General features: G+C 33.3%; 1 protein-coding gene across 1 annotated transcript; it reads left to right on the forward strand.

Annotated features, from left to right (window-relative positions):
- Positions 1–13,413: 13,413 nt before the first annotated feature.
- On the forward strand, positions 13,414–15,260 carry LOC149536262 (F-box/kelch-repeat protein At5g15710-like). Its single transcript, XM_089806600.1, has one exon. It carries the CDS (start codon positions 13,915–13,917, stop codon positions 15,022–15,024), a length of 1,110 nt encoding a protein of 369 aa, XP_089662726.1. The 5' UTR covers positions 13,414–13,914; the 3' UTR covers positions 15,025–15,260.
- Positions 15,261–72,089: the final 56,829 nt, after the last annotated feature.

Genomic DNA, 72,089 nt, shown 5'->3' on the forward strand with positions numbered 1-72,089 from the left:
GAGATTTGAGTGGTAAATCAAGAACACAACTTCTTTATAAGGAGTTACAAGTTAGAGATCAAGCGCGCATGCATGAGAGGGAGTTGGTCATAAGTGTGATCATGCGAAGAAGCCAAGAGGAGTAAGAACAGAGCATCAAGACTCTAAATTGATCGAGTGACCAGAGAGAGCATTGGCATAATGAGTGGAAGAACTCAAGGAGACAGATCTTGAAGGGTGAACAAGCTGTCAGCACTGCAAAGGAGGAAAGACAAGCAAAGAAGAGAACTGAAGAAGTGATCTAAAATCTGCAAGGTTAAAGTTGCAATCTGTATTAGGTCAAAACCCTTCTAATACTTTCTTATCATCGTATTAGATATTGAAACCCTACATTTCTAGGTTAGCTTAACAACTAGGTGGATAAGCCTTAGGAAAAGGACAAAGAGATCCCTAGGAGAAGGACAAAGAGATCCTCAGGAGAAGGATAAAGAGATCCTTAGGAGAAGGATAAGAGATCCTTAGGAGGAGGATAGGAGATCCTTAGTAAGGGATGAAAGATTCTTTTGAGAAGGTGACTATAAATCCCATGAACTTGGGTGAGCCTAACAACTCTATGTAAGTCCTTTAACAAGGTGACATTCCAAGTTGAATGTTCTTAAATCTTTTAACAAGGTGACATTTAACAATGTGATGTAGCCTTTAACAGGGCAGACCATTAGAAGTGGTTGAAATCAATTACACAGTTATTTTGTGGGTATCATCCCCACTCCAATTTTACCTTTTTATTCCTAGAGGGTTTTTGGGTTATCAAATCCTTAGTGTTATGGTGTGATGCATGTTTACTTTTCATGATTGTTTAATGTTCAATTGCATGCATGATAATTTCAGTTATGTACTATTAAGGATTTGTAGAAAAAGTTTTATTGGACATCATTGGACCTTGAATAACTGATTCACCCCTCCTCTCAGTTATTCTGAAGAATTCTAACACTTAGTTGAGGGTGTAAACAATATTACTAATGGCCTCTCTCTAGAATGTTTGTGCAACCTCCTTCTTAATCAACAATGTTCTAGTACAATCAACTATTGATTTGTTCCTCTTTTTATCTATGTCATTTTGTTGTGGAGTTCTTGGTGCAGGTAGTTGCCTTTTGATTCCATTTTCATTGAAGAAGATAGTAAATTCACCAGAGATAAATTCACCTCCTCTATTAGATCTCAAGTAATTAAGTTGCTTACTAGTTTCCTTCTCAAATCTTGCCTTATACCACTTAACCATTTGAAATGCATCATATTTTTCTTTTAGAAACATAACATATATCATCCTTGCGCAATCATCAACAAAAAAATGGAATACTAATCACCACAATAGCTTTGCACTCTCATAGGACTACAAAGATTAGTATGAACCAGTTCCAAGATATCATTAGATGAGTAAGACTTACTTTAAAAAATGACTTAGACAATTTACAAATTTGACATTCCTTGCACATGACTTTATCAACCTGAGTTAACCTTGATAAACCTCTCACTCTTTTCTTCTTACTAACCTTGATTAGGTTATCAAAATTCACATTAAAGAACCTTTTATGTCATAACCAAATATCCTCTCTTATTACAATCAAACACGCAATTGCATAATTCAAATAGAATAATTTACCTTTGGATTGATCACCAATTCTATTCAAAACTCTAGAAATATAATAGATTTTCACCTTTCAATTTTGAAATTCCAGTCAGTGACTTGTGTTCCTTAGTTGTGAAACACTCAATAAATTGTACTTTACTCCTAGAACCCAATAAGAGTTATCACATCTAATATTTTAATTCAACATAATGGATCATTTTCTTCTTATAGAATATGGAGCATCATTACCAAGTCTAACAAATCCCCCCAATATATTCTTCGAAGTTTTCAAACTTTTCAATATCACCAATGATATGATGTGAACAAGAACTATCATAAATCCATGTATCAAATTTATCAACTTGAGAAACAAGAGATTTTTCATCTTTATACCTTTCTTCATCTAAATCATCTTTCACAGAAACATAAACAACTTCTTCTCTTTCTTTCGCATCATCAAATTCTTCATCAATTGTCCTTTATGGGCTAGGTAACATAACTTCTTACCTTTATGCTTGTTGTCTCTAAATCTTTAGTATTTTTCTCCTTCTTGTCATTCTTATCATTCATGATATTATTAGGAAACCTAAATGAAATATGACTAGTCTTGTTGGGTAAAAGTACAAAGCTGTGTCACCTTTTAGGCTGACATATCAGAACAACTAAATTTGAGTGTTTGTTTCTAAAAATCATATTTTTTCAAACATATGATCTAGATAAATTCATTCTAGCTAAGTTATATATGATCTTACACTTTTCCAATTGGAAATGTCTATTAAATGCATGTTTTACACTATTTTATATCCAATTACTAAAGAAATAAAATTATTTAAGAAAAGTGGCATTTCAATAACTCTTACTATTTTTATGATAGTTTTTTAATAACATATAAGCACTATTTTATAGAGCTCAGAGTCAATAATATTCTTATGTAGATTTTACAGTAATTTAAATAGATATAGTATATTGTAATTAAAAAATTCTATAAGCATGTATTTCAACACTCAAAAAAATGTCGAGTTTGAGAAAGAAAAAATATTAAATCATATAAATTTTTTTAAAAATCATATGACGTTCTAGAGGGGAGAGTCCTCTTCTAGAATGTATAATTTTTCTCTAGGTTATAATAGATTTGTTTTGAAAAATGTAGTGGGAGATGAAAACTATCAATTTCAAGTGAGTTGAAATTTGAATCATTATAAAAGAGAAAATATAGGTCTAAATCTAAATTTTATTTTTGATTGATCTAGTTATATATGTTATCTATAACATAGTCTGAGATTAAAGGGAAATAAGTTTATTTCCATATAGTTTTGTGGTGGGAACTAGACCCCTAATTTTTAGCATTTTTCAATAGATAGAAAATTATCTAAAAAAATTAGGAACATATATCAATTCTTATTCCAAATAATTATTAAAAATTATAATCCTAAACTTCATCCATTTCTACACATTTCATTAGTTTACTTCATTTTCAAATTCAAAACTAGAATACCAATTTCATGTCATTGAAGATGAACAATTATACTTTTGTTAGTCTTTTCCTTTACAAAAGGGTGACATAGGTTTGTGCTTTTACCCTGTTGCAATTGTTATATTTCAGGGGTAATTTACCTTTTTATGTTCCCTTCCTTTTTGTACTCTCTTTGTCAGCTATCCTTCCAATTCCTCTAATTATTTCTCCTTAGATAGTAAACTATCATAATCACTTCCACTTGTACTAGAGCGGTTATATCTTTCTCTTTCTTTCCTTAAACTACCAGTGGTTGGTGGATATTTAAAACTAGTCTTTATCTTTGGTAATTTATTATGAAAGTTATTAAGCTCAAATGCAATCAACCTACCGACCAAAGAATCAAGAGTAATAAAATTAGTAGGCATGGATCTCAATTTATGAATATCATAAAATCTAATAACATATACAAGTAAGAGAATTTTAAGAAATTTTCTTGCCACATCTTCATCAGTAATGATTCCTCCAACTCCTTGATCTTGTTGTTGTATTGTACAATGTTCTAACCTTCTCGCATTCTCATGTCATAAAATTTTCCCCTAAGACTCTTAGCCTTTTCCCTCAACACATTCTGCTCACCTTCATGTACAAGTTCAAGTTTGTCCCACATCTCTTGTGTAGTAGCATAGATCTTCACATCATCATATTCAACATGAGTAAGAGAAGTAACTATCTCAATAATTAAGGTGGTGCATTCTTTCTTTTCCCTCATCTGTTCAATTTTCAAAGGTCCAATGGTGGAGAAGTATAGTGATCATCCATATAGTACAATGTACAATCCCCAATTCTAGATAGATACAACCTCATCCTTCTTTTCCATCATAGGAAGTTCTCTTTATTCAACTTGGGTACCTCTCTATTATACATCTTTAGATATTTAGCTCAAGTCATTTAAAGTTTTCTCCTAAGCACTAATAGCTCTCATACCAATTGTTGGATAAGTGAGAGGGGGGAAAATTAGTTATGCCAGGTCCTTAAAACAATTTTGTACCTCTTTGAACTTATCAACAAACAATTTGGTAAAACATTCAACTGGCTTTAAACAAAAATTTACAACTTTAAGCATATGAAAACATGAAATGGCATGGAACACATCCAATCACACATTGACACCAATATTTAATATCGAAACCAAAATTGAGTAAAAACCATTGTGGAAATTGTCACCCATAAAGAAACTCACTCTTCTGAAGTGAGTTCGATTAAGAGCCAACCCTATTAAAGGCTATAAAAAACATTTGTTAAATGTGACTCTATTAGGGGATTTCCACCAAAAATAAATTAGATCTGTCACCCTATTCATGAGTGGCTTGATTAGAGGTCTTTTTAAATTCATTAGAATGCCACCTTACAAAGGATTGACAAATAGGATTGTTGAATCCACTCAGTTAATATATATTATGCTACAATGGTAAGCAAGTAATAGTGAAATGATCTATTTGAAATAGCACCACCTTTTCCTATTGAGATCTCCTTTATTCTCTAATCTCTTCTTCAAACTCTTCCTTGTTGGCCGATTAACACACACTCTTCATATCAACAATCTCCTCCTTCTAATTTGCACTTTATTCCAACTCTGGTATGCTCAGTGGCTCTTTTGTCTTTGTTTGACTATCAACAACCATCAACAATAAACTCTTTCTTGCTCATCCCTTATATAGATGATGTTTTCTTCTTAATCACATTTATTAGGGTTTCCTTTAATTCCTCTCATGTGTTCAATCACATATAAGCTTTCATTCATTGAATCTCCCACTGGGTAAAATATTTCATGCATTATGTCATTTGTAATTCACCTAGGAACTTGAACTTTTCATTGGATCATGAACCTTTCTCTAAATCTCTTCCATGTGATCGTACCTAACCCATTTCATTTGTAGATATCACTAAAAAACTTATTTCCTTCCTTAGAATCTTCTAGAACAATCTAGATTCATGCTCAATATCGTCCCACAATTAATTTTACCAAAATTGTTCTTCCTTCTCGACCTATGTTCTTCTTTTTCTAAATAACCTCATCATTTCAGTAAATATAGCATGCTCAGTTAATACTTTTTTCTTTGTAACACTTTCTTACTCAGTGAATACACATTCTCAATTCATTATAACCTGCTTAGTAAACATTACATTGAACAATAACCTTTGCTTACCAACCAAAATTTTTGGTTCGGTAGCACACACTAATTCCGTGTCTTTATACTTCACAACTTTTCTACCTTTATTACTGACCAATGCAACAACTTTGTGCATCATCTTAACACTTCATCAAATCATTCAAAATAATCAAACTGATATTACCTTGCCAAAGACTAATTCATCAATTGTCCACTTAAGCTTAGCACTTAACATCACTGCTTAATTCCATCTTCTATATTTACTTGATCATTTCTTTTCTCAACATCTCATCCTTTAGATGATTTGAAAACTTGCATAAATCAATATTTTCAATCAACTTGACATCAATGACACCATAAAAAATGATCCAATTCTCCTACATACCTTTCATAGCATAGTATCTAACCTTTCAAACATTATCAGCATTAGTATTAGTTTGTCTAACAATTTCTGCACTTCTCCAAAAGGAAACAATATAGTACATAGACCATAATAAGAGACCTCAAAGGGCTATGCATATTCCAAAGTGAGGTTTTAAGTTATGGCCATTTGATTTTCTCAAACCATGTTCAGACCAACAAATTAGCTATCATAGTTTAAATTTTTATTTTCTTAAGTTAAGCTATACAACAAAAGCACCAAAATCAAGAAAAAATAATAATCTAACTATACATAATGCAAAGTGTGAAGATTCAATCCATTAGACACTAGTTACACTAGTATTGGACTAAGATAAATTTGACAGAAAACTATGCTGCAATTGTATTTTTCAAACTTCACCACACCATCCAATCTCCTTATGTTTCCTATGAGGCCTCACCTTGACCCATCATAGCTCAATTGATACAATATGATTTGATATTTTTGAGACATTATTCGATGGACTAGGCATTTACCAATATTATTTATGCCATGTGATGATTGTTTTAGTATGCTTAATTATGATTATCTTGATATTTTATGCATATGCATGCATTAGGATGGTTTATTTCAATAAGTAATTTGAATGGATGAATATGTCAATATTTCAATTATGCAAATCATTTATATTTAATCAATGTGCATAAATGAATAAGGTTTATTAAATTGAGATTTAGAATGTTTTGTTCAACTTGATTATGCAAATTTAGTTTATATATAAATGAGATTTTTATCGAACTACTGATGTTTGAATTGATAGTGTGTAGGAAAGCTACCATGGAATTAATTAAAGAAATAATAACCAACCCTATGTGCAAATTGTAAAGTCAAGTTTGAATCTAATAAAGAGATTCAAACTTCATTCTCAAGTGATTTAATCTGTAAACGTAATCTGAATGTATGTATTAAGTTATTTCATTTTGTATTTAGTGACATGTCAAATGTTTGTGTAATGTGATTTTTATAGTGTCACTTGAGACTTTTCATGTGTATGTTTAAAATGACATGTCAATTAGGGTTGGCAATGTAACCCTCAACCTAAGATTGACTTAATTGGGAGCCTCATTAAATCCCCCTTGTTTAGAGATAACTTGTAAAGTCCCACCAATAAGGTTTTTGAATTCAAATTTTCAAGTCACTTTTAGAAGCCAAAAAATGGTCCTAGGGGCCAAATACAATGGAATATAAGTGCCTAAGTGGTAGGGGTATGGGTTGGGGACCTTTTTAACACTACTAGAACCCCCAAGTAGCTTTAGTAACCCTCTTAATATTCCATTTTCTACATGTTGCGAAAATGAAATGACCTTAGACATTTCCCAAACCCACACTCTTGCCCAAGACATGCATTTATGGTAGGGGACATGTTGATGGCCAAAGGACTTAGATTCAATTATGAATTCATTACTATTAGGTGGGTGGGTTTTGGAGGCCTTTGGATAAGTTAGTGGGTGTTCACCCAATCTCTATCTTTAGAGAAATTCGGTTTTGGAATTGGAGCAACAAAGAGAACAATGGTCTTCTCAAACTTCATTTTCCATAACACATTGTGAAGGTTGGTGTTCTCCATTTCCATGGATGCTTGTTTCATGCTTTCAATAGATTAGTATGTGTTTGTAAATCCCTTGCATTGGTGCATTTTATTTATTATGGTATTGTATCACGAGGGATGAGATTTTTGTATTGATTTTCAATCTTATTCTTGTTATTTTCTTTGAATTTTCTTGAGGAAATTGTTTATGGGAGTGATGGAATTACTTACCCTTGGATAGGGAAGAAGTGGCCAAGTGTGGAGAAAGGGGTTAGGTAGACTCCATGGAAGTGTAGAGTCTCTTCTCATGGAGAAGAGAGAAAAAGACAAGGTGTATGGCCCTTGTTTGCCAATGCTTGTTGATCTTGTTTGGGGGAGATAAGGAGAAATAAGTGTGGAAGATGTATGTGGAACTTAGCCTTTGAGAGGCATGTTATTGTATGTTTTCATTGGCATCTCCTATATAGAAGTTCCACCTTCACCTCTTGTCATGGGTTCAAATGTGCGACCCATTTGTGAAAACCTTGGTTGGGTGTTTCATGTTGTGTTTATGTGATTTTTGGTTAAATTTGAATGTCACCCGGTTGGATATTGTTTCTCCTAGCCTTGGTTGGGAGGTGAGCTCTCCATGGTATGCCATTGTTATTTGCATATTTGTGATGGATTCAATGGATGGAGCAATCTTGGAATTGATTCCATTGATGGAGTTCTTAGGTCTTATTGTGTTGGAGACTTCTCCATTTTTTATACCCTTCTTGTTGCATTGTTGCACTCATGTGTTGAAGGAAGGAATTGTAGTTTTAATATGAATTATGAAATGGATTGAAAATTGTAATTTCATATTCAATAATAAGGAAGAAGTTCCTTTTATGAGAAAAAGGTGTATGGTATTGTGATAACATTTCAATAACTGTTTTGTTCTAATTCTTGTCTTGAAATAAAGACAAAATACAATGATTAAATATTGATTTGCATCATGTTTCAAACTCCTTGTAATTTATTTTCAATAATGAAGAATGAATTATTGATTCTAGTATGTTCATGGTATTTCTTGATGAAATTAAATTCAAATGTAGATAGGATTCTTAAGTTCAGGATCAACTCAATACTAAATTTCATACATGTAATTCATATTTTCCGTCTAAGTTTGCTTGAATAAATTCATTTGAATAAGCCACTAGATTTAAATTAAAATAACACTATACTATAGCCTAGCTAACTTAGATTAATTAAAAAGCCTATACACGACCAAGTTGAAAAGAAATAAAAATAAACCATTACTGACTTACCCTAATTCCCTATCTCTACCAACCCACTTATCTCTCTTTCCAACCTCATGCTCATGTCCATCATACCTTAGGAATGGAGCTCTTCCCAAGCAAGGACAATGACATCTAAGTCTTTGATCAGAGCGCTCCAAGCTTGGGGCAACACCCAAATAGGGATGTAAAGACAAGTGGCCAAGTGGCCAAGTAGCATAGGGTGTTTAGGGGTAGGTTTAGGAGATAGTTAGTAGGGTTTAGGAGATAGTTAGTAGGGTTTAGGAGGTGATTAGGTTAGTAAGTATAGATTAGTATTTTTAAATTATGATTAGTATAGTGGTCTTTAACTTATGTTTTTTAATTAGATTTTTTAATTTAATAAAGTTGTTTTTTGGTAATTTTTTAGTATTTCTATTTTAGTTAGTAGTTAATATATAGTGTTAGGAAGTAAGTGGTAGTTTATGATTCAAGTATGATTAGTGTACGATATTTTTAAAATCATGTATTATTTCTTTTGGCATTTTTATTTTGACAATGTTCTTTAAGTAATAATTTTTAATTGTAAGTGGGTTTATTTGTTTAGTATGTGTTATAAGTTAGGGTCTATATAGATAACTTAAAGGTTGTTTAGGGTTTAAGTTAGAAGTTGGTTTTAATGTTCTAATTAATTAAAGGGTAAGTATTTAGTGTTTTATTAAGTTCTAATAGGATTTTTTCATATTTGGAGTTGAGTAATATTATAATATTAAGTAACCTATTAAGTGCAGATCTAGTTCTTCAGGGGAATGTTCTAGTAAATTGAATTAGGTAAATACTTACAAGTAAGACATAATGTAATCCATATTATTGTTTACATAAAATTATAAGTAAATTAATATAGTTGAGTAAGGTTTATTAGTCGTTAATTAGGGCTAAACTCGATTGTAACAATATAGAGGTGAGTTTCCTTTCTCATGTCAAAAAGAGAAACATGTGAATCTAACCTCTTCGAATAATTATACCTAACTAACTTGAATTCAATATTAGAACTTCAAAACCCTAATTACCTTTACCCTAATTTATGATTTATTTGAAACTAAAACCCTAGAACTCTAGTAAACTAACTGTGAAACCTTGAGACTTGAACTCAACTACACCATGTTGTCATCTATCTGCAATGCATTTGATGTTGGTTGTTATAAACTTAGTTGTAATTACCTTCAAAAAAAATTTCTTGGTGTGGTTTTGCCTTAATTTTTGGGCATAAAATTTCCATGGAAGGGCTTATATATGTTACCTCTTTGTGTTCCAAGAGTTGGCTTGGGTCCCTAATTGATTTGGAACAAATTGTAATTTCTCACAAAAAGTTGTCATTCCAATTTGCAAATTTGCAAAATTAACAAATTTTCTTTTCTTCTTACAACCATGAATCCTATTGATGCAAAATAATGTGAAATCATGCCCTAGACATGTCTACTCTCAATATACCTCATTTTGTGCATTTTGGACCTAATTTTCCTATTGTGCCAAATTTGGCCCATATGGCAACTTTTGGCCAATGCAATGACAACTTTTTCCCAATTTTGGCAATGATATTCACACAAAAACAAACTTTCACAAACACACTTAATGGACCTATACACAGTCCTTATTCTCTTCAAGATCTGGCCAAGGTCAATAGAAGCCAAATTTCTAAGGGTTTATCATCCAAACCCTAGGTGCTCTTGCACCAACACCTCTTCATTATCCTTGTTAGGGTCTTATCATGAATTCTTCATGTTAATTTGAAAGGGTCTCTTATAAGGGGTTAAAGTGGCCTCTACAATATTAGTAATAATGATCCAACAATTTTATTATGATACCATCATTTTTGAAAGTCTTTATTTATTGATAAGATCCGAGGGTTTATTTGGTGTTTCCTACCTTCATGAGTGTTTATCCCAATTTATCTCTAATTGTTACAAAGGTTGCTTCTTTCTATGGTTCCATATTGGAGCATCTCTAAAGGAAGATGGTGAGGTGAAAGGAAAACTTCTAATTAGCATTGGTAAACTTCACCTTCTTGGGGTTTCCCTTCTAAGGTATTCTAATTTACTTCCCCTTCACTTTCAAAATAACTAGGAATACAACCTTGAAATTTGAGGCTATTTAGAAATACTACCTTTGAATTGAGATGGAGGAGAGAAAGATAAATTTTCTAGTTAATTGAGAGATGATGTGCATGTCTAAAAATGGGAGGTTTGGGATTGAGAAAAGTAACTCATATGAATAGGTCCTTCATGGAAAAGATAGGTTAGAGGTTGGCAATCCATAATGCTGATTGGTGTAAGATAATGTGTGCCAAATATCTAAATAATGAATTTTTTTTGGATAATCATTTCACCCCCCTCCTCCCCCTAGGGTCCAAAACATAATAAAATAATGTTTGAAGTCAAAACATTTTGCATAGAGATCTGAGGTGGCTTATGGGAGATGGTAATTTTTATTACATTTTTGGAGGATCCTTGGATGATGGAATCTCCTCTTATTGTTAAAAATAGATGCTTACAAAGGCTTCCCTCCAACCATTATGGGACCAAGGTTGCTAATATCCCCTAGGTCTTTGAAGGATTTTACCCAATGCTACCAAGCTCACCCTGAACTTAATCTCTTAGCTAGAGAGCTACAAAAGGTTGTTCAATATAAAAGAATCATACTCTCCTCCCTTGAATACAATATTTTTTGGAAGTGGAGTACTTCAGAGAATTTATTAGTAAAATTGGCATATGTGTTTCTTATAGGAAACCATCAACCTAAAGATTGGTTTAAAGAGGTGTGGAACCCTCATTTGACACCTAAGATCAATATCTTTTGGTGAGTGGTGATCTAGTTAGAAGAGTCTTTCACTTCCCAAATAGGTGTGTGATATGCAAAAAGGCTAAAGAATATGTTGTACATCTATTGATTCATTACAATTTTGCTAATATTTATAAAAAAAAATCATTATAAATGTGAATCTATCCTGAGTTTTCAATAATGACATTCATCTTTTGTTGGAACATAAAGGTCCTATTCATAATTTGTTAATTTCTCAAACTTTGGAGGTTGATTCCTCTACATCTTTCTTGTAGTATATGAAAAGAATGAAACAAAAATCTCTTCTTGGAGAAGCTAGAGATGACTAAGGAGATCTTTAGTTTCTTTTATAGGAGGCTTAAAGAGAACATTGTAGGCACTATTGCCACATGCCAACATACATCACCTTCTATGCATAAGGAGAGGATTCTCATGAATTAGGAACTTCCAAACAAGAATTCTAAGTTTGATAACTTGAAACTTTTAATGAGGAGAAATACGATTTGGAAGGCTCTAGGTCAGCAATGTTTCAGATTATATTTTGATGATGTAGCTCGAGGGTCAGGGTTGTTGTTGGAGACATAACTAGATCTAGTTGTGGTGTGTTGGTCCTTGCCTATACTAAGAATGTTAATGGATCCACAAAAAACAAAGCAGGAGGTGTGGCGTTGTTGTGGAGCATGGAGTTTTCCCTCTTTATTGGAATTAGGGTCCTTACTATTGAGGGGGACTCACTTCTATTAATCAATGTTGTTAAAGGACAACTAATATTCCCAGTTAGTCTTTATCTAACATTATTGAAGACAATAGTGTGCTTCTCCTTGGTTTAATTTTTTTTGAGATTATGCATATTTCTAAGGAGGGGAATAGGCTAATTGATGCTCTACTTATTCTCCATTTGGAGGTAGAAGGTATTAGATGTTAGTAGGTAACCAAGAGCTTCCCCCCAAGATTATATTCCTTATGAAGGAGGATTTCACATAATATAACTATTGGTATGGATAGTCAACACATATTCTATTAGGCTTCTAATTCCTCTACAAACCATTTAAGAGGAGCCTTTTTGTACTATATGGCTTCTTACCTTTCTCTTACTCCTTGGATTCAGATGTGGGAAATTCTTATTGTGGCTAATTGTAAAGAGAGAAATTTCTTTATTGTTGATATGGAGGTTAACTCAAATTTTGAGGGTATGCACTCCTTTCAAGTCTAGTTTTCAAACTCGCTTGACTATTAGCGATGCATGTGTCCTACACTTTTAAAAGGGGTCAAATTTTTGCGCATGACACTAGCATCCTCGTATAGAATATGAGAAGGGAAGCATGATTAAGACAATTATGGAGGTGATGATGGGGCCACATTTTATGTTGACCTATAGAAAGAGGAAAAGATGAATCTCAAATGAGACTACAATGAATTAGAGGTTCCAAACTAGAGTTGATAGGGTGGAGGGTGTGAAATGGTCTGACAGCCAAAAATTGAAGGGTAAATGGGTTTCCAGGGACCCCATTGTGGTCAATCCATTAGATCTAACTTTGTCTAAGCTTGTGCACCACTCTAACAAGGGGTAGGAATTAGAGTTGAATACCTATGTATATGAAAAACTTGCTAAAAAACCAAATGGGTGAGAGTGAAGAAGGGTTGTCTAATGATTCTACATCTTTCTACCATGGATATACTAATATGATATACAAGGTTAAAGGTTTGGAGGAGAAGGTAGGAGTGTTGCATGACAAAGTCAACAATTTAAAGGCTAGCTAAGTGAGAGGAATCTTTAAGGAATATGGCCTTGGTAAACCACTATTGTTGGCAGGTTATGAGGAGCAGTGCGTTGTCCATTGGTTTCAATGTTGTTGCTCCTTTAGTCTTCTATCTTTCTCCCTTTTGTCTTCCACTCTTCTATTTAACATTTGTTTTCCAACATTTTAGAATATGTATATTAATCTTATATTATAATACATAGTAGTTCAACCACCTGATTTACTTATTATAATACATAGTTATATTAATCTTGTATTATAATATAATATTATTTAGTTATAGATACATATTTAATTATTTTCATAGATATCATCTGAACAAAATTCAAACCTAAGAACGTGTAAACAATTAATAAGATTAAACTAAATGAACATATAACCACAACTATTAATTAATTTGATATTCATAGAAATATGCACCAGGAGCTCTGGATCGACATTGCCACATTGCCAGGGAACACGTTTTTGTCCTAACCATGTTAATACCCGGGACGCTCCTGAGAATCTGGCCGACGCCACTTCTTGACGGAGTCGTTTGTTAACATATACCGGTATATTTGCCAAATTATGCCCTCAAATAACCGGGAAAGCGTTCCAACATATATCCCTGGGTGATGTAGAACTACAGCAGAACTTTTAAACTTATTCTCAAAGATTCATTCTGGCGCAAGGGCTTACACAAATAAGGTATGATAATCCTGTAGCCTGGAAGCTTGTGAGTTAGTTTTGTTTCTGCAAAAGCAAAATTGTTTCGACTCGCTTTATAATTTTCGGGTTGGGAAGATTAAGTAAAGTATTTTTCCTGCGAGTGTTAAGTGCTGCTTTGACTTCCCTTTTTTGGGTTTTCTTCAAGAGTAAGGAAAACCCATTTTGGGCGTTCTTTGTGAAAAGGATAGATGCGAGAAATGTGCTCCGAATTGGGGAAAGATTGTATTGCAGTTGAAGAAGATGAAAATTTAACATGGGCGGAGTCAATTCCCCAACATGTAATGGAGAGCATATTTGCTCGGCTTCCTGTAGAATGTGTGCTGCGTTGGCGGACAATATGTAGGGATTGGAATGTTCTCTTTTCCTCCCAAAACTTCTTGACCCTCTACTCTCAAACCCCAAAGAGGGATGAATGGCTAATTCTGTGTGGGAGCAGGTATTGCCTGGCCTACAGCTTCTCCATTAGAAAATGGTTGACTATATCACTTTCTGCAGGTCCTCTGTATGGTTTTAAGGGATCGGAGTTAGGCTTATTCTTACTGCAAAATTGTACTCCCTTGGGGCGGAGCCTCTTTGTTTTTAATCCAGTCACACAAACCAGTTTTGAGCTTCCTCCAGTATCGTACATCTTGGTCATGATTTATTCTGCATACATTATGAAAGGAGATGACAGAGATGAGTACAAAGTAGTATTGGTGGGCTCCGGTTGGAGAGGTGCACACATTGTGCAAATCTATGATTCGTGTGAGAAGTCATGGAAAATTGCAGGGCAGATACAGCTTTTGAAGGACCCCGGTGAGATAGCTTTTGGCAAAAGTTGTTTTTTCTTTACTACTTTAGAGCCCTTTGTAGGTATCGGCATTAGGGTCTGCAGCTTTGATTGTAGTGTCAAAAGTTTTATACCAATGCCTGCAAGTTATGACTTGTCTGTGCCTAAGCTTGTTGTTTGTGGGAAGGTGTTCCTAATAGTTGTACCCATATTAAGGATAAATGATATAATGGATATTATTGTTTGGCAATTGGAATATAAAGAGGATTTCGAAGATCCCTTTTGGAAAGAGATTACAAGAATGCCTCGGTTTATACTTGAGAAATTCGACAGGCAATCGAAATGGGATCAATCTCATTGCATTGGATTTGAGGATTGCTTGTGCTTCAAAATCTGGGGGGGCACTGATGTGGTTGAATATAATTTTATTGACGGGTCCTGGAAATATTTGTCAAAATGCCCAACTGTAGACAGGGATGAGATCATCTGTAGCTTTTCCTTTCAGCCCAATATTCTTCTCAAGTTGTGATATCAACATGTGCTTGTTTAGGTAATTGATTCAACAAATGATTAGATTATCATTCTAAGTTAGTTTTCACATTGATGGCAGTTTTTTATAGATTTTGATTGTCACTTCAATTTGTTAATAAGGTGATATTCTATCTGAAACAGGGAATTGTAATTTGGTTACTGAATTGTACATAATCTGAGTGTTCAATACATTTCTTGCAGTTTGCATAAGGATATTATTGATTTTGGTTGTCACTTCTATTTGTTAAGCAGGTGATATTTCTATTTTAAACATGGCATTGTAATTTGGTGACTGAATTGTATCTGTGTATATAATACATTTCTTACAGTTTTCTTGAGCATGTTTTAACTAGAGATTTGAGAATCTCCGCGATTCAGGCAATTTTACAATTCGATTCAACCTTACCAAGTTTTGGTGACTCAGTAACTTTAATCAGCGATTAATCAGCAGAAATCGTCTAACCTAACAATTCATGTGATGCAAGCAAAAATTGCAAGAAATCGCTGCCATGAATCGGGATTTTAAAACTGAAAATCACACTTCATTTCACCCAAGTTGGGATGCAAGATTAAAATGACATGTGGAGACAATATTTTACCATGAATTTGTTACTATATAATCATCAGATGTGAATCAGAACAGTTACTGTTTACATCCAAGATTTCATACAATTTAGGTAAATTTAATCAGAAGACTTGTCAATTGAGATCAACCTACAAACATTAATTTCTACAAAGACAGAGAATGAACAACAATGCACACAGTTACCACATCAATTTCTACGAAGACAGAGAATGAACGACAATCACACAGATACCAGTGGTTAACAGTTATCCTCACTGAACCACAGATCCTCACCACCAACAAGTAATATAAAGCCTTCTAATTTTGAAATGCAATACATTAAGAAAATTTGAGGGTAAGATTTTTGGAGAGAAATCAGGAAAATTCTCTCCTCTAAACATTTTAAACATGTCTATCCCAAAAAATGAGCTATAATTAAACCACAGCATTGAATGGAGTATGTTAAAAAGGCAAGTAAAAAAGTAAAGCAACATGAGAATCAGCAACATATGCAACAAAATTGGGGGCATTCTAAATGACTGCACTTATCATTTTACATATGTTATGGATTTATCATTTATGTTCCTTGTTTATGTATGTTGCTTCTATTTGATGATGTTATAATGTGTTTTAAGTTATATTCATTAAAGCATGCATAAAATATGTTTTAAATCTCTAAAATATCTAGATTTTAAGGTTTCTTTCACTTTGCCAATTCGTAGCTGAGTCATAGCTGATTCATGAGTTGAGTAGACCTTACCAATTACGATTTGATTTTGAGTTTTGATTCTTTTGTTTTGACAATTTTCTGTAAGATGATATTGTTCCTATAAGCTAAATATTTTTATTATTGCAGAGGTGTAGAACATACAGGGCAAATTCATATTTCTTAGCAACAAGCCACAAAATATCAGTCACATTCTCAATATTCCAGATCAGCCCATATGGTATTAACAAGAAATTAAATCCTTTATGCCATACAGTGAATGTTTGATACTAATGATCCTTTGGGCATGGATAATATCAATTATAAATTATGATGTCTTAGCTAGTTAGGAATCCCTGTATCCTTGAGAAGTTGAAATTTCTTATTGCCTGGGTCTGCATATTTGTTTTTTGATTGTTGAATTCTTGGTTTAACCTCACCCAGTCGATAAGACCAAACGAGAAGGGCTCATCTCCAACATTATAAATGTCAAACAAGGACCAACACCTCAAAACATCTGCCATTGTGCTCAAACACAAGATCTCCAGTAAAACAACCAAGAGATGAAACTGTTGCACAATGTATCCATGCACCTGTTGCACAATGTATCCGTGCACCTTGGACTGCAACAAACTTAAGTTCAATACAAGATCAAATTAAATTGAAGCCGGGGACGCGCAATTGCTGCATACATTGTTGGCTTACTTTATTTTTCTAATTTTGATAGAACAAAGTAAATAGACTATAAAAGCTCAGTCCAAACCCAGTGCTTATATTTGTGGGTAGCTTAATAACACATATTTGTCTAGTATTAACTATTACGCAATGTTCTAAAGCCCATTATAATTCCTGTAGATATTCTGGTTGAAGGGCTTCTCTGACATAGTATCCAAAGGGGTCCATACCTATTTCCGGTTTCCTCTTAGACAATGCAAGCAGTATCCTTCAGTCTAGATAAAGTTGTACCTTGTAGGAAAGGAATATGAACTTTGTCGCCATCCAAAAAATTTCCTATCTGTGAACTAGCATCTTTTTTGGAAGAATGATGAATAAAGGCTTGGAAGAAAGCCATACTTCTTGCTAGCTCACATCGAAAGTTTACACGCTTTACCCATTGCCGACTAAGAGCAATTATATGCCAAACCTGAGATGCTACAATGTAACATCTTTCAATTGGATACTACACTTGCACAAGCAAAAATCCTTGTTCATATACTACTACCTATTTGCATTTTTAACAGACAAATGTGCTAAAAAAATGTTTTTTCTTTGTGGAAATTTTGAAAATTACTGCTGATATATAAACTAAAATCCACGACAGAACGTTATGCCATATCCATTTCCATAGTTTTGGAATGCCAGACAATAAAATCTAAGCTTTCGTAGACTTTGGAATAGGAGTTTTTATCTTAGAATTTATACTATTCAACCTCCAGCGGCTCCCTCAGACGCTCTAGGCCCACCCTTATCTTGGGTCTTATTCTTCAGTTCTGGACTACTTCTTGTCCGTGAGTAGTATTTAGCATATCTTTCTTTGCTTCTGCTTTTTTAGCTTCTTGTATATTCTGTGAGTGTGGACACCTTTTGGTGCTCTACTGTTGACTGTTGTCTTGTTGTATGGTTTCAGTCCCTTAGACCCTCGTGATCTCTTAATGAACATTAATAAATTAATCTTATCTTATCTTATCCACCCCAAACTAGTCTGTTTGCAAACTTTCCTATTATTTTGTTAGACCAAACCTTCCTTAGTTTGTCATTAAGATCTGATGCTTTTTGGATGAGACATGATTTAGTTACATGTATCAAATGCATTTCCTTTCGATAGTCCAAACGACCCTCAAGTTGTCTCCAACTGCTCTATTTCATCTGCTTTTTAACAGTGATCCCATGTTTCAGTTCCATGTGATTTCCTACAAAACGTTATGCCCTAACATTTGGGGTTTATGAATAGCCTATCTTTCCTATTGAAAGTGCTATTGAACAATATTTTGTAATCTTCTAAAAATGCTTTATCATATCCACGAGAGAGGCAATACAATTAAAGAACTTAGGCATCCACATGCATAATATTAGATATGAAGTTTTGGGCGAACCCTTAAAAGTTCCTTGAATCCAGACAATTATGTTGAAAGGTGATATTGGTTAGCTTTTGAGATTATAACTCCTATTAAAATTTTTATTCTATTCGATATTATATCTAATATTTAAGATTTCATTCTAATAGAGCTTGACAGGCCAAGGCAACAATTAATTTTTGTATATTTAAATGAAGCATATCATTATAATCTTATTTTGATTGAACCCCTCAAATTTCGCCATTTATGTTAGCATAGACCACAAATCTTACTACTGAATCCTGGCCTTTGCAATGAATCGGAGCGTGACAGGACCATTATTTTAATTCATAATGGACTTACGCATCTGCATTGTTCTGTTTTTTTCAGTCTCATTTAACGACTGAAATATCATTGTTTGCAGCAAATGATGGTATTTTAAAGTAAACTTCTGTGACATTAGGTACATATCAAGGATTTCATAGGGTACTGTGTAGTGACATTAGGTACATATCAAGGATTTCATAGGGTAATGTGTAGTATCATGTGTAGTCCTTGGACTATGTCAAAACAATCAACCAAATGGTGAGCAATATGCTTCTAATAAAGATTTTTCTTGCTGTAACTGATCATATATACCGGCACCTAATGATTTAGCTATGCTCTATCTAATAATAATCACAGCGATCTGAGAATTTAGGTAAGCTCGTTAAAACCTGATCTATCTTGTACAGTCTTGCACCGTCTCCTATTAGTGATTGAGGGACCTGACAATTTAGCTATTCTCTAATTTATCATAACTACAGGGACCTCACGATTTAGTTGGGCTCTTGAAAATCTGATCTATCTTGTACAGTTCTGGTATATCTCAAATTAGTGAGCCAAATGTTGTATATTGTATGATTAATAAATTTTCTCTACCTCATTATAAGTACATCGTTATGTATCACCAGAATCTAGATCTCTCTTAGTAGTCTCTAGAGCATCCCCAATCCTTTGCTCAAGTAGCTTATTGATACGCAACTCAATGCCCCTGTTTAGTAGCATGTATTACGGCATCTTACCATTTTGTAAACCCTTCTCTAAATTTGTGATTGGATGTTAGAGATCCTTATTAGAAGAGACTGTAGTAGATTAGGCTACCTTCGTGTATCTAGAACTTCTAATTTGTATGTTGAAATTTGTGGATTTTTTTGGTAAACCTCCTTAGGTGACTAAAGAGCTTAAATCTAAGGTTTAGGTTTTTACACTTTTATGTCATAGAGTGCAAATTGGTTTTAAAGTGTCAGTTCAAAACGTTCACTCATAATCTGTTATGTTCACCTCCCAGTAGCCACTCACCAATACAAATAGTACTTTTTGCACAAATGGACCAATTAGAAACCAAGAAAGCTAAAAAATGATCAACTATTAGTACATGTGTGATCGGCTATTAGTACGTGTTATTGTACATGTATAATCTTTTTTTGGGGCTTTTTAAAAGTGGTAATTTGGGGGATCTATAATGATATTGTATTGGTCATTGGATCCCTTGACGACTTATTTTTAATATAAGGATCATTTGATTGCCATGTTGCAACCATGGTCTATTTTCTTTGTAAATTGCTTTGGTAGTTGATGTAGGTGACATGCAAAAAGGGAGTAGGGGAGGAGACCTAGTAGCCACCCAAGCTAACTTCTTGCATATAGAACTCGTAACACATACACCAAAAATTTGTTGATTCTTAAGATGAATCTCTATAGGTGGTGATTGAAGAGATTAAAGCTAAGGTTTATGCATATTTGCAGTTATGAAGTTCTCTATAGAAGTCACAGAGTGCGAAATGGTCAAAAAGTGCCATTTAATCCGTTATGTTCACCTCCCAATGACTGCTCACCAAAAATAATAGTACTTTTTGCACAAATGGACCAATCAGCAATCAATAAAGCTAAAATATGATTAACTATTAATACATGTGTGATCAGCTATTAGTACATGTGTGATTGGCTATTAGTACACGTGTTATCATTTTTTGGGGCTTTTAAAAAGTGGTAATTGGAAGGATCTATAAGGATATTGTATTCGTCATTAGACACCTCAACGAGTGCTGGATCTCTTCCCATAATTGCTTATAACCTCAAGGATTTATAGAACATTAGTTTTAGATTATTGCATTGGCTGAAACCTTCATCAATAATGGACATATATGTTTTTGCTTTGTATTATTAATTTTTTAAAAGAGTTGTCTCATCAAATACAACATTTCTTGGTGGATTTCCTTGTACCCCCAAAATAATGAATTTGTTAATGTTTACAAAGAAATATTGAAAACAAACAATCAATATCTTCTTTTAATATCAATTTATAATAAAATTGTTGTATCAATGTATGTAATAATTAAAATAATTTTAAATAAAAATAAAATGTCTTTTAGTAAGGAGAAACACATTATGAATAAACCATTTGATTTGCTTGAAATGATCCAAATTCAATACAAAATAGAAACACATTATGAATAAACCTCAACCATTAATATAAATTATGAAATCCTTAATATAAACTAGATGTTACAAAAACCTAAAAAATTATTACTGTAACCTATATTATTGTTTTAGAAGCCCAATAATAGTTAAAAGATAAAACTTAATCAACTTAATAAAATTAATGTGAAATTTGCATATAACAACACTAAATTTGTTTAAAATCTCAAGAATTTTGGGAAATAATTTTATTGAGTCATGTAGTCATATTTTGATGGGATAGTTTTATATTGTTGATCAAAGCTAAATCACATGAAATAATAGATGTCCAATTAAAGATCACAAGAAGAAGGAATATATATATTGAAAGCTAAAACATCACCTAAATAATGAAGCCTAAAATAGTTACATATGAAATATAACTTATGAACTTGTTTAAAACATGTCCAACCTTCTCTTTATACAATTCTAGAAGCTAGTTTGATTTCCATTTTAGAACTCTTTTGAATTAAATAAAATAGTGGTTAATATTTGCCCAATTTCTCGCCATTTTTGAAATCATATTTTGAATTATATATATATATATATATATATATATATATATATATATATATATATATATATATATATATATATATATATATATATATATATATATATATATATATATATATATATATATATATATATATAATAAGTAATAGGTCATTATTATTATTTGTTGAAATTAATTATTACTATGTGTTAAGGTCAAGTAGACTAGAATCCACTACTTCTTACATGAGAGTCACAAAAGTTACTATAGTGTTATAGGCTCTTGTCTACATATATATAAATGCTAAATTATTCAAACAAAATATTTTTCTGCAACTAAATATTTTTGATATGATAGTGTTTGCGTTTGAATCATGAATTTTAAGTCTATCTTAAATATGATTTCAAATCTCATTCCATATCTCATTTTTTTCACTTCCTATGATCCAACACAAAATTCTTAGAGCTCTGTATTGTTAGAGAAAATAATTTCTTTAGTGTTAAAAAGTCTATGATAAGTTTTTCTTGTTTAAAAGAGGAAACCATGTGAATTTTTGGCAAGTGTATAAACACCTCAAATTTTGAAAGACTTATCATACATTTTTTGGCCAAATCTTCAACACTTCTCCAACCAATTGGTTTCTTTTGACCTAGAGTATTCCATTACTTTTCACTAAATCTTCATGAATCAAGTACCCATTTCAATGTCAATATTATTTTCCCTCAAACCCAAATATTGTTATCATTGCTTATTTCCCAATTTAATACAATTAAATATGGATAGTAAGAGCATGAGAGTGTGTGCTATATAATTCATCATCAAACCTTGGAGACAATAAAATAGAAATTGAATCTTGGTGTGTAATGGGTATGTCAAAGAGGTATGAAAGGTCAATATGGATAAAAACAAGATTAATCATTTGAATATGTATGTGCATCATCATCCACTAGGTGGATGACTAGGTTTCAATCACCACATACATGAAGCTAGTGTGGTTCTAAATCCTATTATCAAGGCTTCATATTCAATAATGTTATTGGTGTATATAAACACTATTATGTATGAACTAAGAATTGTGTCTCCTTGCAATGTTAGAATGAAATCACTACCCTCAAGCCATGTATTATATACAATTTGTCAAAGTAAAACTTCTAGTTCACAAAGTGTGTAATTGAAGCACTAATTCATTTACAAATAACAAGAGCATATCATCTAGAATTGGAGTGTTTGCAAGTTGATTAGTCATGACTTATCCTTTCAATGGAAATCTTTCTTAGGATCATCACCATTTAGTGATTTACCTAATGTAAGTTGTGTTTAGTGGTGAAATGGAAGTGCTTAAAAGGGCATGGTCTCCACTTCACACTAACATTCAATACAAGAGAAATAGGGGCTTCCAAACATAACTCTCAATATAACTCACATTAGTTTAGAAAAAACCAAAGGGATAAAGGGATGCCAATGCTAAACACAAATTTTATCAAGGAACTGCACAAGAATTCCTCTTTTATGTAATATTGGTTTGATTAAAGATGAAAAGGTAAATGTGAAATTGAGCTAATTGATAAATGAAAAGTGTAAGATAGATCTAGGTGCTAAATATATGAAATTAACCTAATTGGGATATGGAAATAGGTCTAGACTAAAAAATAAAATAAATGAGAAAGTACTCACCTTGAATTGTGCTCTAAAAATTATAGATCTAAACCTGTGATAGAACTTCTGATTGGAATCATGATCAAAGTAGAAGACCTATATATTGTTGTTTTTCTCAACCTAGTGCAATATGTTCCAAATGCTTTACAACAAAGTCACTGTGTTCCCAAGGAACAATAGAAAAGTTGACCCAACTTATTTAGAAATGTTTTGGTGAATGATTTTGAGATCTACAGTCACAACTTAACTATCCTATTCTTGCACATAGTAAAACTTGGTTTTTGCTTTGGTTTGACGAAGGGTTTCCTTGGTGAAGTCCTAGATTGAGGAATTAACCTCAAAATCTAGATGTAAAAATATTGGTAAAGGAAATTCAAACATGTTGTAGGATTGAATACATCAAATGAAACATACAATTACCTTTGTAGATGAAATTGAATTTGATATGTGATCAGGTATGCAAGTGTCATAACCTTGACTCAAAGAAACCAAAAGGAAATCAAAGAAGCCAAAACCTCATGCATAAGAATAAATGTGACATGCCATGATGAAGGATGGAAGAACATGAATGATCTTGGAAAGGTGGACCTCATCCTTTGAAGCCAAACCCCACTACTAACTTGAAGGAAGAAGCTTGATGCAAGAAGGAAATATTTGAAATTGATGAATACTTGAAGATGCTTGAAGAATTCCTTATAAACACATGTATGCTTGCTTTTGGTTTCTTGATAATATCTTGATGGATGATTGATTGATAAAAATGAAATTTCCAAGCCTCCTTATATATTAGCTTTTGAGATAAGAACAAAGAAGGCAAACCTCAGAGAAAGAGAAAAAAAATTGGCTAACCCAAGGCAGTTTAGGTCCCACAATCAAAATTTTCTCAAGGAGTAGGTCAACTTGGGAATAGGTCCCTGAAAGGAGTCTTGTAGGCCTCAAAGAAGGTGCATAAAGAATTGGAAAATAATGAAACAACCAAAAAATGTGGCCAAAAAGGTGATAAAATAACAACTAAAGGACCATGCTAGAAGATACAAGATGACTTAGAAATGCAAGAAATATTGGGAAGAAGAGAGAGTGATCAAAACCACACTAAGTAGGGCTAAAATGTCTTGAAAATAAAGTGCATCCATTTTAAGATGAACATTTAGCCCTCACTTTAGTGGGAGTATGAGGCAAGTCATACTCTCGGTAAAGGAAGAAGAGAGACAATGTCACAATGAGAGAGAACATCACCAAGCTCAATGAAATAAGCTCCCAAAAGTAGGATCCTAGCTCCATTCTCATGCATAAGAGCACAAAAAAAAGTGAAATAAAATAAAGGAAAACAAAGAAAAACATAAACAAAATCAAAAGACTCAAAAAGTCCAAATCAACTAGTGAAAGGGATCTCAATCAAAAAATGCCCTATCCACTTATATCTTATTTGGAAGGCTATTTAAAAACATAAGGGATTACATAAGAAAGGAAAACACATCACAAAGGATCATAACCCTCGTGATTCTATTCATCTAGCATGAGAGAGAGAGAGAGAGAGAGAGAGAGAGAGAGAGAGAGAGAGAGAGAGAGAGAGAGAGAGAGAGAGAGAGTCTTTCTCAATAAGCTTTGTGTGCCCTATTGTGAACTACAAAAAAACAAAAACAAAAAAGCAAGATCAAATGGTCTAGCAGATTTGTGTGCCCAATAGTCAATCTTGTGTGCTTATCAATGACTATTTTATGGATGTGTATGTATGTGTCTCCACCTGTGGATCAATTCCTTGGTATCACCATAGAATATAACTATGTTTGTGCTCTTTGTGGATGGACACGTGTTCATTATCCATAAAGAAAATGTTTGTGTGTGTTTCTCGGAGATGGAGAAGTAACACTAATACATGTTAGAGAGTGACATGTAAAAGAATTAAAATGAAAACACATTTCCCTAAGATAGAGAAGTGTCACTAATACCAGTTAGGGAGTGACATGTATAAGTAAAAGTGCATACAAATGTAAGCTATAGTGCAAAGAGGGCATGTTTTTATATTTTCAAAATGGAAAGATATGAAATACAATATATATGCAAACAATGCAAATACAAAAGGAGACGTTAATACCATTTTGCAGATGATAGCATACAAAGAAGATCTAGATACACCAAGAAGAAATCTAACTCTAAAAATGAAAGGGGCATAAGTGGGTTTCACCAAAAGAAGGTAAACACCCAATTCAAAGAAGGATTTAAGAGAGATCAAGGGATCTAACACCAAAAAAAGAAGAAGAGGAGAATCATATTATTAGATAAGTTTATGTGTATCATACTAATTTGATATATAAATCATCCTCAAATATTGTGTAGTGCTTCCTAAAAATTCGCTCCTATAAGACCCAAATTATACAAGCCAATCAAGTTAGAGTAAAATCATTTTTATCATTTTAAAATTTAAAAATCTCGTAGATGAACATTAGACAAAAATAAAAATTAAAATAGAAATATAAATACTTACATCTAATTGGTTCAAATAGAAAAGATTAATCACCACATAAGTGTAAGTGATTACAATAGTAGTAGCCTTCTGACAAATACAAAAAGAGGAGAGTCATTGTGTTTACTAAAATGTATGGTCAAAATAATATAAAATAAGGAATATCTTTAAGGCAGAAATATCTAACTCCAAGAAAGAGTTATTGGATGTTTGACTCACCAAAACATTTAATGGTGAAATGGAAGCACACAATAGGATATAGCCTCCACTTGACATTAACATTGAGTACAAGAGAAAGAGGGGCTTCTAGACGTAACTCTCAATCTAACCCAAGTTAGATTAACAAAACTCAAAAGGGATAAAGGGATTCCAGTGCTATACCCATATTACATCAAGGAAGTACACAAGAAAGTCCTCTTTCATACAATTTAAAGTTGACTTGAAAATGTGTATATGTAAATTTGTAATTGAGATAAATGATTAAATGAGAAGTGTAAGATAGAGCTAAAGTTTCTATAACTCTGGCTTTATTGCTCTAGATACAAAGGGGACTTAATTCACTTGGACTAATTAAAGATAGGGAAACTGATGTAGAGGGATCGACACTGGAACTCTCCTTGAGGAATTAAACACTCTAGGGACTCAACAGTGGATCTTCTTCTCTATATCACAATTATAAACTCTAGAGAAAACTCAAATTTGCATATATAGACTATCATAAACTTTGACAACAAGAGGTAGGCATTCAACCATAAAATAGTAGTGTTACAAAAATTCATCTTCTTGTAGCAAGCCAAGCATTTCAATTTGAATAACCGAGAATATTACACATTGAAAACCAAAGCCTGTCAAACCCAAACCTTTTATCCATCATATTCTCTTAAAACAATTACATCGATATCCAATACAACTATCCCAAAACCATAAATCAATACCGTAAGAACCATATGAATTTGCAATAGATTGAATTGTTCAACAAAATTGATTCTTGATAACATTTAAAAATCTGGACCTTCACAAAATCAGAAACTTTCAATATAAACCATTAACCATAGACTCAGTTTTAAATACAACCCACCAAAATCATTAGTCTATTAAACATGATATAGATAATAATTCCACATACAAAAAACTCAAAAAACATCTTCCATCATAATGAAAATACTTGAGAACACCATCCATTCAAAATTGATATTGAGTGATAATAATCGGTACTTGCGATGTATCAATTCCTTTAACAGAAAAATAGAATACAAAAAATATCAGTCCAAACTTTGGAAACCAAGTTTCCTTCACCAACAATATCATCATGTAAATTTGACATGCCAAAAATTGGTAAGATAGAAAATCCACAACCAAATACTCATATGAACTTTTCCCAGAAAACACAAAGGACCGATAACAGGAATCATAGAGAGTACAAAAGAAATCTTACACTAAGAAAACTTTATTGAAAACTATAAAAACTACAAAAAGAAATGGCCATGATTGTCGATAGTCAGAGGGCTGCAATATTCTCACATTTTGTTCTCCCTCTGAACTATGTTTTTTTTGAATTGCTCATGCCCATTTATAATTACTTTGGATAGTTACAAATGACTCTTGGGATTCCCTTTCGGTTACAAAATATTTGTCATTACATTTTGCACATCCATCATACATATTTCTCTCTTAAATAAATGTTTCCAATATTATACAACTTCTACATTTTAATAATATTGTAGGCTTTCTTCCTATTGCCACCATACTTCTTGTCACTGATGTGCTCCTGAACCATACCCCCAAATTTGAAAAGTTTCCATGTCCCATGGAAATGTGCTTGACTGAAACTTGCAAAAAAAAAATCTAAAAACTTTGCCTCTTCCTCTTCACTTTCTTTGATGTCTCTACTAAACCATTTCTTCAAACTAAGATTCTCATCACTGAAATTTGTAATGGCTGCCTCCAAAAGTCCACTTCTCCAGTGTTGCATCTCACACACAAACAACTTCTATGCCTCGCTTGGGAGTTCCTTCCATGCCTCTCTCCCCAAGACTTTTAGCAAACAACTTGGACCTCCTTCTAAGGCCCTCATGGTAGACCTCCATGTCCACCTCTTGCAGTAAGTGAACAAAACATCTACAGCCAATAAAAACTCCACTGACAAAAATCAAATCAGAAAAATCTTCCACTTCCCAAATCTTTTACTCATCTTTGATTCCAAAAATGATGTAGAGGGATCAACACTAAAAATCTCCTTGAGGAATTTAATAGGCTAGGGACTCAATAGTAGATCTTCTTCTCTACATCACAATTATAAACTCCAGAGAAAACTCAAATCTACATATATAGATTGTCATAAAATTTGACAAGAAGAGGTAGACATTCAACCATAAACTAGTAGTGTTACTGAAATTCATCTTCCTATAGCAAGCCAAGCATTTCAATTTGAATAATTGAGAATAGTACACATTGAAAACCAAAGTCTGTCAAACCCAAACCTTTTATCCATCATATTTTCTTAAACCAGTTATATTGATATCCAACACAACTGTCCGAAAACCATAAATCGATACCATATGAGGGTCATATGAATTCACTTTAGACTGAATTGTTCAAGAAAACTAATTCTTGATAACATTTAAAAATTTTGACCTTCACAAAATCAGAAACTTCCATTATAAACCATTAACCATAAACTTGGTTTTAAATACAACCCACCAAAATCGTTAGTCTATTAAACATGATACCGATAACAATTCCACATTCAGAAAACCAAAAAAACATCTTCCATCATAATGAAAATACTTGAGAACAACATCCATTCAAAACTGATATTGAGTGATAATAATTGGTACTTGAGATGTATCAATTTCTTTAACAGAAAAATAGAATAAAAAAAATATCAATCCAAACTTTGGAAACCAAGTTTCCTTCACCAACAATATCATCGTGTAAATTTGACATGCCAAAAATTGGTAAGATAGAAAATCCACAACCAAATACTCATATGAACTTTTCCCAGAAAACACAAAGGACCGATAACATGAATCATAGAGAGTACAAAAGAAATCTTACACTAAGAAAACTTTATTGAAAACTATAAAAACTACAAAAAGAAATGGCCATGATTGTTGATAGTCAGATGGCTGCAATATTCTCACATTTTGTTCTCCCTTTGAACTATGTTTTTTTTGAATTGCTCATGCCCATTTATAATTACTTTGGATAGTTACAAATGACTCTTGGGATTCCCTTTTGGTTACAAAATATTTGTCATTACATTTGGCACATCCATCATACATATTTCTCTCTTAAATAAATGTTTCCAATATTATACAACTTCTACATTTTAATAATATTGTAGGCTTTGTTCCTATCACTACCATACTTCCCGTTGTTGACGTGTTCCTACACCAGAAACTAAATTATTCAAGTAAATATTAGATAGACTCACTTTGTCTTCTAACTAGAAAAATCTTGATGATTTTTAGCATTCTACCAAAACCAAAATGAGGTTGAATCATAGTGTTATCCTATTGGAATGGAAGGCAAATAGAAGTGTATCATCATATTTTAGATTTGAGATCATGTGGATCTCCCACCCTTTCCTAAGAGATCATTTACTCCTAGTTTAGTATTTCGATAGTGGCCTCCCTTATGATTAATTTGTGCCCAAAAACAAGAAAGATTAATGAGAAAGTTAAGAGATGGAATAAGAACTCATTTGGTAACATTTTTGATAGGAAAAATGACTTAGTTGGCAAAATGGAGAGGGTGTTGAGTCATATGGAAATAGATCATGAGGATGGAGAGTTGGGGGTCAGGGAAAGAAACCATAAGAGAAAAATGGTTGAAACTCTCAAAATAGGAAGAGGTTTTCTAGAAGCAATAGTCTAGAGTTTAGTGGCTTACTCAAGGAGATAGAAACACTAGGTTATTCCACCACACTACCCTAAAACATTGATGTAAGACATTAATTAGATCTTTGTGTACTATGTATGGTTTGGTGGTGTGTGTGGAGAAGGATATTAACACAATGACGATTAATTATTTTATGAGTAGGGGAAGACTTAATCGAATCCTTGATGACCTAAGAGACCTACTGAGTTGTATCCCTTTTCTTCTCTCAAACTATGCTTTATTGAATAAGGTCAATTATAAGGAAGTTAGGATGAAAACCTTTTCTTTTTAGGCTTACAAATCTCAAGGACCAGATGGTTTCCCCCCCTTCTTTCTTTTAGGAATACTGGGACATTGTAAGGTGGTGACGTCTTTAAGGTTGTTTGACATTTCTTTAGAAAAGGGTCCTCGATGGAAAATATGAATAATACCTATATTTCCTTATCCCCAATAAGGATGATCCTATATCTATGGTGGACTTCATACCTATAATCCATGTAATATGATCTATAAAATTATCTATAAGGTTATGGTTAGCAAGTTGGAGCTCATTCTTTGAAAGTTGGTGTCTAAAAACTAGAAAGGCTTTGTTTCAGGGAAAAATATATTGGATGCCATTGTAACTACTCATGATTTAATTCACTCTATGGAATCCAATAAAAAGGCTACTATGGCCCTTAAAGTGGACATCTCTAAAGCCTATGATAGGGTGAACTAGACTTTTCTATAAGAATTGTGCTAAACTTTAGGTTTAAAGGGAAGTTCCTCAAAATGATTATGAGTTGAATTACATCCATGAATTATGATATGTTGGTTGATGAATCTCCTTCTAGTTTTTTCTCTTCTAATATACATCTAAGGAGAGGGGATCCTCTATCCCCTTATCTCTTCATATTGGTGGCATAAGTGTTGACATATTAGTCAAATTTGTTATTAGTGACACACACTTATTTAGATTGTGTATAGCTATCAAGCTCATTGTTTAGTATATAATTTTTGCCAAGTATTTCAGTTATTACCAAGTTCTATAGTTGCTACCAAGTCTTTTGGACAAATCTCAATGGTTATTGAGCAGATTTAGTTAGTGTGAAGTCTAGCAGTTCAAACCATGCATTTCAGTATATGCTGAGTTTATCAGTGGTTACTAAGCATTACAATGCCTACCGAGTTCATAGTTCATGTGATGTGAAGCCAGTGTTAATCAAGCTACTTTATGCTAACCAAGTGATTCAGTGTTTGTCGAGTTGCATAATGTCTACCGAGTCATCAATGCAGATTGAGTTCAGGACTACTTAGAAGTGAGTATGAATTGAGCTTCTACATCTACTGAGTGCATGATGATGCTGAGTACTAATAGTGGATGCCAAGTGTCAAAACCTCACAAAGTTAGTCTTCAGAACTTGAGTGTCTTCATATGGGCCAACTTTGTAATATTTGTGTTAGCTTATATCATGGCTGACTTTGTAATTATGTAATTTGGATTGGTATATAAATGTAATGTATTGCACCATATCTTTGAGATTGAGAATGTGAATTTGCATAGATGCATGCGAATGTTAATGTGAAAGTTCAAGTTATGAATGCAACAGAAAAAGAGAAAATTGTAAAGGCCATAATAGCATAAGGAGCAGTATAGACATATCTATCACAAAAAGGTGATTAGTACACAAAGGAATCTCATTCAACAAACCTAGTTGCAAATTAGAGATCTACTACTACTTCATCCTAATAGGTGAACCAGTCAAAATCCTTTAAAAAGGTAGACCTAATAGTTTTTCATAAATCTCTTTACCGAGTGCATACTTCATTGTATGTTTGTAAATCCTCTCACAAGGTGGAAATAGTAGTCCTAATTGCTCCTAACAATGCAGATCATTAGAAATGATCAATGTAATCCTTAACGGGCCAACTTTATGTTGCAGTACTAAAGTTTGTGGGTATCATCCCCACCCCAATTTTACTTTCTATTTAGATGGTTTTTGGGTCACCAAATCTTTGTGTCAATGTGTTATGGATGCTTTCATGTTTTCAGTTTCTCATGGATGCAATTAGATAAGATGTGAAGAATTATGTGCTAACTAGATTATTGGATTAAGGATTGAAATTGTTAAAGTTTTTGAAGTTACTAATTCACCCCTCCCCTCTCAGTAACTTAGCATAGTCTTGAATATTTCTAGCAATTGTTATTAGAGCTTTGTGGTTCTCAGGAGAAAGTTTAATAGCTTGAGAAAAGATCAAGGATATAGAGATATTCAGACTTGACAAAGCTATTGATAATGAAAAGTTGGATCTAGAAATGGCCATTGCCCAACTCAAGAAAGATAAGGAGCAACTTTCCCAATCCTTGAAAAGAAGAAAGGAACTTGCAAATCAAATGAATGATCATCTCTACGTTGAAGAAAGAATTGAAGATTTTCATCCTTCCAGTAGCTCAGATGAAGCAAATGAAGAAATCAAAGAACTCCTAGAGAAGAATGGTTCCCTACAAAAAGAAGTAAGAAAGCTAAAAAGAGAGCAAGAAATTCAGTCAGTAAGCTTATGTGAAGTCTTGGAATAGAAAAACAAGATGAAAGAAGAGATAGATGGAAGGAACAATGAAATCCAGAATCAATCCCTTTAGCAAGCGAACCTTATTGATCAGCTCTCCAATGCAAATGAGGAAATCATGAGCCTAAGATTTGAAAATGAAAGAATGAGGAATGATCTAATTTTGAAAGGCAAATGTAATGATCCCTTTTTAGGGTCATTCATTTTTGTGACTTTTCTTTCTTTACTTATATCTTTTGCCATGTTTTCTTTGATATAACTTTATTATGTATGCAATCTACAATGCTTCAAGCCATCACTGATAAAGAGATAAATATGTGCTCAACAATTACGTTGTGTCTGATATATGCTATTGCAATTCTTGCACTTGTAACTGGAAGGTTGTGCCAACAACCATGCTTTCTCAGTCCACCCCATAAGTCTACAAATGGGAGAAATTGAATATATATTCCGTCCCTTTAGTTTCTATTATGTTCTTTGTCCTCCGTATTTTGTCCATGCATCTTCATTTTTATTGCTTCAATAATTTGTTAGAGATGTAATCAATTCCATCTCTTCCTTATTCCCTGTAGAAGTCCACTCTCTTATCCTCCTTTCTCTAATGAGGGAATTCACCTTTTATACCTTATGCTAGGTCATGCTCGAAGGGATGTGTCTCTAGAGAACCAACATTATATTCCTCCTTATTTTCTCTTAACTATAATATTTTAGCAATTAAAATAATATCTCTATTTTTATTATATTGTTCATATTATAATGTAATGTCATATATTATATTATAATAATATTTTATCTAATTTTATTATTATATTGCTTTGTGCATAATGTATTTGTAATTATATTGATAACAACATTACAACATATTATATATTATATTAATAATAATATTAGTAATATTATTATTCTTAATATTATTACATAGTATATTTTCTTTATATATTATTTATAATTAATTCTCAATTATATTATAATATTATGCCTTGAATATGTCCATTTCATAATATAATATCATTAATCATTTATTTATATATTTTATACTATCTTAATAATAATTATATATCACTATTATATAATAATGCTTGATGCACTACTATTAATATTTATATATTCAATAATTATTTAATAATAGTGTACATAATTTATTGATAACATTATTATTATTTTATTTATTAATAATGATTTAACCTTTAATATTACCTCATTACCTTAGTAATGTATTATTACTATATCAATAATATATTATTATTTATTGTTAAATAATATATTATACCATAAATAATTATAAATTTTTCTTTTAATATATTATAATATTAAGAAATAATATATTTATTTATTCATAATAATTTACTTATATTACCCTAATTAGGGGACATGACAGTCCGCCCTTCCTGAAATTGCTTGTCCTCAAGCAATGATTGTTTATACTAAACCTTTATTATGAATTCAATATACAAGTTATACACTGGAATGAAAGAATGCATAAGGTATGCATGTAGTTAATGTCATAAAGCATGAAGTAAATATCTGAGTTCTTGCAAACACAAAGCATACACGAAGAAGACACATTAATGCATGAAGACGCGAAGTATAAGACGCGAAGTATACAGGATGTAGACACATGATGCATGAAGGCACAAAGCATACATGATGCAGACACATCATACACTCCTTGTTGATTTTCACAATGAAGTAGAGTAAAGGGAAAGAAAAATATACTTCCCCAATACTCCTTTTGATCATGGATCCTGCAAACAAATAATTATTAGTATATAATAGCTCCAAGAAAGATGAGTCTTGTGGTGATTCCTTTTCTCATTTACATAATCACTTGAAAGGAATCTTTCTCTCTCTTCATTATTATTATCATAAGATGGTAGACTGATGGTTCAAAGGGCGCGTGAAATAGGCTACAAGTGATTCCCTGGAGGATATCCATCATGTGCCCAAATTTACTCCACCTCTCCCTCCACCAACTCTCTACCTTAGGATATCATAATATGGATGAGAAGATGAGTGTTAAATTTAATTTACTTAGTTCATTTGGAAGATTTCTTCTTTAGTACATAAAAAACTTTCTTTCTCCTTATTACGATCATCTTGAGATGGTAGATTGATGGTGCAGAGGGTGCATGGAACAAGCTACAAGCGGTTCGCTAGAGGATATCCGTCAAGTGTTCGAATTTACTCTGCCTCTCCCTCCACCAACTCCCTATCTTAAGAGATCATAATGTGGATGAGAAAATCAATGTTAATCTAATGAATAGGAATCATTCTCTGTCCTTATTACGATCATCTTGAGATTGTAGATTGATGGTGCAAAGGGCGCGTGAAACAAGCTACAAGCGGTTCCCTAGAGGATATCCATCAGGTGCTCGAATTTACTCCATCTCTCCCTCCACCAACTCCCTATCTGAAGAGATCATAATGTGGATGAGAAATAGACCCCTATGTACTAGCTAATTACATGTCTTTCCCTTCTATCATAATTGGTTAAATTATTTCTTGTTGGGAATATGCACTGCTCTATGGACATGTATTTACTCTTTTGTAATGTCAGGTGTAAAACTAGTAGTCACTAAACTATGATAGGTCAATGCACCTCATTTCATATATTTCCATGGTGTTTAATACTTCACTTGAGTGGTGGGACAACATTTGTCATGGCTCATGCCACACCTTTTTTTTTTTGTTTTGTTTCTCAAATCTATTTGATTTCCCCTGGTCTTGCAATCTATTGATATTATTCTCTTTTTCCATTGTCTATTGCTATTGGAATACTAGGATGGTATTGTTTATGAAAAATCAACTACACACTCTATCTAAGAACCCTTTTAAATCTTAGGGGTACCTAGTTTATAGTGTTGTACTCCATACGATCTACAAAATTTTCATGGTGGTGGTACTACCATCATCTTTCTATAATATAATATTTAACTTTGCATCTAATTTCTCTGTATTTTATTCCATTTTTTTTTTGAATTCATGGATTCTTAAAGCGTTGGATTGAGTGTTTTCTGATATGTCAATATTGAGTATGCAACTATGAATATGTTGTGATGTCTGATTTATTGATATGAATGTGCAACAAGAGGGGGTATCACTTATAGTGATAAGTTGATGTCTTTGATCTGTAGATGTGTTCTTGCAACAATAATGATGATGCATTTTTTGATGTTGTCAATTTTCTCTTGCAACAGTGGTGTTGTCTCTGATTATCATTTTCCATCATGTTGTGACTGTTATTTGGGGTAGGCCAATATGATTATGCCTCCTTTTTATGATATGAACACTATTTCCATGTGTGATGAATAATAGCTATTCAATAGTAAAATGATCATATATGATTCCTTAATCCTCCACAAGTTATTATCATTGAATATTATGAGGCTAGATGGATCACTATTAACTATTTGGAAACACAAAATGAGTACCCTTATGTACGACTTCAAATGTCTGATCTTCCAACTATTTTCCATACTTATTCATATATGCTACTCACAATCTCATTGGAGCATTCAAGTGCTTATGTCACTGGCATTATGAACAATTATCTAATTTTCTTGTATGGGTCTTTGTTATTTTAGTTTGAAACTTTATTTGTAGGGGGTGCATATGAACTGCCAAGTGTATCAAATTCAGATGTGCTTTGTCTACGGAGAGGTAGTTTACTTCCAAAAATATATATTTAATCTGGCACTAGTCAACTTGTATTGGGCATTGCTGCTAATTGAGTGCCTTGCCCATTCCTATCTTTTTAATCAGCAGCTTGGGGTAATTTCTTGTTTGCTACACTAATGCACAACTGCAATCTCAAGGTGCTTCTAACCAATTCATAGGATTTAGATTATATTTAGTTTTGAAAATGTGTATCTTGGTAAGATCTACCTTTAATTGTGATGAGCATTGAATAATATCATAAACACAGTAAGGCAGTTGAGCAATTTTACCATTTTAAATAACATTTCATATAAAAGGAAAAAATTATTGACTTTCTAGGGAGATGTTGTGTCCATGTTTGATGTCAATTTTTTTCGTGAGTTGGACTTAGGATTCCAAGTTGTAGGATACTGGAAAAGACTGCATCAGCGAAAACATTGATTCTTACTCCAGATTCATTCAAGAGTAATTTTTTTAATCTTTGTTTCTTAATGATATACTTGTGCATATATTTTATGTTTTCCTTCTTCATTCGTAATGATGTTCCATTTATGATGAATGTATCTTTGCTTCTGCTTTGATTTAGCTAAGGCGATAATATGTTGACTGTGATTATTGGACTCATTCTACTTTCTCCCATTCCTATATCTTCCCGTACGGTGGAGATTTCCTCTTCTCGTTCCATGATCGGTAATGAAATGTTGAGTCAGGTATAATGTTCTGAGTTATGGATTCTTACCGTTCATGTCTGACGTGATCATGTTATGAATCTACTTATTGCAACTATGTTTGATATTCTATTTTTGATGTGGCTGGGTAAGATATCACCGATGAAAGTTTGTTTATATTTCCTTTTAGCTCTTTGTCCATATGTTCTCTAATTATGAAAATATATATTTCTGTCACTACTTAGATAATTGCCACCATACTTTATTTTATCGGGCCCTATAAATATTGTTTCATAGACTCTATTATCGTAGTGTGATTGATTTGTTTTGATGCATAATTTCCATAGGGCTTTTCTTTTAACTTAACAGTAATGATTTTTTTTTTTGTGTGATGGCATCCACATTTATCTAGCCATCAAATACGTGTACATCATTCTTCTATTTGCATCACCTCTTTTAAAGGTCATATCCATGATTTTAGGTATTGCTAAATTTTTATCTAAGTATAACCAATTCCTTTACGCTGACTTCCACCTATCATCCATCTTATGTTGTCGTTAAATAGCTATCATTAGGTCTGTACATATATGATTCTAATTGGCTATCAATTTATTGTCATAATGTTTTCGTTATATCATCTGCTCATGACTGTGTTCTTACATTTATGTATATTTTTTGTACAGGCTCCAAGTTTTCTAAATGATAAGGTTAACAAGGCAGTTGTCACAATTCTTGCATACTTCAATGACTCGCAGAGAACAACTACTAAAGATGCTGGTCAAATTGCTGGGTTGGATGTTTTGAGAATTATCACTGAACCAACTACTGCTTCATTGGCATATGGATTTGACAGAAAGAACAATGAAACTATACTTGTTTTTTATCTTGGTGGTGGAACATTTGATGTTTTAGGTAAAAATTTAGACACAAGGACTGCAAATACATTGTAATACTGCTGCTCATTTTTGTTTATTCAACTCAGCATTTGGGGAATTCTTATTAGCAATCTACTTACATTGAGTGACCTTATTGACTAACAAAGTACTTATGTTTTTGCAAATTTGTTTGTTTTGATGTTTGTGTCAAGTTGGGATAGATGGAAGGAACAATGAAATCCATAACCAATCCCTTTAGCAAACGAACCTTATTGATCAGCTCTCCAATGCAAATGAGGAAATCATGAGCTTAAGATTTGAAAATGAAAGAATGAGGAATGATCTAATTTTGAAATGAAAATCAATGAAAGAGTGAAACATGATCTGAAATCTAAAAGACAGATCAATGAAAGATTGAGGAATGATATAAAATTTGAGAAGCAAATCAATGAGAGAATGATGAAATTTCAGGCAGACATGAATCAATTGAACGAGAAAAACCTCTATGGGCAAAAAGGAAAATCATGAATTGGATAGAAAGATGAAGGTGAATCCTCTAAACAAGGTGCTCAAAAGAATCAAAGACCTACTTGCAATCACTGTGGTAAGATAGGTCACACATAAAATAAATGTTGGAGCAATGGAAAAAAAAAATTCAATGGAAAATGCTACAATTGCAATCAACATGGTCACAAGGCTAATGAATGCAAAGAGAAACCAAGATTTGAAGGCAATTGTCATAAATGTAAGAAACATGGACACAAGGCATCAGAATGCAAAACCAAGACACTAAATCTTGCAGAGCAAATAGTGAAAGCAATATTTGGTTTGGACTACAATACCTGGTGTAGATGTCATTATTGTGGAGAATTTGGACACATTGCTATGAATTGTGTTAAACATCATATGAGGAAAAGAGATACCATGAAAAGATGTTTCATTTGTATAGAACTTGATCATCTTGCCAAGAATTGTATCAATACTAGTAGAATTAAAGATGAGAAGAAAAAAAAGGTTGATAACATCCAAAAGTAGATGAGACATCAATGGATTCCTAAGTCTACCAAGGATATTTCTGAGCAATGATGGTCAAGTCACTAAAGAATTGGGTGACTCTACCATTTCTAATTAAGTTCTCAAGAAAGAACTGGAACCAGGCTATCAAAGAAGACATTCGAATCAGTTCCAGTTGAAAGGTGACAATGATCTTTATTTGTATACTAGATACAAAGGGATCACTAAGCAAGATTGGTATCAATTATTACCAACTTAACTTCTCTACCAAGTAAGGTTGGGTCATAAACTCTATCGAGCAAGGTCAAGAGTAATAAAGGCACCTATGGTTACCGAATCATAAAGATGTCAGTGAGTAATCAATGCCATATAGTGGATGAAAATATGTCAACATATCTATTTTTGTACCAAGCATTAATGGAAATTTTTTATCAAAAGGCATGGAATCTAATTCATTTCTTACCATGAATTTTCAAGTACTATTGTGAAGAGCAATTTTCAGTGAAATCAAAGTGACTTGAGCGAATTTCTAGTAAAAGTTTTTTGAAGTTTTCTCAATATACCAAGCAAAAATGGCATCCAACAGTAGCAAGGTCAAAATAGGATCTGACATGGTGGTTCATGGAGTTGAATGGAAAGTGCCAGATTTTGAGCTCACTCTTGTGGTTGTTGAAACCTTAGACCCAAACGAAGATCAATCCCAAATTCCTCCTAAGGTACTTCTTGTTAATAACATTTGTACTCATTTCAAATGTGCTATTCAAGAAATTGGTACTCTAGAAATGGATGATGCCCTAGGTTAGTTTTGTGTAAATGGAGCCCTAAAACTTGAGCATCAACATCTAGAAGCCAAAGGGTTGACACATACCCTCCATATGCCTTGAGGATTTCAAATTAAATGGATTAGGTTTATCCTTAGTTGGGTACATGATAGGAAGTTGTGGTTAGAATAGACAATTCTAATAACAAAGAAGACAATTCATCAAATTACTAGCCTCCCTATGCTAGCTAAAGCCAAAACGACAAAAACCCTAGGTTGGGCAGAGTTGGAAAAGAAAACCCTTGCTAAATGGGATGGAAGAGGTATGAAAATCAACAGTGTTGCAGATACATAATTGAAATTTGGAATTCATGTTATTGCACATAAGATATATAGTTCAAGCCGACTAAATAGTGTGTCATGTGAAGTTCTGGATTTGGCATTCAAAGTGGTTAAGAACAACTTGTTATTTGATCTTGCTGAGCTATTGTTGAAATAGTTCAACAAGAACAAGGAAAGTATTAGAACATCAAAGAAAAATTTGTGAAAGTTTGGTTCATTGTTAACCTATCTATTCTTTTATGTTCAAAAGTTCTCCCCTTCTAAAGGCAACATGGTTTGGAGAAAAGATGTGCTAGTGCTTTACCAAATAAATGAGTAATAGCATCATGGACAACTACTTCGATGCATTTAAAGAAAAAGTGAATAATAGGATTAGGATTCCAAAGAATTTAGTTAAAGATTATAAGGATGATGTATGCTTCATGGTGGACATTGACAATGTGTATATCTAGGGAGTTAAGCCTAGAGTTGTCTGGGTAAAACTTCTTGGCTATATGAGACAAAAGACATCATTGAAGCCCTTGTCAAATGAACCAGTTGATCCCAAGGCCCCTTATTTTGGAACTTATGATGAAGCCAAGAAAAGAATTGAATTAGAAATTAAGCTCCCATAGGTGGTTAACAAAGGAAAGAGAAGGTAAGCAAAGCTAAAATCAAGTGCACCTCTCTTGTTAATTGAGGGAAAAGGTGAGGATGAAGATACATAAGTAGAGGATGTAGAAGAATCTGAGAAAGAAGAAGAACCTTCAAAGAAAAAGGGTAAAGTAATTATTACCAAGTCTCTAAAGAAATCCACTGTAGTATTTACAAAGAGATCCTCAAGGAAGAAATCTGACAAGGAAGGAGGAGACATTATATTGAGAAAACCTCCACCCACCTTCCAAGACAGATTAAAAGATCTAGAAGCACGAGCGGGATAACAAATTTTAAATCATTGAAATATGAGATTAGGACTGAGGTTGAGCAGAACCAGATTGAAGACCTAGTGCTGAATAAAATGGGTAAGTGGAAATACTCACCAGATCACCTCACTTCTCAAGTCCCCAGTGAATTATTAGAGAAGATAAAGCCAAGATGGGGATTTTCTATGCAAACAATCAAAGACATATATGCAAAAACCCTGAGGTAGTTATTACTGAGCATATTAGATGTTGAGGTGAAAGAGTCATTAAAGAAGAATGAAGAAAAATTGGCTCTAAATTTTAATACTTGTTTGGTTTTGATCAAGGACATTGAGCATGTTGTTAGGAATGCAAAAAACACTTGGAAGAATATCTATTTATTACATAAACCAAGTGATTTTCTAGTCAATGTCAATGATAATGATGATTAAGAAGACAAGGAGAAAGATGAAGAAGAGAATATTGAAGAAGTGACTCACTTTGATAATGAAGAAGATGAAGAGGATCAAGGACTAGAGGCTGCTGAGGAAAGAAAGCAAGATGATGAGGAGGCTGACCCAATCAAGATAGCTGCAATAGTCATTGCCTCACTTCCTCACTCCTCGAGCAAACCATTGACTACATCAAGTATGGAGATATCTTCAACAAGTTTGATTGTGACTACTAGTGATAGATCAAATGTCCAATCCCTCTTTGCCCCAACTCAGCTTAGCATATCATTGACAAAAGTGACCTCCACTTCCTCTACTGAGCTGCAGATTCCTCCTTCATCTACCAAGTTGAGTACTTCGATTTTGACTTCTCTAATTTTGACTTCATCAATTTTGGATTCTTCAAATATTTCTACTAGTATTCCTTCAGTTAGTATAGTATCAATTCTCACTACAAGCCCAAGTATCTCTACTATTGTCTCCATTCCAGATACAAAAGCAATAAGTGTAAGGACAAGGACAGTTGAGCCCAAGGTTCAACCGAGCACAAAACTTCTAGGAAAAGGAAAGGAGATAGAGGAAGGCATAGATTTAGATGAGGAAATAGTAATCCCCAGTTGGGATATCTACAAGCTTACTCCAAACCAAATGTAGACATTTGGTGAACTCCTCTAGAAGAAGGCTAAACAAAAAAGGTTAAGATAGGAAAGAGATAAAGAATATAAGATAATTGAAGATGCCAAGAACATTTTGATAGAGTCAATAGGAATTGAGGTTGATTCTTCTCAACCTATTTTGTATCAGCTAGCAGAAGCAGTCCAAAAATTCAATGAGGACACTGATGGTCAAGGTAAGATAGTTGAAAAGGTTGAAAAGAAATTTAATAACAAAGTGCTGGAGCACATTTCTTAGCAAATAACCATTTATCAAGCTGAGCTTTCTACAATTTTGGTCAATCTTGAGGCATCCTGTTCAAATGTGTCATCAATTTTTGGGAAGCTATGTGATGTTGTTGAGTATACAAAGGAAATAAAGGAAAAATAATCCAAAATAGATATAGATCTAAAGGCAAGTTCTCAATAGCTGCAACTTGACCCTAGCTCAAGCTCTGCACATTTCAAGAAAATCAAATTTTTGTTAGACATGCAAGATGAATTGCTAAAAGAAGAAACAAGGATCTTATCAACATTGATTGACATACAAAATATGATCCTTCCAATCATGGATGCAATGTAGAAACATATTGTATATTCAAAAAATTTGATCCATGATAATAACTTCTATATTGCAGACCATATGATTGAACTATTAGCAGAGGTGCAAATTGCACTTCATACATGCAAGGTCCTGCAAGATAATTGGGATAAAACCTTGGCAATCACTCTCAAGGTACATTCTGAATTCTTATCCCATTTTGGTGTTTTTATGTAAATAAGTTAGAATACATCTTTGGCATTATTGTAAAAAAGGGGGAGAAAAGTTATATTGGAGAAAGCCATATGCTATGGAGGAGAATTTGTAACAAGTGTGAAATAATCAGTAAGACATGCTATATATAGCAAGGTATATAATATACTCTACTGAGCTAGTATCACATGGTGATGAATACAAGGTATTCAATTTTGGCTAATAAGTGTTTTTTGCACTAATGCCAAAGGGGGAGATTTTTGACATATCAGTCAAGTTTGTTATTAGTGACACACACTTATTCAGATTGTATATAGCTATCGAGCTCATTGTTTAGTATATAGTATTTTCCAAGCATTTTAGTTGTTACTGAGTTCTACAATTTCTATCAAGTCTTTTGGACAAATCTCAATGGTTACCAAGCAGATTCAGTCAGTGTAAAGTCCACCAATTCAAACAGTGCATTTTAGTATATGCCAAGTTTATCAGTGGTTACTGAGTTTGTAGTTCATGTGATGTGAAGCCAGTGTTAACTGAGCTAATTTATGCTAACCAAGTGATTCAGTGTTTGTCGAGTTGCACACTGTCTACTGAGTCACTAGTGCAAACTGAGTTTAAGACTACTTAGAAGTGATCAATATGGACTGAGATTCTACATCTACTGAGTGCATGATGATGTCAAGTACTAATAGTGGATACCAAGTATCAGAACCTCACCGAGTCAGTCTTTAGAACCCAAGTGTCTTCATATGGGCCGACTTTGTAATATTTGTGTTAACTTGTATCATGGACAAATTCGTAATTATGTAATTTGGATTGGTATATATATGTAATGTATTGTACCATATCTTTGAGAATGAGAATGTGAATGTGCATGGATGCATGTGAATGTGAATGCAAAAGTTTAAGTTATGAATGCAATAGAAAAAGAGAAAACTGTAAAGGCCATAACAACATAAGGAGCAATAGGGACATATCTATCATAGAAAGGTGATCAGTACACAAAGGAATCTCATTCAACAAACCTAGTTGCAAATTAGAGATCTACTACTACTTCATCCTAACAGGTGAACTAGTCAAAATCCTTTAGAAAGGTAGACCTAACAGTTTTTCATGAATCTCTTTACCAAGTGCATACTTCATTGTATATTTGTAAATCCTCTCACAAGGTGGACCTAGTGGTCCTAATTGCTCCTAATAGAGTAGATCATCATAAGTGATCAATGTAAACCTTAACAGGCCAACTTTATGCTGTAGTACTAAAGTTTGTGGGTATCATCCCCACCTCAGTTTCACTTTCTATTTGGAAGGTTTTTGGGTCACCAAATCTTCATGTCAATGTGTTATGGATGCTTTCATGTTTTCAGTTTCTCATGCATACAATTAGATAAGATGTGAAGAATTATGTGCTAATTAGATTATTGGATTAAGGATTAAAATTGTTAAAGTTTTTGAAGTTACTGATTCACCCCTCCTCTCTTAGTAACTTAGCATAGTCTTGAATATTTCCAACAATAAGTTCTAGGCAAAAACTTAAGTAAACTTTGAATAAATCATTCTCCAAAAGGTGTGAAAGATGTTACTAAACTTCTTCCTTCCATTCATCAATCATTTATTAATGGCACAATCCTCTTTTGAGAATGTCTCAAATTGGAAGTTGAAAGCTAGAAGTCCCTATTGGCTGATTATGCTATGGTTTTGAGTCAACACATAAACCTCCAAAAGAGAAAATTTTTCTTTTTAAACACTAAGAGATAAACTCAAGTGAAAATATCCTCCATTGTCAATTGTGAAATACCCTCTAGCCCAAAAAGTTATTTTTGGCTCCCATTCTCTCCTAGCAAGCCCTCCCTTCTTTTTGGAATAGTTTAGTTGAAAGATTCCATAAGAAACTAGTTGGTTGGAAAGGGAAACTCCTTATTCTAAGTGGAAAACATGAACTACTCAAAGATTCTCTCCAAAATGTTTTGATGTATGTTATGTTTATGACATTGATGCCTATGAAAGTAGTAGATACTTAAGAAAAAAGTTCAAGCCACCATCATATGGATGAGAACAGAAGAAAAAAGAAAAAGTCACTTGTTGGATCAGATAAGGTGTGTAAACCTAAAATTGAGAGAGGGGTTGGTATCATAAGAATCAAAGAAATGAATAAAGCACCCATAACTAAAGTTGGCTAGCGAGTTCTTGAAGGAAAAAATATTGGACTAGAATTTTAAGAGAAAAGTATATGTCTTATAGTCCCTCTGGATCCCTCTTGGATAAGAACAACATGAATGATTGTTATTCTTTTATACTAAGAGAGAAATACAAGTGCAAATATCCTCCATTCTCAATTTTGAAATATCCTCTATCCCAGACATTTATTTTGGGCTCCCATTCTCCCCTAGAAAGCCCCCCCTTCTTTATGGAATAGTTTAGTTGAAAGATTCCACAAGAAATTGGTTGGTTGGAAAGGGAAACTCATTATTCTAAGTGGAAAAATTCAACTCCTCAAAGATTCTCTCCTTAGTATTATGATATACTTTATCTCCATGACACCAAAGCCTATGAAAGTGGTGGATGGTTTAGCAAAAATTCAAAATACCATCCTATGGATGAGAATAGAGGAAAAAAGAAAAAGTCACTTGTTGGATGTGATAAGGTGTGCAAACCTAAAATTGAGGGAGGGATTGGTATCAGAAGAATTAAAGAAATGAATAAAGCATTCATAAAAAAAGTTGACTACACACCTCTCAAAGGAAAAAATATTGGACTATAATTTTAAGAGAAATGTAAATGTCTTATGGTCCCTCTCGTTACCTTCTAGATAAGAACAACATTAATGGTTGTTCCCCTTTATTGAAGTCCATTACTAAAACTAAAGGTATCCTAAGAAGAGGTAGCATATGACTTATTGGTAATGGTAGAGACACCTTCTTCTGGTCATAATTTTGGAAGGAGGAAAGTCAACTTAAGGATGTTTTTCCAAACTCACTTATCCAAGATTGGCTAGTGCGAGAATTATGTGAAAAGGTGAAGAATTACTTGGTGTGGGAGGATGAAAAAGATAAATGGATTTATTTAAGAGATCATTGGGAAAGGAATAGATGAATGAGAAGATTACCAAACATTAAAAAGGGTATGTTTGTGATTTGGTGAAATTTCTCCTTAGTACTTTGATGTTCCACTCAAATATAGAAGATAGATGGATATGGAAATATACTAGTAATGGTTCTTTCTTGGTTAGAAAAACCTTTCTATCTCAAGGAATTAATGAAGACAAAGATCCTCTCTAGAAAATCATTTGGATTCCAAATCTAACTCCCAAGATAAACTATTTTTGATGGGTAGTTGATCACAATAAAATTCTAACTTGGGATAATCTATCTAGAAGAGGGGTTATCCATCCTAATAGATGTGTCCAATGTGAAAATAAGGGAGAATTCGTAGATCATATCTTTATGCATTGTATTATGGGTTTCAATGTTTTTCTCTTTATAGACCCAATGGTTCATACTAAGAAATTTTCCTTAAATGTTCCATACTTGGAATAACTCCCCTCTATCTCACCCTATTCTTGTTAATCTTTGGCTTTAGATTCTTCCCACCATAACATGGAATATAAGGAAGGAGAGGAATAAAAAATGTACAAATCAATTTTAAAAGAAGCTTTCTTATATAGTTTCTACAATATCCTCAAATATCAAGAAATATCTAAAACAAAGGTAGCTTGGGAAAATAAAATCCATAAAGACCCTCATATCAATAGCTTGCAAATATTTCCTAAGTACTACTAAATCTACCTACTAACCCTTCTATGAACTAATCCTTTATTAATTTTACTAATCCTAATTAATGTAATACTAAAACCTCATTATAATCTCATGATTTACATTCCCAATTATTCCTACTACGTTTATTATCCACTAAGTAATCCTTTTTAACAATATCTTAACTCCTAACTACCATATATTCCCACCTAGCACCTCTACCCATTCCCACTTGTCATAACCTTTCCCAAGGCCCTGAGGGTGTTCTCCAAGGTGGAAGGACACTGTCAAGGCTGACCCACATTTCCCAAGTTTAGACCTCATGAATGGTACACATGGTGATGGACATGGAGGCATGTGGTGGAAATAAAGAGGCGAGGAATGTTATAAAGTTTGAAACTTGCAATCTTTTCAAATCCCTCAAGTTTTCACCAAGGTCAACTTCCAAGGAATGAGACATGGAACACATGGAAATGAATTAGGTGAGGTAACATGTTGGAGTGGGTAAGGAAGTGATTGGATGGGGTGGAGTAAAATAATTTTTTTTTATTGGTGAGTTTAAGTGTGGAGAAGGGTAATATTAAATTAGGGGAGATTTTTCTTTAATAGATTTTGTTGGATAAAGTTTTTTTTTTTTTATGTGGGGAAAGTAAGAGGTATCTAAAGAGAATATTCTCTATTTTAAAATGGGATTAAAAATTTCCCCATACATTTTCCAGAGAGACTTTTTGGCTCTCTCAAATGTATGGGAGTTGCATTATTTTCTAACTCTCTTTTTTTGGGATAGCTTTTTTTTTGTTACAATTTTATCATAACATAATGAATTGTCATTTTTTTAATGTATTGAGTGGACTTCTTATTGAGTTATTGGTAATAGGTAGTTTTACTTATATTGTGATAGTGTTAATAATTCATTGATTTATCATACTTTCACTAGGTAAAGTTTAAGGTGCAAGATTGGATTAATGTATCCTTTTGAATGTTGGCCCAAAACTCATGAACTTTAAAGATAATTTATTTCAACTATAATTTAAATACTTCATACAAAAAGATCCTTATAAACTGATCTTTTTAATACATTGTTTAAATTCCAAGATTTCAAAGAAAGAACTATGGAGTATGCAACTTGAAAACTATGCAAAGTAATACATTTTGAAGGCAAGATATGATTTGCAATCCAATGAAATTTTATCACATAAAATGCTTCTTTTAATACAATAACTATATTTATGTTATCAAATTTGGAGTTACAACACATCATCCATTTCATAGATCAAGTTACAATCTATCTTCATTTCAAGAATACAAAATACACAAGAAATTGAAACAATGGAGGAATCTCCACACAAGGTGACTTAAGGAACACTGTCAAACTTCAAAACAAAATTTTCTCCACCATATGAACCTATAAAACATATGAAAATAAACATAAAAATAACCATGGAGAGCTCACCTCCCAACCTAGGCCTCAAGGAGGTCACCCACCAAGCTTGGAGAAACTATAGCCAACTAGGTGATAATCAACTTCAATTCACAGTATCACAAGCACAATAATAACACCCATCGGCCAAGGCTTACAAAATGAGATTCACCTTGAACTCATGAAAAGGGGTGAAGGTGGGCTACCATGTAGGAGATTTAAAAAAACAAAAAAAATAGAAACATGCCTCTTCCAAGGCTAAAATTCACATAGAATTTCCATATTTTCTCCTCCTTGTCTCCTCCAAAGAAAGATCAATAACATTGGCATGCAAGGACCCATAGACCTTGCATTTCTTTCCTCTTCTCTCCATGAGAAGAGACTCTACACATACCATGGAGTCCAACTAATCCCTTTGTACTAATTTTCAAAGTGTCCAAAGTGGTAACACTTAACCATCTAATCACTTTGTTAAAGCCATATTTTGATTCATTTTCTAGCTTGCATTTGTATGCCTTATGACCAAAAAGATTATAGTTAAAATAGTAACCCTTAAAGATATGTTTTGAAACCTGTTTAGAGGGTTCCTCTTTTTCAACTACATTAGATATTGAAATAGTTTGACCAACTTTTTATTGCAACAATATCAATTTATTTTCCTTTTCATCTAATAGTCAATTTTTTATTTTTAACATGATTCACACTATCTAATTCATCTTGTGAATACTTTTTTTTTTTTTTTTCGTGAGTAGAGATTAATTTCTTTAATCTCTTTATTTCTTGTAAAGTGTGGAGTAGCTCTTCATCAAGATCAATGCCTCCATGTGAATTGTATGAAGATTTTGAGTTTTGATTATTTATTATTTCAGCCATAAAAAATATTTCTCCTTTCTCACCTAAACCATTTGATTCTTCATTTGAGTATTCTTTTGAAAAAATACTTATTTTTTGAGTTTTTGAATATTTTGTTTTGATTCTAGGGTTTTTCTTGAAAGATATTTTAAATTTCTCATCATTTTCTTCTTGATTAGCATAGCAAAATTTTACGACAAAGTGTCCCAATTGTCCATAATTAAAATACTTTGGTTTTCCTTGATATTTCATTTTTACCTTTCCAACCAACAATGCTTCAAGAGCATCTATTATATATGGATCACTCTCATCTTGTTTTTCAACCTTGAAGGCTATTTCTTTTGAAGTAGAACCAACATTATTGCTGATTCTCATTTCACATGTAGTTAGAGTTCCTTATAACTAATGTAAAATCATGTTAGAGAAGTTTTTCTTGTCTTCCAAAGTAGAAATTTTTGTATCGAATTTAGGTGGCCCAATTTTTACTTTTGAGACAATATCATGGTCCTCAATTTTCTCTCCTAATCCCTTTCTATCATTTACTACTTTTTCAATCCTTAAGAATTAGATTGCAATACTTTCATCCTCATTCATAATCAAATGATCAAATTGTATTTTCAGAGTTATCAACTCTGATAAATGGTTTCAAATTTTACCCTAATATCATTAGCAGATTGATAATACATGACTTTGAAAAACATATCTTTTTTGAGACCACATAAGATAGAAAATTTGGCTATTTTATTAAGTTCATACTTGGTTTTATCATCAGGATCAATAGATATGCTTTTTCGTACATTGTATTTGTTGATTACAACTTCCAATATACAAATTTCTTAAGAGTTTATGAAGGCTTCCATCATGACCTTCAAAAAAGCATTATTAGTACCATCAATTAATAGGGCTTTGGTAAGAGACAAACCTTCAACCCATTCCATTGATACTTTCAAACTATCCCTGAGTAATCCCTTCAAGCAGACCTATGAAGGGACCCTATGCTCTGATACCACTTGTTGGAAGTAACAACTATTGTGGGGGGGGGGGGGGGGGGGAGAAGGGGGTGAATCAAAATAGATGTTTTAATGACCTTTTTCCAAACTCTCTTTAGCACATGTAAATTTAACATAAAGAAAACTGTAAATACTTAAAATGAACATGACAAAATGAAAGTGCAAGATATCATAGAAGATTAAACAACTCATAAATGAGAGACACAAGATTTTGTGTTGAGTGGGAAACTCTCAAAACCTTTTAGTTTTATCATAGAGAGAAAATCACTCAGTTGGAACTTTCCATCTTTATTGAACAACAACTCTTCATTATAATAGTAGCTATAATTACTAGGACATCAACCCTTTTGCTTTCCTTTTTCAATGTTTATTCACATATCGAATACATATACAACTGTATGATTTTGACTACACACCTATATATAAATACTCCTTATGATTTTTCTTTCGATACATATCAAGTACACTCCACATACAAGAAAATAAGACTATTTTGTTAGATACTTGAGAGGGAGGGGGCGCGAATCATTTATGTCTAGTTATCTCACAGTTCCTTCAACATTTTATCACCATCAAAGAAACATAAATTGGGTAAGTGCACAAAGTTGTGGTGCCAAATGGGGGTATAAGTGGTCTAATTTTTTTCAAAATCAGCAATTTTGGAACTTTGACAATAATTTGAAGATAGTTACATTCAAAATTTTAAGAAATGACAAAAAAAAGTAGTAGTCCTTTGAATTTAGTTTCTAAACTACTAAATGTTTTTCAAAATGGTTGAGTTTTCGGACCTCAAAAAAGGGGGCCACAGAAAGTGGTGCTACTTTTTTAGAAAAAAAATAACACAGTGCAAAGTGTGGCCCCCCTAATTTTTGATTATTTTTTCTTTAATCATTTTTGTCAAAAATAGTTACCCAACACCGTTTAGTTTATCCCAGATTTTTTGGGTAATTTTCTAATGTGTATTTTTTTTTAATGAATTTTGTAAGTGGACACATCCAAAAAATGTGAAATATCTATGTGCTCCCCCCTATAAATTGTTGAAAACTAATCCTAAAACAAAACTTTCTTTTTTCAAAGTGTGTAAAATGGAGTCTAGGTTCTAAAAAACTATCTTGTTCAAAAATTTGATGAATGAGCTAAAATCTACACCCCAATTAGTACATGTGGTTTTTGAGAGAAAATGGACATACTGTCAAAAGAAATTATGGTTGAAATGCTTGAAATAGTATGAATTCAAAATAAATTATATGGTTATATAGTTAATACAAAGATCTATAATATCATGTAACTTGATTTTATCAATACTCAACCACAAGGAAACTTGAAGGAGAGCATAGAAGAAAAATCTAGGATTTTTTGTATTTTTTCTATAAAACATGTCTCATACTAGTTTGGAGCCTCCAAACCTTTGGGTTGGATCCTGAAGGAAAATCCAAGCCTTAGGCTTGGTGGTATCCAATGTTTTATATAGCACACATGAAATATTTAAAACATCTTTAAATTCAAGGCTTAAATAGTGCACACATAGTTTGTAAGCCTTGCATTTCAATAGAGAGGATGGATAGGGAGAGAAGGAATGGTGCAGAGGTACCTAAATTTCAAGAAGACAAAGATATAAAAGCTAGAGAAGCCATTTGTAATAAGTTGTCAAAGGAGGTCTTAATATGATAAATAATGTAAAAATGTTTATTTAATTGGTGAATGGATCTATTGACATCCATCTAAAGTCATTTGAGTCATAATGTTGGTCTAGGTTGGGTTTGTATGAAAGTTGAAATGTAAAAATGCATAAAATGCATAAAACGTTGTCAAGAATGCAAAAGGGTCAAAAGAATGTGAAGGGTTAGTTTAAAGGGTGGTTTGGAAGTTATAACCAACTAAAAAATCTATAAAAATAGATGTAAGGTCGAACCAAAGCATTAATGAAAGGAATAGATGCATTTTGAAACAAATTTGGTAATATTCTGAGTTGTTATTTTGATTGGTTTTCAGTTTTAGTGTTGGTTCCAGGTCTTGTACGGACATGTACAGCCTGGAAACCATGTAAAATTTGTATATTTGGATAGAGAAGTGAATAAAATTTCTTTTTTCTTTGGTTTGAATTTATTTTATGAAGAAATGAATAAGTTATGGGCATTTTGGTGATAATGGGTATTTGCAGATTTGAGATTCGCTGAATACAGTCATGTTACAGCATGTGATGCGGACATATTTTGGAGACTCAAGATCTCTAATGATATTCATTGGAAATATATGTGAACAAAATTTCATTTTCAACTGGTTGAATCATTTTCATTTAGATTTGGAAAAGTTATGAAGATTTGAGTGAAAACTGGTTTTTAAAGATATCCATTCAAGATGAAGGCAGGGATTTGTGCTTGAAAAATTATATATAAATGGGAAAAATAAATGGCTTACAGATTTGGAAATTATAATCATAGATGGATAATTTGGAATTGGTTTGAGATTATTTAAAATTTTTTTGTGAAAGATATTTGATGCCCTAGGCAGGGTTACCAGTTTTGGTTCTGGTTTATGACAGAGAAAATGGGTCTTGATACAAAGACCATAAATTGTAATTGGTTTATTGGATGGGTACCATCTTTGAATATGTTTTACTATACCTAGTTTGGAACAATTCATCCAAAGGGTTTGGAAAGAAATATTATAGATTGAAAGTTATGAAAAATGAAATCTGATATAGAAATCAGGATATGTGAATGGAGTAAGGTTGATATTTTTGTGTTGGAAAATGTTTTGTTCTACCTTGTAAGATGCCTCTAATTATGGATTTTATTTAATGGATTTTGAAAGGATCAGCATGGATCCTATTATTTGGTTAATTTGAAAGATTCTCTACATCAAGGAAGAAGAGAGGTAGAGAGGGAGCGAGGACAAAGAGTGAGAGAGGAGAGGATGGGGAGAGAGTAGGGGATAGGATTTAGAGAGATAGAGAGAGTAGGGGAAGAAAGAGAGAGCAAGAGAGAAGATGGAGAGAGAAGGCTAGAGAGAGAAGGGGATGGGGAAAGAGAATGGGATAGGATGCAAAGAGAGGGAGTAAGGTAGGGTGAGAGTGTAAGATAAAGTAGGGAATGGAGATGGATAAAGAGAGGAGAGAGAGAGAGAGAGAGAGAGAGAGAGAGAGAGAGAGAGAGAGAGAGAGAGAGAGAGTAGGGGATAAGAAGAGATCTAGAGGGGATAGGATGGAGAGAGGCAGAAAAAGAGAGTGAGAGAAGTGGATAGAAAGAGAGCTAGATGATGTAGGATAGGGAGAGAGAAATATGGGAGATGATAGAGAGAAAATATGGATGGAGAGAGAGAGCAAGTGAAAGAAAGAGAGAGAAGGGATAGTATATATAGAGACCTCATGATGAATATAGAGGGAGAAGGGGATAGGATGGGGAAAGAGAAAGTGAGAGGGAGTGATGGAGAGAAGGGTATAAGAAGAGAAAGGGCATATCATGGAGAGACAAAGGGAGGGGAGTGAGAGAGAGTTATGGAGAGAAGGGGATAGAAAGAGAAAGAGAAGATATCATAGAGAGAGAGGGGATAGGATGGAGAGAGAGAGAGAGAGAGAGAGAGAGAGAGAGAGAGAGAGAAGTAATGAAGGAGAGAGTGAGACTATAGATAGATGATATAAACACTTTTTTATAAGTATATATGTATATATCTAGAGATCTATTACATATATATTTATACATATTTAATGAAAAATAAAATATAAATATGTTTGTGTGTGTGTGTGTGTGTGTGTGTGTGTGTGTGTGTGTGTGTGTGTGTGTGTATTTAATGGGAAGTTGCAATTGACTTTAGTTTTACACACATATAACACAATCGTGTTATGGCTTGTATGACAATTGAGTTTTACTATGCATAACATGATCATGTTATTTAAAAAAAGAAGTGCGATCATGTTTAAGCATGGTAATGGGCTTGTTAAACTACCCAAATGCTTGGGTTGATGTTTTTCCTTAGTTTTCATTTCTTTAGACATTTTTTCATCTTCTAAGATCAATTCTCATCTTTGAATTCATTAGGTTTTCAAATGGTAAATTTGGTATCTCTAACATTACCACCATAATTTCACACGTATTGTTACCTTTCTAACCATATAAATTTTTAAATTTTGGGACAACATTAACGTTGTGAAGTTAATTTTTCTATATGGGTGTCTTCACAGTCCTCTTAGACATATGTCTAGCATGTTTTTAATAAATTTTGATCTATTTAGCCTAATAAAAAATAAATTACATATTATTTTTCTACACTTGATTCTATACACTATAAAAAAAAAGTGTTGATTTTAGATAATTTTGATGCAAATTATGCCTAGCGCACAAGGAAGTATCAAAATTTATGGACGGGTTCACTTAAAAAAGTCATACAAATAAAAACTACTTATAAAAAAAAATGAAAAATAAAGAACTTCTAGATCTCACTCTTATCTATCATCCTCCAAAAGTGTTCTTCAAAATAGTAAATATAACTATATGTTTTGTAGAGCACATGGTAACAACTATGTTATATTTTTCAGCAAAAAATAAGAACAATTTTTTGTGCACACAGGGTTTGATCCTCTTAATGTTATGCATTTAAAAAAAATCTTAGTAATTTAGAAAGTAGATTCAAATTAATACAATTTTTGTGGTTTTCACATTTTCTCATTTTGGGTGCATGACCCTCATATGGCTCTTCCAAGATTAGGTTTACCTAATTTTTGAAAAAAAAGATTCCACTTATACCCCCTTTTTGGTGCACTTACCTAGAAAGGAGATAAACTTCCAAATTTTTCTCAACTAAAGTGATAGGAGGTGGAATTTGGATACAAGAGATTGTGTAGGCATGAATAATCTTCACCTTTTCTTAAAAGAATAACATGAAATAGAATTCGCATCCTTTCAAATTTAGGAGCCAACTCTTCTTGCTCTTTTCTTTCTCTCTAGTATATAAGTTTTCATGGGAAATAAACTACATCTATCTTCTTTTCTTCCTTCTAATTATTTATATCCTTATTTTTTATCCTCTTTGCAGATACCTCTTTGGGAAGACTGAGATTCTTCTTAATTTCATCCAATTGTTCATGATCCCTCTTGATAAGTTTCTTCATTATCATTTCTATGTTTTTGGATTCCTTAATGCTCTAATTTATTTTGGTAATTATATTATATTATATGTTATTTTTATATGGCGAATGTATAACGTTCAAAAAATCTCTTCTTTTCTTAAATTTAAACTCATTTAAAAAAAAATTCCTTTAAAAGCCTTCTAATATTTGTTTATGCCTAATCACATCTTTAATCATTTTATTTACAATTTCAAATTTAATCAATTCATTCATATAGTTTCAATTTCTATTGCATCATCTATCTTTGCCTTTATAGGTTTACTAGATTAAATGTTACAAGTGGACATTCTAACATAAATACTAAAATCGAATCCTCCCCATTCATTTTCAAAGCATATGTTTTCCACAGAGAACTATTATTTCATACTTCCATGACTAAATTTTTTTTATTGAGATAACCGTAATGTATGTGACATAGTTCCATTGCCATTTTTTGATCATGTCCATATCCTTAAAAGATTTTATTTTTGAAAAATTGTTCCTTGAAATCTTATGTTGTGTAAAATGAAAACACCATTGATTTCATGGTTTCTTGGAGATCTAAGGAAGTGTAGTATTAATATACGGTTTTTAATCCATTTTGAATTAAGCCCATCATATTTTCACCTCATAACCAATGTATATATCAAGGATAGGAAAGATCAAGTGCTCATGCAACCTATCCTGATCAAGGTATCATGTAATAGTAAGAATTGGTGAATTCAATTTATAGACAAATAATCAATAGGAAGTTACATGCCTAGATTCCTAGTATGCATACTAGGTTTAGACTACTATAAAAAGAAGAAAAGGGTATTCTCTGATGGAGCAGGTGTGGTGAAAAAAGATGTGAAAGTGTTTGAATTATGTAGGGAGTTCTACAAAAAGAAGTAGGTGTAAGTGTTGTTCCAAAATACAAAATCAAATATTTGAAAAAAGAAAGCGATATGTTTCTTCCAATTAAAGCTCCTCTAGTTCCTCCTTGAGGAAATCCTCTTCTACACATATCAACACCACCCCAAGTAGCATGTCAACCATCGTTAGAATTTTACTCTATATATTTTCTAAAATTAAACCATAAGCTTAAAAGAAGTCATCAATCACCCTCTCATTTAGATCCTAGCATATGGTACTTAAACCGCAAAACATTCTAATGCATGAATATAAATTTAGTCTTCAAGACAAAGCTAAATGGATGAATAGATTGAATGATGAGTTTCAAAAAGAAAACTCATTATATAGAGAAATTTTATTTGGTTTGGGCATAGGGAAGGTGGGGTTCTAGAAGTATTTCATGTATAAAGTAAAGTTAAAATAATAACATGACACAAAATCAGAACTGATACAAGGGTAAACAAATAAAACTTCTTCTTGTTCATCATTTGTGGTGCTTTTAGAAAACTATACTCTAAGATTCATTTATGTGAGTATTTGTCCATAGTTTTTGGCAACAATGTTTGAGGCAACATTAACATATAAGGAGGAATTGAAAATTGTTTGGATAAACATTGCGAGATTGAAGTTTTTGTATAGAATTTCAATGATTGTCAAAGATCCAGATTTGAGAAAATGGTGCATTTTGATACATCACAATAGACCCATAAAGTAAATTTTTTCATGTGGCAACAAGAAAATGGATTTAATCATTATATAAGAAAAATATAGATAACATGTACAAATCAATTTAAAATAATCTTTTATATATAGTTGCTATAATAGCCTCAAATATAAGGAAATATCCAAAAAAGGGAAGTTTGGAAAAATAAAATTCATAAAGACCCTCATATCAATAGCTTGCAAATATGCCATAAAATAAGGCTCGTGATCTATAAGGAAAAACTCACATAGTTTTGAGAACAATTTTAATTTTTGAGAATAAGAATCCATAGACAAGAATTGGTCATACAGAGATAAAGAACAAATGGAGTTATCATTATTAGCATAAACTATAAATTGACTTACTATAGCTATAAAATGATATAGAGATCCAAGTTTTGAAGATAGTTAATCCATTTTCAACCTGGAGTAGAAAATATACGGATTTTACCATTTATTTATTTTGAAAGAAAGGAAAGCATAAAAATGGAGAGAAAAACAACATTTTTATTCTTAGTTGAAGAGTAGAACAAATGAAACATTGAATATGCCACCATAAATTAGATAGCATGAAAAAAAGTGACAAATAAAGTCATGCCATGCTCCAATATCTCTTTAAAACCCTTAATTAAATTCATATCTTACGTATCCAAAAATCCTTATTTCTTAAATAGAGTTAGACATAGAAAATGCCAAATTAAATGTCCAATTTGTGCAAAGAAATGAGACTTGTGAGCAGTTGGAGTCCCTATCTAAGGTAGGATAGCAAGAGAAAGTGTTTAGTAAGTATCTACATAGACTTTTTTCTTTCTAGAATATCTTTAAGGAGAAATTGATGCAGGGGCATCCGAGGGTCAAGGTTGTTGACTTGAATGTGGGTTTTGGTCGAGATTTACTTCTAGGGGTCATAACTTTTGACTCGGATGTGGGTTTTGGCTGAAATTTTATAGGTAGTTGCACTAGAAGGAGTTATTTGGATTTTTGATGGAGCTTAGCTTGATAGGTGGCCATTTCAACATTTTTTTGGGAGCCTGAAAACTCATCTTGACCTCCAAAATTGGCTTTTAGTATTTTTCCAGTTTTTTTAAATTTTTGTTTTTGTAATAAATCCGAAATCATATCTTTGATTTGGTTGATTAGTTGGAAATTCATCTTGCCTTAGTTGGGGGCTTTTCTTGGGAAAAATTAGGATTCATAGGATGAGTTTTAAAAATTACCAAAAATGGAAATTTCCATTTTTGCTAAAAATTTGCCAAATATGGTAATTTTCAGATTTGTAATAAGTATGTGTTTTTTTTCATTGTAGAGGCAGAGAAGAGTTGTAGAATTTTTAATGAAAAGTTATGGTATTTTGAAACATTTGATTTGTGTCAAAATTCTGAATTATTCTTTAACGACATTATGGTTACATCATTTGGTATTAGAGCAGTAAGATGGCTAGGAGAGGAAGAGGAAGAGGAAGATGAGGTATCATTCCGATGTAAAGATTGGTACTAGATATGCAAAGGGAGATTGAATGACTCAATGAGTGGCTAAATAATTAAGAAATACAAAGAGGAAATGAATTTGATGAAGAGGGAGAAAATGAAGATGAGAGACTGGGGGAAATGAGCTACTAAGATAGAGTTCTCAAGGCTTTAGAAGGAAGGAGTGAAGCAATAAGAATTGATGTTTCAGACTATGCTGGTAGTCTTAAGCCAAAAGAACTAATAGACTAGCTGAATGACATGGGAATTTTTTTTGAATGGAAGCCCATGATAGAAGAAATGAAGATGAAGTTTGTGTGCACAAAGCTAAAAGGACATGCAATGATATGGTGGGATCACCTCCAAAAGGAATGAGTTAGAAATGGCAAGGAGAAGATCAAGACATGGATCAAGATGGAGAAAAAGCTAAGAGAAAAATTCTTACCCATGGATTATTCACAAACCCTCTTTCGTAGATTCTAGAATTTGAAGCAAAACTTGTGTTCAGTGCAAGACTATACAAATGAGTTCTACAAGCTATCCATGCACATAGAGCATCAAGAAAATAACAAGAAGATGGCTGCTAGATATGTTAATGGCTTAAAATTCTCTATTCAAGATGAACTAAGCATGCATCATGTTAACAGTATGGAGGAAGCCTACCAATTAGCTTTGAAGGTTGAAGAAAAGTAGAATAGGCAATATAACCAGAGGAATAGAGGTGGTCGTAGGGGTACATCAACTCCATTTTAGGGAGGTTCTAATAATGGCTGGGGAGAGAGTTTTTAAGGCTCTAAAAAAATTATAGATGCTAGGCAAGATCCTTTGAATCAAGAAAGTGGAAGGGGGTTTCAGCGAGGTCAAGGCTATGGAAGTGGAAGAGGCTAAGAAAACTAGAGAAGGGCTTTTACTTGTTTTAGGTGTAGAGAAGAAGGCCACAGGGCTTTTGAGTGTTCCAATTTCAACATGCAAGATAGAAATCAAGGAGGGCCATCTAGGGTGAACCTAGCCCAGGCTGATAATGCATCTAAACAAGAAGTACCTCCAGATATGGGAGAAAGTCTCATGATGAGAAGAACAATGATTATTATAGCCAAGGAAGATGTAGAGGAGAAGAGAATTGACAATTCATGGCTCGGGACCAACATATTTCAGACAAGGTGTACCTCACGGGGAAAGGTATGTCAAGTAATTGTTGATGAAGATAGTTGTGAGAATATGGTTTCTAAAGAAATTGTAGATAAACTAAATCTCTAGTGTGAAAAGCACCCTCATCCTTATTGTATTGCATGGTTTAAAAAGGGAAGTGAAGTCATGGTAGATACGAGATGCCTTGTTAAATTTTCCATAGGGAAGGTCTACAAGGATGAGCTATGGTGTGATGTGATTCTGATGGATGCATGCCATGTCCTCTTGGGTCATCCTTGGCAGTATGACCGAAAGGTTGATCATAATGGGGAAAAGAATACTTACACCTTCTGGAAGGATGGATCTAAGGTAGTCTTATTACCTCTAAAGGGTGATGGAAAAATTGAAAGTATGTTGTCTGAAAAGGAACATATCAAGGAGATGAAAGTGACAGGGTGTTGTTATGCATTGATAGTAGAAAAGGGGAAAGAGGAAGACTTGACTATACCACCAACAATAGCTGCGTGTTGGAAGAATATTCAGATGTCATTCTAGAGGAGCTACTTGATGGACTTTCCCCAAAATGAGATATCCAACATCATATTGATCTTATTCCATTTGAAAGTCTCCCCAATCAAGTAGCATATAGAATAAGTCCCACCCAACATGCATAACTAGAAAAAAAAGTGACTGAGCTCATACAAAAGGGCTTAGTACAAGAAAGCATGAGCCCCTGTGCTATCCCAACATTATTAGCTCCAAAAAAAATGGACCATGGAGGATGTGCATAGATAGTCGAGCCACCAATAGAATAACCATCAGGTATTGTTTTCCTATCCCATGTTTGGATGACATGCTGGATGTTCTTGCTGGAGCGAAGTATTTCTCTAAGATTGATCTATGAAGTGGTACCATTAGATCTGCATATGAGAGGGGGATGAGCGGAAAACAACTTTCAAAACTAGGGATGGTTTGTACGAATGGAAGGTTATGCCTTTTGGTTTATCCAATGCACCTAGTACTTTTATGAGACTCATGAACACTATGTTGCATCGCTACATTGGTAAGGTTGTAGTATTTTATTTTGATGATATACTAATTTTTAGTAAGGGAAGGGATGAACATCTACAACACTTGAGGATAATATGGGGGTATTAAGGAGAGAAAATCTCTATGCTAATTTAAAGAAATGTAAGTTCATGCAGGAAAGCTTGGTTTTTCTAGGATTTTTCATTTCTGTAGATGGTGTCAAGATGGTTCTAGAGAAAGTTTGAGCCATTCTTGAATGGCCTAGTCCACATAGTATCACCAAGGTGAGAAGTTTCCATGGCTTGGCTACTTTCTATAGAAAGTTCATTCATAATAGTAGAATTGTAGCACCTGTGACCAATTGCACTAAGGGTTGAGAGTTCTCATGGGCCAAAGAGGCTGAAGAGATTTTCCAATACCTAATGAAGAAGGTCACTGAAGCTCTAGTACTAGCACTACCAGATTTTGACAAAATGTTTGAAGTGGACTATGATGCCTCACATATGGGCATCGGTGCTGTACTTAGCCAAGAAGGTAAACCAATTGCCTTTTTTAGTGAAAAATTGAATGATGTGCAAAAGAAATATTCTACATATGATATATAATTCTATGCAATTGTGCAAGCTTTGAGGCATTGGAAGCATTATCTACCCAAAGAATTTGTGTTGTTTACAGACCATATTTCTCTGAAATACTTGAACACACAAAAGAGATTGAACACTATACACGCAAAGTGGGCCTCTTTCCTACAAGGATATACCTTTGTTCTAAAGCATAAATTAGGGAAATAGAATCAAGTTGCAGATGCCTTAAGTAGGCAAGTTGTTCTTTTGAATATCATGGAAACACACATGGTTGGCTTTGATGCAATCAAAGACTTGTATGAATCTGATAGTGACTTTTGGGAAGTTTTTGATCAGTTGAAGAATCTAGTACTTGGACATGTAGACACTATTCAAGGTGATTATCTAATGCAAGATGGTTACTTATTCAAGGGAAAGTAGCTATGTGTTCCTATAGGCTGAATGTGAGAAAATATTATTTGGGAATTTCATAGTAGTGGTATAGATGGGCATTTCGGGAAGGATAAAACAATAGTTTTGGTGGTAGATAAGTACTATTGGCCACAGATGAAGCGAGATATCATCAAGTTTGTGGAGGGTGTCAAGTTTGTCAAGTAGTCAAAGGGCACTCCCAAAACATTAGATTATACATGCCATTACTAGTACCAGTTAGATCGTGGATAGACTTGAGTATGGATTTTGTATTGGGATTGCCACATATACAGTGAGGTAATGACTCTATTTTTGTAGTTGTGGATAGATTCTCAAAATTAGTTCATTTCATTGCTTGTAAGAAAACTAGTGATGCTACTAGGGTGGCTGAGTTATTCTTTTTTGAGATAGTCAAATTGCATGGGGTTCCAAAAACAATCACCTCTGACTAAGATACAAAGTTCTTGAGTCATTTTTGGTGGATGTTATGGAAGAAAATGGGAACAAAATTACAGTTCAATAGGGCTTACCATCCACAAATAGATGGACAAATAGAAGTTGTCAATCATGGTTTGGGTAATCTATTGTGATGTATTGTTGGAGAGAAGCCCAAACAATGGAATTTGGCATTTCCTCAAGTAGAATTTTCTTATAATAGCTTAGTGCATAGGTCAATTGGTAAGTCACCATTTCAAGTTGTTTATGGACATAACTCTCAAGGTGTTCACGATTTGGTGCAACTTCCTTTGGGTGATAAAGTCAGTGATGATGGAGAAGCCTTTGCAAAGTAGCTTCACCAGTTGTAAGAAAATGTAAGACAAAAGTTGTAGGACATCAATGAGTGGTACAAAGCTTCTACAGATGCTACTCAAAGGTATTAGGTTTTTAATGTAGGGGATCTAGTGATGGTTTACCTCATAAAGGAAAGGTTTCCTCCTGGGACTTATCATAAATTGAAATATAAGAAAATTGGTCCCTACAAGAATTTGAAAAGATTAATGATAATGCGTATGAGGTAGAGCTCCCAAGTGGTCTTGATATATCTCTTGTGTTTAATATTTCTGATTTGTATACTTTCCATGGTGATGATACCTCTGTTGAAAAAGAGGATGAGGTAGATTGGACACACACCATACCCATCAAAAAGAGAGAAAAGGTTGCACAAATTCTAGACAAGAAGACTATTTAGACTTGTTAGGGTGACTACAACAAATATCTTGTGTAGTGGTAAGGGTTGGCACCGATACATAGCACTTGGATTATGGAATGGGAGCCGTAGAAGCTAGATGAGCCTAAAAGAGAGCAGTTTGAGGACCAAAACCTGTAGAAGCTTCATTCTTTCCAAGTAGGGGAGAATGATGCAAGGGTATCTGAGGGTCAAGGCTGTTGACTCAGATGTGAGTTTTGGTTGGGATTTACGTCTAGGGATCATAACTTTTGACTTGGATTGGGTTTTGGCTGAAATGTTATAGGTAGTTGCACTAGAAGGAGTTATTTGGATTGTTGATGAGCTCAACTTGATAGGTGGTCATTTATGGTCTACCTCAAAATAGGTGTATCATAGTCATGCTCTGGGCCATGCTTAGGAATAATATATTCAAACTAAGGAATATTTTTCCCACTATGAGGTGCATTTATTCTTGTCAACCCTGGGACATATACTTGAAATGGTCAACAAGTATGTGCACTAGGTCTCTTAATGAGTCACTAAGCTTATGGTGCAGGAAAGTAAAATGCAAAGGAAAAGAACTTACACTATTGCTACAGGAAATTAACACACTTAACTCTATGAATATTGGAAATACAATGAAAGGCTAAAAAATATTCCAACTTAGTTCATCCACTACAACTATTCTCACATATGCTGTAGGAACATTCACAAAGTGAGATGCTACAGGAAGGAACTTACAACTTCTACTTACAATACTAGGAATGCTTGGAAATAAATCTATTCTAACCTAATCTAATCCACCTTCCAAGTGGGCCTCCTTGGTTGGCTTCGACTAAACTACTAAAGCAAGATAAAAGCGAAAAACTTGATTCATTACATTTCAAAAATTCATTACATAACACAAAACTGTAAAAATACAACTCATTATAAAAGTTAACAGTCTGTTCTCATAAACTCTTTCTTCTAACTAGCTAAACTAACACACTTGGGTCAATTCCTATATATAGGAGATTGACACTTATTACCATAATAGAAAAGTACATAACCTAGATATAAATCTGTAGGAGAGAAAGAAGGAAAATAATAACTCAAGATGGGAAGAAGAGAAAATGGTTTAAGGCAGGAATAATAAATTCTAAACATCCACTTGCCATAGGAATAAACATAGAGAATACAATAAGTCTTCATAGCTCCTCCATACTCGCTGCCATGTCCTTTGGAATTGTTGCAACTTTCCTCCACCATGGCTACATTTCAGCATTCTTTTATCCTTAAATGCTATTGGCACTCATCTTTGAATTCTTCCAATCATCTTTCAACTTCATTACTAACAAGTTAGTTATAATACATAGACATGTTTGCAAATAAACATTTATCAAATTAAATTCAAATATAAGAACAAACATTTCGATAATTATATCAAATATTGCATAATATATATAATACTAGCAAAAGATGGTATAGTATCTACCCATAGGTTTATCATAGGTTTTGGTAAACATAGGTCCACAAATGTTTTGCCAAAGATAAAATAGAGTATCACAAAAGTTTTTAAAAGCTATCATGAAATAAAGGCAATATTTGGCCTCATCATCTACCCCCTACTAAACTAATGCTTGTCCTCAAGCATTGCACTTTCTTGTTAATGACCTGAACTCTCCAATCTTAGTCCTTCCTTTCCTGCTACTCTTGAAGGTATAGTAAAATCCTCTTGGATATGTGTAGGATCATGGTGTGCCAAAATTTGGTGATGTGAAATAAATAGAGTTTGAAAACATCTAAAAGCATTTCAAAATCTGCTCTAACCTTTTTTCACCTATCCTGATACCAAACCTAGAAAGTAAAGCCCAACCCTTATCAGGTATTTGAGTTTATATCAAATACCCAATAATATCAGATATCTAAAAAAATTGGGTATTCGATATTTTATCGAATAGTTGATAATTGATAGTGTTATTTAAAAGAAAAGCACATCCTGCGGGTTGTGTTTCATAGTCATATATTGGGTTTACAACGCGGATATCCATTTTATAATCAGATACATGATAATAGGTTGGTTTTTTTGTTTTAAATCAATTTTAATATAAATTTAATAAATTTTATTGTAAAATTTTTAGTTTTAGTTGAATTTGTTAGAATTTAGGGTTTTTTTGATAAAAATTGTTAAAATTTAGGTTTTTTAAAATATAAATTATGTTTTGCAAATTAATAGGAATGGCTAATCAAAATGATGACCATGAGGCAAGGAATAATATTCCTCATAACCCCCCACCAAATGATCCAGTGCCCCTACAAAATCATCCACCAAATGATCCTTTACACCCTCAAAACCCTCCTCGAATTGAGGATTTGATAATTAAAAATCTCACCGAATTGAGGGGTTTGCAAAGAACATATAATAATGTACCCCCATTGGCTCCTATGTTATCCACACTAAACACCATAGTGGATAACATTGAAACCCTCACCAATGAACAAAATGTTTCTCTTCGTTGGCATGACGAAATGCATGAGATGTTTGATGATGGCTTGGACCATGATAAGGTTGCAACCCTCAATATAACCAAAGATGATCTAGTTAGTCTTTTTATGGACCCAAAAACCTATTTACTAGTTGATTGCAAAAAACCCAAAATATCAATTAAATGGTGCACAAATGATGACATACGTGCAAACTTTTAGGATCGTTGGTTGATGGTTTTTGATATCCCTCCACATAACAATTTAGAGGTGCCATTTTATTTCCTTAAAAATTGTATGCACAATTTGTGTTGAAACTCAAAGTGAATTATTGGAGCATGAAGCCCAACATGGGTGTAGGATTAGGAGCTCCTCAGGATAGACCCTCTTTCCAGTAGAAGAAAGCTAGTAGTTTTGTCCCCCCTACTGATGTCTCCCCCCTCCTCAAGTGCAACATCTTGATATTATCATAGAGGCTAGCTCTCAGACCATTAGAGCCATTCATAGATTGAGTAGGCTATTGATATCTCAGACTAGGTCAGTCCTGCCTCCTTATGTTGATGATGCTGGCACCAATTCATCCTCGACTAGCTCATCACACATTTGTGTACCTCACACTTTCATTACATGCAAGAATACTTGCTTGGGTCCCATAGGTGATCTTCCTGAGTATCATTTTCTATTAGATGAGGATACACTAGACACACATGCAGAGGCTATAGACCTTGTTGTGAGAGAGGAGGGGAATGCAAAGGCATGGAATCCTTTTGTGTTGATACATGTATACATTTTTTGTTATGAAATATGTGATTTAAAGTTAATTTTTATAATAGAGTAATTTTAATTTTTAAGCCATGCTGACTTATACATGTATGTGATCTTCATTCATGTTTAGTTGATGACGGAGGAGGAGTTGAGACAAGTTGATGATGCCACACTCTCAGCCATTTCATTTGGCCTTGAGACATCTATGATACATTATGTTGTGTTCTCACTATTTTTTCTATTTGATATTGTAGCATATATGGTTTCTAATCTTCCTTTTATCTTGCAGGTATCACCTGTCCCTGGGGGAAAAAGTGCGGGGGATGAGCCAACACCCATTGACAAAGGAAAGGTAATTAGGTGCTTTCTATTTTATTAAATATCAATGCATTCTTATAAAAATTTTATGGTAATGAAATTTAATTAAATTCCTTATTGTATATATGTTGTGGCTATTGGCAATGAGCCCGTACAGATTTCATGTCGTAGACGCTCAGGCATTTCCATTCACACTGAGAGCCCCATTGTATGTATAAGTATCATTTATTTTTCATTTTCCTTATCTTCACAAATAAATTCAAAATTGAATTCTGTGATATTAACAACTACTGTTTTGTATCTCATAGGAAACTCCTAGTGCACACGAGGTTCGATGGCAGAGTTTTGTAGATTTGATGATGCAACCACTATATTCTGAGGAGAAGCCTACATTAGTATTTTGTAGTTTGAATTCATGATTAAATATGTTATAAATTTAGCATGCTATGAATTATAATGTTATAGCTTAAGTTGTAGATTCATTTGACAAACATATTTGAACATACACAAGCCACAATTAGCGAGGTACAAGCATTGTTGAGGGCATACGAGAGGATGCCTAATTGGTGCAAAAGGTCGACAAGAGAGTTATTTATTATGAAAGTTTAATAGTAGAAATCTTCATTTTAAAAAAGATCATTATGCATTTGAGTAATTCAATGTTAGATACAAATAATCATATAAATTTAGTAGTCTAACTTTGGGTTTTCCTTTTTTGTTTATGTAGGAGGCATCCGATCCACCTAGTGTAGTGAAGAGGCTACATTTTGATCATTCGAAAACACCCTAGGATAGTAAAGTTGTCATAAGATGAATCATGAGACTTTTTGAGATGGAATATGCCACATTATTTATAGAAACAATGATATTATACACATTTCGATGGCACGATTAGCCACATTTTGTATATGCATCTATGTATTTATATATACATACATATATATATATATATATATATATATATATATATATATATATATATATATATATATATATATATATATTTGTGTAATTTTTCTATGGATACATGATCTTTGATATGTATTTTTCATTTATGTGCACAATGATATATATATTAATTTAGTATCTAGTATTGTTCAATTTATCGTAGATCATGTGTATCATTCATGTTTATGGAATATCACTAATTTTGATCATGTTTGTTATATTCAATTCAAATGCAACAATTTGTGAATAAATATCACTAATTTTGATCATGTTTGTTATATTTGATTCAAATGCAATAATTTGTGAATAACATTTTAACAACCTTTATTATCAAATTTGGATGCAATGTTTAATTTGAAGTGCTATCATGACATAAACACAATTGTTAACCTCCTACACAAGGTTCACACAACCCATACTAATGCACTTAACAAAACTAGCTTCATTAATGCATGCTATAATTTCAGACCTTACATAGGTTTTTACAACCTTGTATGGTCATGCTCAAACCCCTAACTAACTCTTTGCACTTATTTTCACTTTGCAAGAAAAAGTTGCAAAATTGCAATTTTGCAACTTTTGTAATTTTGAACTATTTTTTTTATAACTTTAAATTCTTAATTAGAGAAGTTCACCAAACTTGGTAAGGGGTTATCGATAGCCCTCACGAGCTTTGAGTTATGACCTCAGAAGATTGACCTCAAAATGCACTTAGAGCACCTTGGAGACTCCTTGGTATGGGGTGGCCACAGATGATGAATGGTCTCCATAATTAGAACAAGGGTTTCACCTACCCATCTAGAGCTAATGGTGCTGATGATTTGATGCTAAGATCAGTGATTTCAAAGTTACGCTATGATGCACCTATGAACTGAGGTACACTGCGAGTTTTGGCACTGAGTGAGATCGTTGTGTAGAATCCAATCGGAATGTGATCTATCAAAAAAGAGATAGCTTATTTTAGGCCTTAACATCACCATCTTGTAGAATTTGAGATTTCATCGATAGCCCTCACAAGCTCCAAGTTATGATCCTCGAAAGATCAACCTCAAAATGCACTTAGAGCACCTTGGAGACTACTTAGTATAGGGTGGTAGCGAATGATGGATGGTCTCGATGGCCAGAACAAGGGTGTTAGTAAGGTTCACCCGCCCATCTAGAGCTAATGGTGCTGATGATTCAATGCCAAGATTAGTGGTTTTAAAGTTACGCTGTGTTGCACCTATGAACTAAGGCACACTACGAGTTTTGGCATTGAGTGAGATTGCTGTGCCGAATCCAAACAGAATGTGATCTCTCAAAAATGAGATAGAATATTTTAGGCCTTGACATCACTATCCTGTAGAATTTGACATTTCATTGATAGCCCTCACGAGCTCTGAGTTATGACCCTCAAAATATCGACCTTGAAACGCACTTAGAGTGCCTTGGAGACTACTCAATATGGGGTGGCCGTGGATGATGGATGGTCTCTGTGGCTGGAACAAGGGTGTCCCTAGGGTTCACCCACCCATCTAGAGCTAATGGTGCTATTGATGATTTGATGCCAAGATCAAAAGTTTCAAAGTTACGCTGTAGTGCACCTATGAATTGAGGCACACTACAAGTTTTGGCATCGATCAAGATCGTTGTGCTGAATCCAAATGGAATTATCTCAAAAATGAGATAGATTATTTTAGGCCTTGACATTACCATCCTATAGAATTTGACATTTCATTGATAGCTCTCATGAGCTCTGAGTTATTACCCTTGGAAGATCAACCTTGAAATGCACTTAGAGCACCTTGGAGACTACTCGGTATAGGGTGGCCATGGATGATGGAAGGTCTCCATGGATAGAACAAGGGTGTCACTAAAGTTCACCCATCCATCTAGAGCTAATGGTACTGATGATTTGATGCCAAGATTAGTGGTTTCAAAGTTACGCTGTGGTGCACCTATGAACTGAGGCACATTGTGAGTTTTGGCATCGAGCGAGATCATTGTGCCGAATCCAAAAAAAAGAGTGATCTCTCAAAAATGAGATAGGTTATTTTGGGCCTTAGCATCACCATCTTGTAGAATTTGACATTTCATCGATAGCCCTCATGAGCTCCAAGTCATGACCCTTCGAAAATTGACCTTAAAATGCACTTAGAGCACCTTAGAGACTACTTAGTACACGATGGCCGTGGATGATGGAGGGTATCTATGGCTAGAACAAGGGTGTCACTAGGGTTCACCCACCCATACAAAGCTAATGGCGCTGATGATTCAATGCCAAGCTCAGCAGTTTCAAAGTTACGCTGTAAATTAGATAAATCTATTTTTATCCATCCCTTGTCAAGCTTTATGTCATCCTACCAATACATATCAGCAACCCCATGAGAGCTTTTTTATTTCCAACTAACATGATGATTTTAGGATCATCTCCTACATGTTGATAACATAAGAGGAGATGAGGAGTATTGATAGGAAACAAGAGAATAACATGCATAATGATGAGTGTGCTTACCAAGATCAACAAAAATTGGATTGGCAACAAAGAAAGTATGAAAAATATCTTGCAAGAGAGATAAATCTAAAAGAAGAGTAGATGAGATTGCAATTTTCTCAATTTCAAGAGGTAAAGACCCAACCACCTTGTGTTCCTAGTCAATGAACCAACCCATTAAAGTGGAGGCCCTCAAAAATGAATTTCCAAGCTCTAGGCATGTTGATCCTCTACAATATCCAAGTATACCTCCTATTTTTGAGACTCCAAGTTTTAGGGGTCACGCCTTATAAAAGAAATAGAACAACCCCTATATGAGTCCCTACATGGTGAACTTATCAAACTGACATGAAGGCCTTCTTGGACCAACTATCTTGATTTTAAAATGCCATACCTTGTCAAAGTTGTCCCATGTGAATTGGTACAAGATCAAATGGTTGAAGGAAAAGATGATATTGTTGGTTTTGAATTGGTAGAACCATTTGAGGAGGCTTGGGATCATAGACATGAGGATGAAAAGGAGGATGTTGTTGGTTCTAATTTATTTATTGAGTTACCTATAATGTTGAACATGATGATGAATAAATTTTATTGGCTACAAGGGAAGAAGTTGAGTATGAAGTAGAGGTTATACCCATCTTTTATGAATTACCTTATTTTGTTGAGTAGAATGAGGAAGATGTGATTCAAACCACATAATCACAATAAAATATATGAATGAGATGGTAGCTAACCAAAGCTTAGAAGATTATTTTTATAGTATTGTAAAAGTTTTTTGTGAGAACCTTGCCACTAAAAATTTGGAGTATATGCATTTTTCCTAATGATTCTAAGCATGAATACAAGATGGATCCATTTCTCAAGAGCATTCAATAGTGTGATAGTTGTTATGAACTTTGAGCTACCTTAACAAAAGGAGGGGACTCCTTGACTATGGAGGAAGAGTTGGCATGGTTGTAATAGTGCATGGTAACCATGAAGAACCAAAAAAAAGGAGAAACACTATAGAAACTAGAAAATCAAGCTTAAAGTTTGTGCTTTCAAGAGGTTGTGCAATCGGGTATTTTTCCTAGCTCAAGTCAAGGGAGGAGTCACCATTCAAACTAGCACTTGAACATGAAGATGATTACGGAGAGGATCAAATACACCATGTTGATTCAATCCCAAATGTTGATACTTTCAATCAACAATGTGAATTAAGCCACACCATTTTCATTCCTCAATAGATGTTACATAAGATGATTCAATATTGTTCATTTATCCATATTTTGGTATTTGTCTTTAAGCATGTTAATCATGGCAGTTTTAAGAATAAAGTCAACTATTTTAGCCAAATACTGAATGAATTTATTTAGCATTTGTCTTGTTACTGGTTAAGGTAGAGTAGCTTAGTTTTCTAGCTTTCTACAAGTGTTTCCTTTAGATAATACTTGTCAATTGCGGAGTGTACATTAAGCCTAAATTTGGCTCATTAATATCTTTCCTTTCGTGTACATAGATTCAATAGGAATTTTGAATTCTAGCTCAACATTTTTCGGTGAGTATGATGATGTGTTGGTACCATCTTTCTCTTCTAATAAACCAACATGGAAAAAGGTTGAAAGGTGAAACACTTATTTTATTTTGACATATCTTTAGAGATGTTAATTCACCCCCCTTAGGATCATACAACCAATAGGCTTTACTAGAGTCATAATAACCAATAAGGATTATTTTTCCAATGTTATTATCATGATTCATTGTCTTCTCTTTTTCGGATATGTTAACCTAGGTTGACTGAGTCTAGAATAGGTTAACCTAGGTCCAACTATTCCAAAATAGGATGACCTAGGTTGACCTATTCCCTAGGGACTTTGGGTCCTAGTGCAATTTTTTTCTTAGAGTTGTAAATTTGGAATTTGGGTGACTTGTAGGCTTCCTTTGTTTTTTTCCATTGTAGATTTCGAGCAATATAAATTCATGAAACCCTAAAGAACACATGTATGCAGGAACTTGTCACAGATAGGTAAAGAGAAAAAAAGAAAAGGGTTTAATTTTGACAATATAAAAGATCACATTATTAGAATAAAATAATGAGTAAAATATACAATGGATAAATATGGACAACAATACTTTGAGTTTATACAAATAGATTAGATAAATGTAGCAAAGCACACAAGTGTTTCAATAAGTTTATGTGATTGTTGTCACACAATTAGAGCCTATATAATATATAGAACCCATAATTTGACTTGAACTATAACAATCAACTTTAATAAAGTGTAACAAAACCACCCTAGCATTCCCAAGATATAGAAAAACATTATCCAAATCAATTATTTATTCCACCCATCACTCTTCTTGCACCACAAGTCTTTGTTTATAATAACCTAGAGATGAAACCTCACACCATAAAAAGAAATGAAATGCATTGATAAGACTTGTAGTAAAAGGCTTACACAATATTAGCATCATAAAATCACTTCTTGTTTCAATGCCTCATTGCGAATGAGTATTCAAACTTATTGGCACCTTCCTCAAATTGTTTTTTAAGGAATCAAGTATTCTAATTGTTCATCCGTATTTTCTAGATTTGTCTTATTTGATTAGTTTGATAAAATTGGTTTTAATAATCATAATGTTAGCTCTATGTCAAATAAGAAAAAAAGCCAAACTTGTAATAAGATATCCACATGCAATTATCTTTCATTGTCTCCTTGCTTCAATACTCATAAAGCTATAAATACTCTTAAAATTATCCTTATATCCTTGTATCACATGCAAATATGATTTGCACGAATTTGTTCAATATATTCCTCTTATAATTCCTTACAAAGAACCTACCAAAATACAAATTAGGATATTTAATTAATTCAACCTATCTTTTTCATTACTACAATAACCATATATTAAAAAAATTCACATTTTACATCATAATACATCATAAATCTTAGGAATTCTCCCCAACACCCTGCCCCATTACTCTTCATGATGTACCTACATTCCAATATCATAAAAAATATTAGTAACTTATTGTATTAAACAAGATAATCATTGGTTCAGTGAATAATTATGAAGAAAATAACATAAGAAGTAAATATACCTAGTCGAGTGTTCCAGTAGGGTCCTCTCTCTATTTTAGGGTCTCCAACATGGCTTCATGATCAGCATTAGTAATAGTAAAAAGTTCCTTTACTTTTGGTCTTCCTTGATGCTTCAACAACTCTACATTTGTTGAAATAATAAGATGCGAATATATGAGAATTATTTTGTGCTTCTGATAGTCTTTGAATGTAGGAATTCCATTCCTTCTAAGCTTCCACAGCCATGTTCCAATGACAACCACTGAACTAGTAGGATATGTGAATCCATCATCATTTGTGATCAGTTGTGCAAGCTTTTTTTTATCTCTTACACAATGTGCTAACCAATAATTGGGTTTCTCATCATTCCCCTATGGTGCAACCAATGCAAAGACATGTCTTGGTTGAAGAAGATTTGATAGATGGTTATGCTCAAGTGAACTTTCCATGTCATCATTTCTAATAGAGGATATGATAGACAATGGAGTAAGATAATGTGGAGCCCATGTGTTCACCCACTCACTTGACTCACAATGATCCCAATCATGCTGAAAACAACTAGGACAAAAGCAAGCTAGTTGTCGTGTCA

This window comes from Cupressus sempervirens, chromosome 10 (assembly GCF_028749045.1).
Source record: "Cupressus sempervirens isolate cs-2001-9-10 chromosome 10, ASM2874904v1, whole genome shotgun sequence".
Classification (NCBI taxonomy): Eukaryota; Viridiplantae; Streptophyta; class Pinopsida; order Cupressales; family Cupressaceae; genus Cupressus; species Cupressus sempervirens.

What these genes read in the sequence shown, in the direction of transcription:
- LOC149536262 (XM_089806600.1), top strand. Translation starts at nt 13,915, where the DNA reads ATGCGAGAAATGTGCTCCGAATTGGGGAAAGATTGTATTGCAGTTGAA.